Here is a 72089-nt window from a genome sequence, read left to right as displayed (position 1 = left end):
GAAGAGTGAGTGACATAACTTTAATAAAAGCCTTATTTGCAAGTGAAATGGGAGGCCACTATAGGCTTGTAAACTGCTGGCAATAGTTCTTCATTGTATTTCTGCRGGATTAGAGACTAAATTCTACTTGATGTTTCCGCTGCATAGTTTCATTCATCTCCAAACTAAACTGYGTAACTTCTGTGTACAAAGTAATGGTGTATATGTAAAATAAAATGCCAGTACATCTCRGCATGTTAGTTATTTTTTTGCCTGCTTATACTCATAAAACAGAATTATTCAACCACAGAAATTTAGTGGTAGTACTATAGTGATATGGTGGTTGCCTAATATAGTCATTAAATATTTCAAGTGAACTCAGACTTACCAGGCTGTAATTAATAAAAAGGAGGAAGGACTTATACTACAAACACTGTGTTTTAGTGTAAAGCTGGAAAATGTTTTGAATTGCAAAGTAACACAAGCAAGTTTTAACAACGGGAAACTATATTAGCTTTTACAGAATGGATTAAAACGTTTGGTCTGTTTCTTTGGAAGTAAGTTCTCCTCAAAAGCAGCAATGAAACTTCTCATTCATCACCCACTGTGTATTATACATACCATAGGTGTACCATGATGACTAATTTAAATATTTYTTCTTAGATTTAGTGGGATGGAAAGTTTATATTGGAAAAGGATGAACTGGTGAATGTTCATGCACTGTAGGCTAGTATAAATCATTAAATAGTCTGGTGTGTGTGTGTATGTGTATATATATATACACACACACATAAGTTTTCTTACCAAATAAAATCCTGAAGACTTGAGGAAATATTTTTGCTAAATTATGTAAAACTTCATACTGTGCCTAGTCAAAATAATTGCATGAGCTGCATGGAAACAAAACAGAGGGGCTTCATTTGCAGCCAGTGTCAGGCACAATGAATTTGGCACGTGCAAAAAGAAATTGCATGTAACCAGACCGTTACCCCAAAACATTTCCCCCCCACCTTAGTTAACTGCCTATTCAGCTCTCCACTGCTCATCTCTCACTACCCACAAATCATCTCTGCATTCACTTTTGAAAGGAAATTCTAGGTCAGACACTTTGGTAGGTGCAGATCTGTAGGCCAAAGCTGGGAATTCCTGGCTGATATAAACTAGAATGGCTTATTTGCAGTCAGTATAGCTATGTTGATTTATGTTCTGATGTCTAGGTTGTGACTTTTTTTAAATTATGCTTTTATTTTGACTTTATTTGCAAGGACTAAAAAACTTTTTCTTGAGAGCATTACTACTGAAATTAGTCAAATACTTTTTGTAATTGTTCTTTGCATTGAATGTTGTTTCCACTTTCTGTGGAAGAAAACCTTCCACTCAGAGTAACATAAACAATTTTTTTTCCTGAAATTAGTCCTCATTTATTAGAAAATAAAACACAAATGATTATGATAAAAAGTGTTTGCTAGAGTCGTTTCTAGAACTTCATTTTTTCAGTAGATGAGGAAGGAATCTATTGCTTTTTGGTGTCCTAGCTCTGAAATGTCTATTCCTGTTACCAGATATATATCAGGTGAATCTGCTTATTGAATTTCAGGGTTTAATCACTTGATATCAAATGTGCATTTAACATTCTGGTTACTATAGCACTTCTTGCCAGGCACTCTTGAAATGTTTTAAAATATGATTAATCATCGTTGCTCCATTTTATTGACGGTAACAGATAAATGCCTCAAGCTCATATGTCAGTGGCGAAATCTGAGAGAGCCTGAATTTCTCAAATCTCCATTCAACCTACTGCCTGTGAGGCAAAAACTTTCCCCTTCAATGTTTTATACAGATAATCATACTATATTAACTATTGAACAAATAGCTGTAACATGACTTGAATATTTTAACATATCTAATCCTGGTTAATAATTCTTGCGTGAATTAATACTGAATACTAAGTTTCTTCTGTACTCTCTACTTATGAAAAAGGGCTACCAAATAGAGTAAGTAAGGAAGAAAACTGATGTGTGTAGAAAATAGAGAACTTGATTTATGTGAAAGCATAAATGAATATGGACCAGGAAAATACCATTAGCAAGATCATACTACTTTGACCATAGCTCTTGAGCTATCTTATGGCCTTGCAACTGTATTTTCATAATTCTCTTATGGACAAAAACTGATCACTTAGTATATGAATAATACTACTCACATTTACTTGGTGGGAAAGGGTTGGATAGTTGTTCTAGAGCTGTTGTAGTTAAGCAGATGATAATACTAACGTGAGAGATTTTGATTTAGTTATTATCTAGCTCACTTCACTGAAGACTGTATACGCTCAGTAAGGATCATAACTTGATTTTATTTTCCTGCTTGTGAATGTGGAATATTGTTTTTTGAATAAATGTGATACAAAGATGGCCTAATGTTAGGCTCTGTGTGGTTATACAAGTGTGCATGTTACAGCAGAATTAGAGGAACACCACCAGGAACACCCACACGTTTCTGCCTGTTGTGGCAGTCCTGTTGTGAAACCTTTCCTGCCACTATCTCCAGGTTCCTGAGTATTCTATTAAAGTTGAATCATTTTGTACTTTGTCAAAACGTGCTTTTCAGAAGCAGTACTTCCTTCACGTTAGTTTCATTGGTGTCTCTCCAGAAGTCCAGGTTTTTTCTGCATTCAATATGGCATGATAAAGCTTTGCAGTAGTATTGTGTAGTGTTGTCTTTTGACACCATTTTTTTTTTCTCAAATGGAGTTGAGTGCTAGATAAACTGCTTTGTGTATACYGGTTTTCTGCAGTTTGCTACCTTGCACGATTTAAGGGCATCTCTTATACTGKCTTTATGACCTACTTGCTGAGAAAAGATTGATGGAGAACAGAACATGTGGCCATGCCAATAGGTTAAGTGATTCAAAAAGCTGCTATTTGGGAATTAAAGGCCGGTGTCTTCTGTGTGTGTGTGTKTTAAAATGAAAAACCCTGAAAGTCAAAGCTTAATGGCTGTTTCTGGGCCTGCAATCTTGTATTAACAGTCCATTTTTGTAGTATGTAGTACGTTAGTTTTGGAAGTGCGTYCCTTTTGGGCCTGTTTCCCCTTGGTCTTTCATCTTCTGAATCTTGTTGTTCTGGTATTTCAGTTTTGGTGTCATTTCCAAACAGTGGTTGTTCACCTTCCTGTTTTKACTTCTTGATTCTGAAGAACTGAATCTGAAAAGTGTTATTTAAGCAAATAAATAAGGCGCTATGTTTATGTAGAGGAATTTCTGCTTCAGTATTGGGAGGTGAAATCTAAATAAAGTTGTACCTCTGCAAATCTTAAACTTATCTAATGGTTTGTGCAGAATCTTTTTTTTTTTTTTTTTTTTTTTAATTAACGATTTAACAGTTGATATGAAGTAAGTTGATGATTYGTTCAAGGAGTAATACTACATTCTGATATGGCCCCAGCCGATGTACTTGCAGGCAACATTAGCCTAAAGGCCAAGCATTGAATAAGCTCATTCTGACAGATGATCCCTTCATAACTGGCTAGAGATATATCGAAGAGGTAATGGAGCAGAGGTAGCGCACCTCTTCGGTATTTAAGCGGCAGTGGATGTTTAATGCTACTTCAGGTTGTCGCCTTCCTCGAGCTCCGGCCGTGCGGCGACGTGTTTCCGAGCAGGCAGACGGGGCTGTGTGAATAGGTGCGGCCGTGACGCACGCTCAGAGCGGACAACTCAAAGCAACGTGTGTTTGACAGAAACCATCAAGTATGATGACTGGTTTTCCGTGAACTTTTTCTTATATTGTAAGGAATCTGCAATCACTTACCCTCTGTCTTTGTCTCATAGTTCATGAAGAAACGACACTTCAAAACATAATGGCCAAATGATCTCAGGATGCAAGAATCCTTCAGATGTTCTCAGAGTCCTATTGAAATATGCTTCAGTTTGACAAAAGCAGGAAATGTTAATTTTCAGTCCTTTTATAAACACAGGAATGATCTGCAAAGGGAATTCTGTTGTCACAGCAAATGCACACTTGAATGAATCAAACCCAATTAGTGGCTTATACGATTCACTCTGAATATATTTGATACAGTAACAACTGGTAAACAGCTCTTCAAGTTCAGCTGTCAAAGAGTGTCCACCTTTTTTTTCCCTATGTATCTCTAATTTTTTTTTTTAATCCAAACAACTTGTTCACTGCCTTACTACCCGAAATGTATCAAGTATGCATATATTTTCTAGGTTTCTCCATGTTTCTTTCCTCCACTTCCTCTACCCAAAGATATAAAACTCTTTAAGCACGTGCGTTTGGCTTATATAACTTCCTTCTTAGTTGTAGAAAGAACTATCTTGGTGAATGAGGACAGCAAAACACCTGAACATTTTTGCCATGACTATTTGCTTAAAATGCTATTTAAAAGTATTCAAGTAAGCATACCTTTTGAAGGGTATTCTCTCCTTCCGTATGTTTTTCAGGCGGCTTGCTGTATTAAGGAACACGTGTTTGCAATGCCAGCGGTCTGCATTTCATTGCAAGAAAACTGAAAACAAATGCGAGAGCAATGACTTAGCCTTTTGTAGCTTCTAGGGGGAACAGAATGGGTGCGTGTCTTGTGCGAGAGCATGGTATGAAAGCTAGCTTGCGTATTTGTTTCACAGCAAGGAAATGGTTATTGAATGCTTTCCATACCAGCACAATAGAGCAGTAAGTGCGCTCCGTTTAATTGACTGAAAATCATTAGCGGTGCTTCCTGGTCAGTAGGAAGCTGTATTTCTTCTTTGACGGTTTGTTTCCCTGTGTAGTCAGTTGGTAGGGACGTAATCACGCATTTCGGCGCTGTAGCCCGGAGTTACGTGCCTGATGCGGTGCCCTCGGAAGCAGAACAGCAAACCGCTTTGAATTTCAGTGCGAGGCCAAATGACATGTTACRCTTCTCTCAGACCTTCTCCCTCACGGAATTTAAAAGGTGAAAGCTTATCTTGAAGACTGTAAGCTGGAGGAATATCTTTATGCATAGAACAAACTGTGTTTTTCTTTAGTAATTGGTTGGGGCCAGATTTTCCAGGGATTATGTGCAAATTCTGTTCACTCTGAAGTTGTTTCTTCTTTTTCCTTTTTCATGCTTTTTATGTCTCCAGCCCATACTCTCAGGTATAGTGGATAACAGTATTTAAAACAATTTTGGGGGAGAAGAAAATGAGAAAAGCAAAAACATTAATGAGATTTTTAGAAGTTACCAGAAACGAGAACAGTTGCTCAAATTTTTGGAGCCTTTTTATCTATAAAAGGTTTTCTCCCAAAAGGTCAATGTAATTCTCCTATATGAACAAAATAATATGTTTAAAGTATGCTTCTCACGTACTTGAAGGTCTATAGTATAGTCCACAAATATTTTTGTGATCTCCTTTATATCTTTTTGTTGTTGAAATAGCATTCCTATTTTAACTGCACAAATTTAAAATTTGGAACTCCTACAAAATTGTATGGAAAGACTACTGGTAGAATTACTTCATATTAYTTTTCTACCCCACAGGTCTATGTTTTACAGATAATAATATCAACACTACTGGCATTTCATATTTTGTTTGTTCTTGGAAATACCAAATCTATTGGACATACAGAAAAGTATGCTGATGTCCTTGGGGTATATGCCCAAGATACTCATTTAAAAAAACAGATCCATCAGACAAGCCAACCTTCCTTTTTCTCCGACCCAAAGTGTGTTAATGCTTTGGGTATCTCATACTTTCCAAGTATGCTCCAATACGTTACTGCACTGTTGCAGCAGTGAAACGCTTGCTCGGTAAGTTCAGTTCCTCCTCTGATGCACGTTATTCTTATGGTTGACAGTCGCTTAATCCCCTGGTACTCGGGCTAGCTGGTAGCTGTATGTCTCCTTCCCAGTAAAGGGGGAAGGATCTTTGTTCCTCTAGCTGTATTCCTTAACGTATGTTTGCCCGTGTGGGTGAGAAGGCATGCAGTTATATTTGAAGCCAACCCAGGCAACAGAGTCTTTCGGCTTCCATAAAAATGCATTGCTTGCAGTCCGGGAAGTTAGAGCTCTGGACTGCCTGTTGAATTTGGGTTTTTCTTCTCCCAGCTACCTTGCATAGGTGAAGTCCCCCAAACTTTTTTTWAAAAAAAATGCTATCGACAGTCTGTGCTTGGTTTTCTTTCATCTTCTCAGGGTATCAGGTACCTTGAACAAACAGCAGGGACTTCTCCTGTGAAATGATTGGTGAAGCCTTAGGCATATTCCCTGGAAGAGTTGTGCTGCAGGCATTAAAACCACCAACAAAAAATATTACTTAGCGTCTGGTGTGTTGTGGTGGTGGCAAGGCAGCCTGGAATGAGCTGTGCTCTATGATAGAAATATTACGTTGTTCAAATGAATTTTTGTAAAGTGTAAGCAACCTGAATGGTTTGATTGGACCAGCCTTTGGGAAAGCCTGTGCTGGGGAGCCTCTCTTTTGAGGAGTAAATAGTAGGATTTTTTTTTTTTTTTTTTGAGGAGAGAGACTCCATGAAAGTAAGGTTCATGTTTGGATTCTGAGGTAATGTGTGGAAAGGGAGATTATCTGTACTCAGAAATGGAGGCAATTTGTACTGAATTTAAAAGCTGACAATTTGTCATTATATGAAGACTGAAAAATGTTTTTGGAAACCGTTGTAACAACAATGTTGCAATTTCAAATTAAATTAATGCAATATGAATGTCAGAATAAAGACACTGTTGAATTAGATGTTCTGATAAGCTTTCATTGATGTTTTAGTGTAACTGATGYGCATTCCTGAGAAGTATTTTGTGATGACAGGACAGGCTCTGTGCAGGGCTGCCTGCCACTAGACCTGTGATGGTGATCAAGAGGCTCCTACGCTTCTGTGCCCTTCAGCAGCTGTGCAAACTCCTTGTGACCTCAGCCATTGAGATACCTGGTTGCAGAATTCATTGTCTAATAAAAAATTAGGTTCAGGTTCGTTCTTTAAATTCTATTTTCATTGTGTTATTTTGGCTGAGTGGACATCAGCCTTTTTGTTCAGGTCTGTAGTGGAGTTTTGTAGTGAGACCTTCAGTTGTCCTCACGTTGGTTCAGGTGTCACAGTAGTCTGGTCYGTGCCTGCTAGATATCTCTTGGACGCAGGTAAACCAGGAGCTCTGTGCCAGATGATTGCTCCTCTAATGGCATTCAAAATTGATGATTGACCCTTTGCAAATCTTTGAACTGTTTGAGGTGGGAATTGCTAATTCAGAGGACCAGATTATATTTAATCTGAAGCAAAAACTGCAAATAACATAGGTGTTGGATGCTTGGTACCAGCTGCTGCTGATTCTCTCCTGCTGTGTGAAATTGCCTGCTAATGCGAATTGGCATAATGTGTTAGATGCAAGAGCAGAGAACAAGGATAACTCTATAGAACTCTGATTTTCAGTAAAACAGCCCAAACTGTGCAGTTTTAGATTGTTTCTGATTTTCCTGGTTTGTGGGAAAAAAGGTAACAAGGTTCACAGAGCCTTTTAACAGCCCAACAGTCGTATGGAGACAGAATGTGGCTATAATCAGTCGACATATATGAAGGCAGGAGGATTAATGCATGGAGGAACAGGATGAAGTCACACAGGATGGAAGGATAGCCAATTTGATTTGTTCATATCTGAAATTCAAAGCAGACTTGGGAGAAAATGAATAAAGCGGAGATYGCTGAACCCAAAGTGAACCAAAACAAATGAGATTCATATGGCTCTAAGAGCCAGCTGACGAAATCTTTAAATATGTGAATGTTCTTTTCAGTGCAAGTGCAATTCCGCCTCTTTGGACGCGTGCTGTTTTGCCAGCGAGCAATGTGCAATGATTGATCTCTGCAAATTAACTTGCTAACAGAAACAAAAAATGGGGCAAGTATTCACATTTATTTGGTCACAGGCAGCATCTCTCCGCTGGCGGGTGTCTGAATCCCTTCCCAATGAATCAGTGCAGRGCTAAGGTTAGTGGTGTAATTAGGTGATTGCAGTCTTTGAATGTTTAATTAAAGATGACTGTGCAAATATTTTGTCGCCAGGCTGCTGAAACTTGCTAGATGCACACTTTTGGAAGTAGCATATAAACTTGGGAAATGATGGTCTTTGATCTTTGAGGTTTTCTGTTCTTTGAAGATTTTTTTTAAAGGCCCTGCAATACAAGTTTTAACTTAATACAATGAAGTGGAAAAAAATCTTAGATCTGGGAGCATGAAGTAACACAAACCTAGCTCTTCATACACCTCTTAAATTTAGTAATCCTCCTTTTAAAAGCAGTTTTCCTAACAGTTTTGTTTGCTGTTCTGTAAGGAACGTCTTAGTGCTTTTTGCTGTCTCCTGGCTTTCATTCTCCTTTTGTTTTCACTGTTCTTATCCATTTTGAAAGTATGTTTTCTCCTTTCCTCAATAAAATTATTGCCAGTATTATTCCTCTGCTTCTCCTTCTCTTTTCTAAAGTTTCCTCCTTTAGACATTCATTGTCACAAGGCCTGAGCTGYTCACAGTCTTTTCAATGAGTATTTTCAGGAACATTGTTATGAGATTGGCAAAGTGTTATCCCTATTTTTGAAATGGGAAACCAGGACTTCTAAATGCGGGGTTTGCTTTGTCCCAAGTTAGAGCTTTTTCTGGCACCTCTCCCCTTTTATTATTTCAAAAGCATTACACACACATTTTCTGTTGTTAGGATTATCTGTGATCACCCCTGAACTTAGCTCTATGGTAATGCTCAAGTATTTTTAAACAATAACAGTTTCTAGGATGATTTTAGAGCATGGAAAGCTTGTTTTTAAGGAAGCACTTTCCCTGTACAATCCTAAATGTGTTTTTTCTCTTCCAAACTGTGTCTTGCTGGAGCAAAGAGCTACTTACCCACAGCTTGGAACAAATAATCTACCGCTGCCTAACAGGATTCAGTGGGCTGCAGTCCTCGAGGAGGTTGTCTCGCGGTTTTTGCTGCTAGTTTTCCAGCAAGCAAGCTGCCTTCATGGTATATTGTTTTTCTGTTCCAAGGGAAAAATGCCCACTGTTATTGTGGACAGCAGAGAAATGCTTTCACAGATGTGTATATCAAGCTGTATACAAGCAACTGTATTATAAAGAGTGTGTGTCCCTCTTGAAGTACTGGCAACTACTATTGACTAAGAGYAGGTCTTCTGAAGGGACTGTGTCATGTTTTTTTTCTTTTTTTTYCTGCTTTAGAATAGCAGTGTCTAAGTTTCCATGTAAATATGGTTGAGCTATTACAAATGAGAGAGGCTGCTAGCTTTATAGGTAATTCCCTGTGTTTGCTTGCTCTTCTTTTGAAAGAGTATTTTCAGATGTAGCTGGAATAGCTAGCTAGCTTACCTAGCTTTGCTAGATGCTTGTTTTTTTTTTTGTTTGTTTTTTTTTTCCCCTGAGAAGCTCCTTTTCTCAGCAGGGAAGCTGAGTGACAGTGAATAGTGTTGTCACTTTGTCTTGTAAACTGTATTTTCCATATAGTCATGTCCTCAATATAAAGAAAAACTCTCAACCATTCAGAAATTCTTTCTTRTAACATCGAGGATTTTCCCCAAAAGGAAGCAAATGAATTAATAGACAGATCGTTTGGTGGAGTCCACTGTTTTCTAAATCTGTTGAGAATCCTGTACGTTTTGCTAGATAAGCAATGCTGAAAGGATCACTTTCTCTGAGCAGGTCTGTCAGTGTTACAAGTTTTCTTTGTGCTTCTCCTACATATTTTTCTATGAAACAGCCATCATGGCATGAGGAAACTGAGGTGGTGGAAACAACTGAGTTGAAAGCATGAGGGAGAGAAAAGCCCCATATCTTTCTCTGAGATGCCTGACTCATCTGTTGGTCTGAAATGTCATTTTGGACCTCAGTTAAGCTTTTCCAGGGGAAATGTTCTTACAGCTGGTCACTTTCACAAAAATACTATTTTTTTTGGATGGATAATACATTTCCAAAGAAGAAAAAGTGGCTATTTATTGAACAGCTTTACTAACTTGGACTGAAAAAACAACTGACCTCTGGTGCATTTGCTCATTTCATCACAATGATCTCCAAATATTCAGAACAGCAGTTAAATTGACATCTGAATCAACAAATTAAACTGAGATCTTTCAGTCCTGATGTTTGTTATCTGTGGGTAGAGTAAATTATTGTTGTTTACTACTTGGTCAGTTGGAGGACATGAGGTCCAGATGACTTGTTTTTTGGAGGCTTGCACAGGTCTCTGTTAGATTGGTTGACATGTAAGAATATAGTTAGTGAAAAGTGGCTGTCTAATGCAATCCTAAGTATATATAAGGATTTTTCTTGTATGTTACTTGATGTTTATATTTTTAACTTAGGATGGCAATGGTTGTGTCTGGTCATCAAAACGAGTATGTATAACTTTTCTGTCATCTACCAAGTTTCAGCCTGTTCTGTTTCATCAGTTCTTGCACACTTCCYGTTCTGACATAAGACAGAAGGAAAGTTCCCTGTGATTCCCTTGCAGCTTGTACTACATTCGTAGCTGCATTGCACAGCATTGCTAGTGTGTTTCAGAGAGCTTTAATTTTAGCTCATCTTCTATTTTTGAAACTTTTAATGGACTGAAGTACTGAATGTTTACAGAATTGTAGGATTTGGAAATAATGGGCTTCCAATTGTATGAGACCCTGGTGACCGGGAGAGGCTGGCTGGGTGAAGGCAGCCAAGTAAAACTTGTTTCATAACTTGGACTTTTTTGTGATGATATTTTAGTGCGGTTCAAAAAGCAAAGTACAGAATGTATTTTTATTTGCAAAGCATGGGATGTCCCTTTTCAGTAGTCACCATTTTGTTCCCAAAATACCTCTTTGTGCAAAGAAACAAGCATGAATTATTGAGAAGAAAAACAAGAGATTGACTTGGAAAGCTGTTGACCAGATGCTAGGATATAAAGATCAAGCTCTCTTGAGTGCTTGCATGTAAATAATGCCTTGAAATGACAGTRTATGAGCGTAATCAGTTCTGAAAATGACCCTCTGCTGTTTCTGCTGACACATTGGACTCTGTTTTCTTGCTCATTTGTAGGTGTCTACTGCCATTTGAGATGCCCTTAGTTATCCAAGACATCAGTACAAGCATGACCTACAGGGGATCAGACCTCTTCTAGTTAGCAGTTGGAGGCTAATAAAATTATGTTTAGCCATCTCAAATGGCATGGGATGCCTATGTTTTTGATTTTAAAGGGGGTCTTCATGTCCAGATTTTTATTTAATTTCTGTTTTGCGCTTCTATTATAATGCTTTCATTGAGGAGGAGAAAAAAAGAAAACCCTTCAAGCAATAAAAAAAACTGTGGTGCTCGTTTTTATCTATCCAGAACTATGTAGTGTGAAAGCTCACTGTAAGAAGAAAAATGTGTCATACATTGTAACAGTGAGCCACAAAACTCCTGAATTTCTACGTTCCTTTCAAGAGCGATGAACAGGAAAAGACTGTATTGGAAGGGGATGTTAGAAAGTAAGTTTCTTCTTTCCTTTGGCCTTACTCTCTTTACAGAACTCTTCTTTCTGAAGCTATCATTTGCAAACTGATTCCTCTTATATAGGARAGAGACATTAAAGTGTTGCTGCCCTTCTTTAGGAGGGTGAATATATGTTGTTGGGAAACATGTCATAATGAGGGCCCAGAGCATCATCTGATTTGAACTRAGCAGCAGTCTGAAATTCAATGCAGAGGCTGATATTCTGGTGCAGTCTATAGGCGTTAAAGGATAGCAACAAGTAAAAAGTACTAATATAGTGCTAAATAAGATTGACTAAGAGCCCCAGCACATCAGCATTTTTTTTCAGTGATTACTTCGGGTTTGATATCAACTGAAAYGCAGTTATGTGGCTCACACTCCAGCCTGCATCCGTGCAGAGCAAGCTTGTGTCTGCCCAGCATTTCAGCAAGAGCAAGATTGTATTGGCTTGCAATATACACTGTAAACAACCTTTCCTGGCAATGACAAGGTATTTTTCTAGAGATACTGTTGTTAGCTCTACTTATCTGAATGTGTTAGCAGTTGGCTCATGGAAAAATTCTTATTGTCATCTGTGAAGTACTTTTAGAAACTGAACATTTCTACTGAGGATTTTCTGCCTGAAGGAAGAGGCCATCAAAAGGTTCATGAGCACAGAAATCTTTTCATAACTCGAAGTAGAAAGCTACCAAAATATCAGTCTTGGATTTTGAGTTGGATTTTGCTCTGTACAGAATTGAATTTTGTTCCATTTAAGAGTCACTCTACTATATTACAGCATAGACATGCAAGCAAATATAGTATAGGAATAGTAGATTGTGGATTTTGTTGGCCCTTTAGGTCAGGGTTAGGCTGGAAGTCTAACAGTAAGTCTGATAAGAGGAATCATGAAAGTGCCTTGGAAAGGGAACCTATGTAAACATCCAGATCCCTAATGGGCTGAGATACCTTCAAGTCATCTGTTATCATGTAAGGTGGATCTGTAGTCCTTAGAGTGTGAACAGGAAAGAAGGTATTTCTATCCCCAAAGAGTTGCTGTAAGCATTAGGTTATAACCTCTTGGCCTTTTTGTTCCCTTCTGGCCTAATAAATCTTGCTCTCTCTTTTGTGACTACCCCAAAGTGCCACCTTCTTCACCAAGCTGGGTATGTCAATGGCTAATTTGTGTTTTAAGAGGTTTGGGAGATTCTCTCCCTGTATGTGCTGAGACCCCAGCATGGTGGGCACTTGTGAAGTCCTCCTGGCAATCCTGAATTCAGGATACACTGTGGCACTGCCCACTTTTCAATATTGAAATGCTATCTTAAAAATTAGAACTTCTCTAACTACACACTTGGGCAGTATTTTATCCAGAAAATAACAGGTCCCTTCCCCAGATACCAGACAATATCCTGCGCTAAGAATTTTAAGAACTTTTCTTCCCATCTCCTGTGCATAATAGAATCTTAAGGAGATCCCATGGGAGAAGTCTGTTCTGTGCTGAAATCCGTGGGTGCCTTGAAGCTGAATTTGATGAAGTCAGAATTTCATCAGTTTTTTTTCACAACAGTCTTATTTGTAATGTCAGCTAAATTTGTCTGAAATTTGTGGTCCTGCCATGAATGGAAACTGGCAGAAGCTAAGGATTTTGTAATATGTGAAGCTTAAGAGTGTTGTTAATCATCTTTCTTGCCAGCAGGTCTGACTAAACATTTTATAGGCTGTAGTTGCTGGGAATAAACACAGATATATGTACAGCTGGGCATCTTGCTGCTAATTAGACTACTTTTTCTTTACTCTTTAAAGAACTAAGTGTTCACGCATCCCACAGCACTCAGTAGAAGGATGCGTGGGCCAGCACATTTTCTGAATGTGCATAGCGCCTTCCAGAATTGACCCTTTGGAGGGCTGATAGCTCTCTTTTCTTTTGGTTCCACTCATATGAATTACATCTGAATTATGAAGAGGCTGTCTAATGAAATTTTTCCACTTGCAAGGTGTCTTAATTTTCTGTCCTTTCCTGTTTGCTAAAGGGTTAAGCTTTTGAAAAAGACTTTGCTGCTGCTTTCATGACTCATTTTGTCACAAAGTGAAAACTGCAAGAGCAAAACTCATTCCTGGTATGGAGTGTTGTACTTAATGTTATTTTCCTTAAAACAGTGGGATTGCTAAAGAACTTATGGACAAGTCAGTCTCTTACTCATATTAATATAAAGAATTCTTCCATTGTTTTCTTTGCTTTCTACATAATCAGTCAAATCTCTAGGTACTTCCTATTTTAGGGTCTTAGTCATCGGTTGTTACACTTGCAACAATATTTTCTTTACAAAGTTAAATTGAAATCCAGACTATCCTTTGATTTCAAAGTATTCTTGACTGAGTGTATTTTTTTTATAGCTTGCTCTGTGTGTGTGTTTCAACTGTTGGGGACCAAGCTTTGAAAGCTTCACTTTCTTTGATAGAGGTTTTTGATACATATATATAGAAGTGTGCAGGGGATCCCTCAGAAGTGTAGTGTTCCTACGTAATCCTTAGAGAACTGGAGTAAGGTACTTATAACACTAACTCTGTAGGACTGCAGGAGGGTAAGGATAAACATGAAGGAAAAAATTATGGGCAAGAGAGAAATTTGTGCATCAGTTTATTCAGGCTGTTAAAAGTGATTTTAAAACCATAGTCCAAGCCTCTTGGAGGGCGATACCTAAACAAGATCYGTGGAGTGAAATACATGCACTTATTGTGGAGACCACCGTATGAGATACAGTTGTGCTACTTTTTGATAGTAACTGTCCAATTCCTGGTGACTGCCAACAAATCTCAAAAGAAAATGYAAATGAAATTTGAAAACAAAAGTCYGTTGAATGAAGATTTTTGTTTGGCTTTAGCTGTGTTCTTTTGTAAGAAACAAGTCAGTGCCTGGTAGCAACTGCAAATGCCATCTTAAATTCATCCTATGTAACTTGAAATTSTTTGTTGAGGCTCCCAAAGTAAGAGCAGACTTGCCTGAGCCTTACTGTAAAGGCTGTAGAAAAGATTCAGCCTACTAGGATGAAAAATACCATCAGGAGATGCATTCTTTACTCTGCGGGCCATGCGGGGAGTTTAGGAGTTAGGATCCAGATGCTGAGACCTGAAAAGCCGACTGTTGTTTGAGCTGAGTCTGTGAAAATGATGGAACAGAAGTGTTCTTTTGTACGTGTGTTRTTAACTCCAAATGCGTTTACCTGATGCAGACTTGAGAGTCAATGATCGCGAGGTAAGGATCCATCATGTGAAATGTATTTCAGCTAGAAAACTGCTGTCTGGTTCTAAAACATTTTCCCTCAGGATATGTAGAGCATAACGCCAGGACATRTGATGACTGTAAAATGATCAGACTTTCAGATTTTTTTTTCTGTTTTCTGAGTTACTTATGGTTTTTCTAGTATTCAGCTATGAGAATAGTTCCATATTTGAACTGTTTCAGTGTTTTGAGAGGTGGTTTCCTTCTTGTAAGCAGAATCCTTTTCTTCCATTGTGGAGATCATGTGGAATTGGCCCACTGACTTAGGTGAAGAACCAATTCCATGTTTCCAAGTCCAGTTCAGTAAAGTAGCTCCAATTCAAATCAATTTTCCTGATTTATTAGAAATTTAATAAATATTATTACTTCTGATCACTCCTGTTTGTTGACTATTGTATGMATATGTAGTTGTGTTGCTTTAGTCAAAACATCATGAAACCAARAATAAATTTTAGCATGTGGCATGTTTATTAGTCAGATTAACTGAACCTACATGGTGAAATGGCTCAGCTGAACATAAACTGTTGTTCAGTCACAGCTACCCCACTGTYTACTGGGAGCTCTGCACAAATAACAAGCCTGCCTCAACACTACAGCGTAAAACAYGTCAATACGTTTCGTTATGGTTTGAGTCCTGACTCTTTTTTTGATAAGTCCTGTTATGTGTGCCTATTTCAGCATCATCCTCCCTATGATTGTGTTAGCAAGGGGCAAGCATCTTGTTGCCTTATCTCATTAGCTCATGTTAATCACATGCTTTCTGTGGAATTACTATGCCAGAACAATGCAAAAAAAGGAGGAGGAAAAAAAAAAAAAGACGTTACATTTCTAAAAAGTGKCAAGATATAAACTGCGGCTTATTTCTCCCCTTACACACTAGCTGATGTTTTGACCACCTGTCACCTGGATCTGTTGRATAATATTAGGAATAATAAGACTCCCTATGGTGTGGCCAAAAGGTTTTTTTAAGATCTGAGGTTAAAAAAAACGGAGGGGAGGGGGAATGGGGAGGGCTTCCCCCATCCTATTTTTCTGTTGTGTGTGTTTGCATATAAATTTTGGCYGTAAGTGTGTTAATAGAGAAATATATTCAGAAATTCTCAAGTTGGTGTCTGATTTTTGCTAAAATATAGCTTGAATGTAGTGATATCAAACTATATACTGATATAGTTTGAATTATCTGCTTTTGAGCCAAACATAGACATCTGCATTTGAATCTTACAAGTTCTGGAGGGAGGGTAAACTCACAAARAACTTGAAAGTGCTTATATTGTTGTGATAGCTGCATTAGTCATAATTAGCAGCAGAGTAAAGTGATCATGAAAAGTGAAAAGATATCTTTCAAAAAATGTGTCCAAACAATGGAAATACAAGAAATATAAACTCTGGCAAGCTAAATGTGAAATCACACCTAATAAGGCAAGCAAAAACAAGATTTTTGAAGAGCAAGTTGTTTTAAGCATGAAAATCAAGTAATAAAAATCTTCCTGAGCACATGAGAACCTGGAAGCCAACTCTGATTCTGTGGGCAGGTTTGTAAGTTGAGCAGTCAAGGCAACAGCAGGAAAATCTAAATGATTCCCTTCTATTTGTGTTCATTAGAGAGTTACTTAAAGGAGACCCTACACAGAGATAGCTTTTTTACAGTTAATGGACTGGAGTCTGAGGAGGCATCTTAAATGGGCACATCACTGAAAAAGATTTTGGAGCAAAACTGGGGRGTAACAAATTTTCAGAGCAGAGTTCTTGAGTGCAATTGCTACCGCGCGATGTAAGAACCTTGCTTGGCTCAGTCCTGGTACCAGAAGAACAAACAAATGAGAACTAGTGTTCGGTCTGAGCCCCAAAGGGTGTCTAGGGATCTACCAACCACTGAGTCTTTCTTCTGTATTAGTTGTACAGTTAGGCACTATAACAAAGAACAGATTTAGCTAGACGCTTGAGAAACAGTAGTGAAATGCCAGCTTGGTATTTGTTGAGGGACGTCTAGTCTTGCGTTTCTGTTACAAAGCTCAAAGTCAAGTCAGCAAAATGAGAGTAAGGGGAGCYGCTTGATAAAGCATTGAATTTCCAGAAAGTTGCTGAGGAAGCTCTTCAGTGAAAAAGTGCTTGTCCTGAGTGAGAAGGAAGGTCTTGTGAATTAATTACAGGGTAAAACAAAGAAAACGAGTAAGATTTCACAGTGAGTGTGCACTATTAGTGGAGGAAATAAGAATGATCAAAGTTGGTTACTTTACAGGGAAAAGAAAAATAGACTAAGACTTATCAGGTGGCAAGGAAATGACTGAAGGTGCTTTTGATAAGTGTCCATAAAATTGTAAGCAATATGGAGAGGGTGAATGGGAAATTATTTTTCAGTTTTTCACATTATAGGAGGTAGGCAGTGTCAAATGAAATTATTACGGGAGATTTAAAAACTAAACTAAATGAATCCTTTTTGAAACAATTCATTACTGAAATGTGGAGTTCTTTGATAAATAACACTGTGAATGGATTTAGAAGGTCATTTAAAAAAAAAGATAAAAGGAGGTAAAATGAATGGTCTGGATGCAAACTGTGGCTCAAAATGTTTCAAACAAATAAACGAGTGACCGAAGAAAGACTGCCTTAGTAAGTCAGTGTTCTAGGGTCTCTGTTCTTTGCCTATCTTTCTGACTGAAAACCATCCCAGAATTTTACAGCATGGCCCATGTAATGAAATATCCAGTGAAACTGTATTTCAAAATCACAGACTTCAGCAACTGGGAAATCTTGTAAGAAACTGAAATATCATGGAAATAATCTGTAGAACTGAACAGGAGATTATAATTCCATTTTACAGTTGTGCATGTGAATGCTTAGTTTAGACCAGTAACATGCCAATAAATATAAGGACAGCCTGTAAGAGCAGAAGAGCAGAGTATGATGTTTTTAACAAGTTACCTCATTAAGTTGATTTAATGAACATTATAGGAACATACCTTAAACATTCCTACGAGTAAGTTTTTTTTTTTTTTTTTTTTTTGTCTTCAGGATGAGATTACTTATATGCTCCTGCTTGTACCTTAGCATCACCTGTCACTATGTTGTAGTTTATTAGAGTATGTTTTAAAAGCTCCRTAGCRTTTTTACCTTGTAGACCTGTATGATTACTTGTTGTACTCCCTATTACAGGGACCCCTGTTTGTACTTTTGCAGCCGTATGAAATACTCTCTTGGCTTCATCTCATGTCATGATCTTCAAATAGCAAGGCTGCATTTTTTTTTCATGAGCAATAAATAGCTCAACAAGCTGAAAATAATGCTGCATCTCCTTTTTTTTTCTTGCATTGATGACAATACAGAAATGAGTTGGCTGTGTGAAGAGGGGTGGCTGTTCTGGGCTGGTTGAGAAATACAGCTGGCTTGAATCTCGGCTGAGCCCCTGGGAAAGGTCTCTGATAAAAATGAAACACAGTTTATTCCTAGCCAATGCATGCTGACACTTCCCCCCCACCCTCCAAGTCTCATGAACAGCTGTAAAGGCCAATGACAAATGAAGGTCTGTTTATCTGGCTGCTGTTTTACTTGTCAAAATAACTTAAAATAAATCAAAGATGCATAGGATTAGACTAAGTTGCTTAAAATGATGTGATTATTGAAGCATACTGCAAGGAGCTTGTAACAGCTTTTATAAAAACCTTCAAACATGCAGGCTTTTATTTCTACTTCCTTGATAAAACTGAAAGAGCGTTTACCTACATTTGGAATAGTTGCAATATTTCTTTTTTATGATGTATTTTGGGAGAAAAAAGCAAAAATAATCTTGTATTTTTGAAAAAAACAAAGAGCAATATAATCTGTTAGTTTTTCTTTTGACTTTCTAATGAAATGGTCCATGATTTTATGAAAATTAGAAACGCTTCACATATGGCTGTGAAGTGGAAGGTTATACACAGGTTATACCCTTGTTCTTACCCTGTCYGTTCTTACCCTTCTTATCAAAGTATACACACATCTAGGATGAAGTAGAGAATTTTTGCTGCTTCAAACACCTAATCTAGGATCAGAGGCTCACAGTATATTCAGCGTGGAGTGTAGTACCTTCAGACAAGTGTTTCGAGTACCTGAATTTAGAACTTGGCTGTTGSCTAACTCAGGAGTCAGAATTGCCCCCAATGGTATCACTTTCTTCCCATGTGCAGTTGAAGGAGCATGTGCTCTTTAATTAGGTCTGTGAAGTTGATGATGGGTTTATATATTGTGGTAAACATTTAATAATGAGCAATTTATATTAAAAAAAAGTGATCATCTGTAGCTACAACTGAAATTTCATGGGGACTAAAATACGATGYGAGTGTCAAGATAGAAATTCTTGGAAAGGCTGAGGCCAGTAGACCTCTCTACAGTTAGGGAGAAATTGGGAATGAGTGTGACTGTATGCTGAGCATATTAGGAAAAACAGTCTTTCAGCAACCCCCAACAATTTGCTGGCAGTTGTTACTGTATTGCTGTGGCCACCCTCGCTTTGTGTGAAGCRTGGGGATTTCCTGACAGGCAGGCCAGCGGGACCACGGGTTGATCTACTGGATCATCTTAATGGTATAGGCACAGTCCTTTCAAAAAATAGGCGTTGTCATTCTGTTTCTGCTTCTTTTTTCTTCTTCTTTTTTTTTTTTCCATAAAATATCTTATGGAATGGTTTCATAAATATCTTACAGAAATTGGAGTTTAAAGGGAGTCCTAACAGCATTCTGAAAATGATTATAGATCTTAACAAATTGTTGTAAGTAGTAGAAAACAGATATAAATGTAAGAGAAAAAAAATKATGTTGGTGAAGAGTGGGAAAATACTGCTATCATGGCAAGAAATAAGTGTTGTCTCTGTGTATGTAAAGCTACAGTGATGCGTGCCTTGTCTTTACAATTAGAGTGGTTCAAGCTTCTAGCACTTTCAAATCTGCAGAAAAATTCCTCCGACAAAGGGAAGTTGGTCCAAAATTTTGTTGCAGACAATGAATGTGAAGTTATTTTGGATTATGATAGGTTCCTTATGAGCGATGTGTGAAAGGAGGCTGTAAATAGTTTYTTCATCAGGGTTCTGGCATATAAAGTAGAAATGTGATAGCCACTGCCTTTCAGAGAGAGTTTCTTGAGGAAGCCAACCTAAATGTTTTGAGGAAAGAGTGGATTGTCATGTCATTGTTGGAAGAGGTGCTAATTTTGAAAATCACCAGGGAGAAGCAAAATAGAGTTATTTTTCTTTTAATGGGCTTTTACTGAAAATTAGGATTTTTCAAAACAATTGTAACGTGTGTTTTGATTTCCTTGTGAGGAATACTGTCTGAGCAGTTTYGTCCAGAAGGTGATTTATTACGGAATAGAAGCGTGATGTTTCTGCAAGCACATGACTGATTGTTTTCTCCTTCAACTTGCGTGCTGTAGCAATGTGTTTAATGGTGCTATTTAATTCGGGGTTATTGTGCTACACCGGTTTAACAAGCCCATTGCCWTGTGGTGGGCAGAATCTTGCTTTTGGTGAATCTCTAAAATGTACGTAGCATYAGAGAACTATAATCAATCTCCATTTTTGGTTTTGGAGCGTCAAGACTACTGTAGGTCTGCGTAATTCAAGGGAAATGTAATTTGAGTGCATTCAGATCAATTACAACTAATCCTTTGCCCATGTTTGGAGATTCTATTCTCAGAATATTCAGGGGTGAAGAGTCAAGCTTATCTGTGTTTGGGGGAGAATATGAACCTCTCTTTTTCTTGTTTGTTTTCTTGTGGATCTTTTATTTTCAGCAATTATGTAAGGGAAGGCCTCAATAAGCCGGGTTAGGTAAGTGCTGGAAGTAGAGGGAGCTCATGCATGGCTCCGTGTACTGCTCATGTGAATTTAATGGCGCATCTAGGGAGACTCTTACCTGTGTTTTATTCCTGGATCTCACCAGAGCACACATGTCAATAAAGCAGTAGCAAACCTGAAACAGAAAAGGTAGAAGAGGAACATTAGCATCGTGGAGATTTGTTGGTGGGAAAGACARGATAAGCCAGCATCAGTTTGGCATCAATCTCAAGCCTTGTAGGTAGATCTTTGTATCGGCTGAGGAACAGGAMAAATAATGTGTTGACTGCCCCTGGCTCACCTCCCCGCAGGAGAAGGAGGGGGAGAGGATAAGTAGCAGGGAGTGATGGAGGGAATCCAGGTTCACTTATAAAATTGCAGTAATGRTGAACTTAAAATAATTTATATGAGCATACTATGATTCTTAGTTTGTACATTGTTTGCTGCAGCAATTACACATAAATATTCACCGTATTCATTTCAGTTGCCTCTTCAAATCAGCACTACAAGATGCGTTTATGAAATCTTCCATTAGAAGATGGGTGTAATATACACTTATCAGGGACTGTATAAATTATACAATTACTCATAATGCGTATATTGAGATACGCAATGTAATACATCTTGTAAATTAGAACAGATTTTAATGAGAGAAGTGAATGACAGATTTTCACATTTCAATATTTTGATTTACTGAATGGATTAACTTTAATACCAGACTTGTGTAAATTACCTTGACAGGACATTTCTAAATACTTATTTAGCTGTAATGTTCATTGCATGCATTTTATGTTGTTCACTATAAAAACCTTAATTGCTAGCTAATAAGATTTTTGTGACAACTTTCTTTACTCTAAAAAAATAAATTGGAATACTGACATTTAAAATAGAACTGGAAAAAAACCAGGCTTTTGCAAAACATGCGAGTTTCTAAGAAACACCTTTCTGGTGTTCCCCATGAAATAAATCTGTGTGCAAAAACACCTGTGGAGCATCTGTGTATTGTGCAAGTCCCCAGGTGAGAGGAATTCTCATTTTTGTAGGACTGTTTTTAAGTGTCTAGAGATATGTTGTAATTTGGTGTGATTGCATGTTTCTAATACTCAAACTCAATGGAAGGGGAATTCTGAGGTGTAGTCACCTGGGTATCAGCAGTAGTGAATAGTTACGTGTACCTTACCCTCTAAGGTGGTAAGTGAAGAATATAGGTGCTTAAGGCTCTGCCACACAAAAGTTTACATAGCTCATTTACATCAACAAGGGTTTAAGTTTAAGGACCTCTCTTGGAGCAACTGAGCTGAGGAGTTCTTTAATTGCTGAAGTTTTTCAGCTCCTGCTATCAGTGTGTAAGCCTTCAATGACATTTCAGTGGTGAGAGTCATCACCTAGGAATAAGGTTAAAGCTGTGACTTTCTGATGCAGTTTGTAGGTGATAGCTACATCTGTAGTCTGTGAGCAACTTTGGACTTCTATTGATGTTTCTTGCCTCCAAAGTCTACCATGCCAGGAATTATTAATTGCCAAATGCTGCAAATATATCAGTAGTTAAAAGCAAAGGAGAAAGGGGTGCTGTCCTTCTAGCCRTCATTTTCAGTGTTAACTGAGTTGTGTAAGGAAGCATGAATTGTTGCTTATCCATCTAATATGTAGTTTGTGGCAATCACAGGTTCGAAATCTGGAATTTGACAACTTTTCTTCATACCAGTGTTAATTAACTGAGCATAATTCAGTCACTGATGAATGAGACTGTGAAACCTGCAACCCTTCTATATCCTAGCTTGTTTTCCCTCTGCATATACCTGCCTGGTTACGTTAGCTGCGGCCTATGTTGCTTGCTTCCTAAGCTGCTGCTTTAGAGGGACTGAGTAGCTTAACCTTCTTACTCAAATTCTGCATCTTTTGATTTCATGCAGTTGAAACTTGTTGCACTGAGAGCGCTTTTCATTGGGTTTGGTAGAAGCCATYAGGCTTGGATTACTAAAGTATTCTTCAAAATTGTGAAGTGCCAAGTATCTTTGTGCCTGAAGATAGYGTACTAAAGCCAATATGGGCGTTTTTCCCCTTACTGCAGGGCTACCTATCACGTTGCAGTTCATCTGGTGCACCCTCYGTGTGATGAAAGATAACTGGATCCACCTTGTGTGGATCATCATGCACTGTAAAACTTTTGTTTTTCGTGCAGTTTGTTTTCAGGAATTCTCTGTAGTGTTGTTTTACTCGGCTAATTAGAAAAACTGCCATTGCCTGCTTTTAGTGGAAACATGTGTCTCCCTTTAATAAAGCCACACTGTTTTGGAAGTGCACCATCTAAGAGCTGACGTGAGTAGGCTTGGCTCTACCTTGTCAGTGCCTGTGGAGAATAAATTTAGCACGGCCCTGAGTGCCTTTGTTCTCATCCGTGTCCCCACAGCATTTCTGAAATTGCATAACGACATTCAGATGTATACAAGCAGAACGTAATGAGAAACAGGCAACAGCAAAATGACAGCGTTGTATGCTCTAACAGGGCTCAGTGGTATACCCAGACACTGCGCTCTTTATTTTGCTTATTTTCTTACTTGCCTCCCCCCTTGAAATGGCTGTTTTCTTTAGAAAAAAGTCTCTTTTTTTTTTTAATAAATGAAAAAAAAATCCCACCAGCGAAACGTTCTTGGGGTTATTAATGTGTGCTGTTTGGGCTCTCGTGTGCCTCTGTTAGAGCAGGCACGGGAGCCCTCAGGCAGAGGCACGCGTTCCCCTTCGCTTGTGCTTCGTCCTGCAGACCTCGATCTGCCTCGCTCTCTTTGCCTCCTACCCCTGCCCTCATTCGTGCGGAGCGGAGCGCTGCTGCCGAAACCTGCCTTTTTCTCCGTGCCACCTATCYCGTGTGCCGCCACCGAGTATCTGAGACCCCGCCGGGTAAAGTTGGGAGGGGGGGAGAAACCCCCTCTGCGCTGGTCCYGGTTTGAGACCTCCCTGAGCTCCTCCCGGTAGAGTTGCGTGAACCCAGAAGCGCAGCGGACCGAAACAAGGGGCAGCGTCAGCACGAAGCCCGGGCGCGATCAAACACTTATTCACCAGCCAGCTCGGCTGCCCCCGTAAAGCTAACGGGAAATAGCTCTGAACGTGTTCACCTTCCAGGTGTTCTTCTTGTGTGTTTTTTTTTTTTAATTTCTTATAAACTGTAAGCTTTATTATATTTATATATTTATTATACTCTTGGTGATGTACTCCATCTAGTTGCTCTTGTCAGGCATAAGGTAACTTCAGACGATCGCTGGATCTAATTATAGAGCGATTTTCATTCTGGGTTCAGCTAAGTATTTTGTGGGGAAAATTAATAGAGAAATGGCTGTATAAGAAATTCAGCGGGTCTTGTGAGTACACAGTAAAGTTGCACGGGCTGATATTGGCATCTGTTTTGTAGGGTGAACATTTGGGGAAAACCCTCCTTTGGGGATGAAAGGGCAYTGGTTATTTTTAAATCACAATGCTGAAAAATATTTTCTATGCGAGCTAGAATAGGAGATGTTTCTTAAAGACAAGTGGCTTAACTAGAAAACCTGTTCTTTGCTGAAGTTTGCTGAGATCCAGTTTCTTTTTAATCCACTCCAAGGCCTCTTTGCACATTAAGTCTATTCTTACAATTAAATATGTAAGGGAAATTTTGGATGGAGATTTAAATGGCGGGCCCTCTGTGATGAAGCAATGCGTAAGACTGAGTGTACTCATTACACACAATTTTACAGTTAAAGCATGAGTGCCAATTCTGAAAATGAAATTACTAATGACTAGGAAGAACCAAACTTGAAAATAAGTGGCCGGGGTCRGCCACGGCAGTCAGCAGTCTCTCTCGGTAGTAACTGCTGTATGCTAGGCACTAACACCCACGCGATGAAAACCTCAGATTTGCACTGAAGCTTGGAGTGAGGCCAAAGATGAATAATAATCTGCTTGAAGATAAGTGTAGGCAAGAGTGTAATTTTTTTTTAATGCAAATTTCTGTGTAAAGGGGAGAAAAAGTCCAGTTATTTGTTTACCAAACRTATGTGCATGTTTGTACCTTCTGGGGTACCAGGCATGACCACCATTATGTTTGTACCTTCTTTGGTGTCCATCTCCAATATTAGTCATCTCCATTACTCCCCTGAATACTTCTTTAAGAAGTTATAAAATGGGACTTCAGCATGCTTTAACATTAGGCAGGATAAATCTCATCASCTTTTGTTCCTCTGTGATATAAGTTTCTTTTAAAGGAAGCACGTTGCAGGGAAAACCTCGTTGTGCCACTGGAAAGTAATGCAGTTCAATGTAGGTTGTCTCTAATCATCTCACTGAAAGAATTCCTACGGTCAGGGCACATGCACTTTTTTATGCAGTTGTCGACAATGTTTTCTTCTGCTCAACCACTGTTTTACACTAATCTCTTGTTCTAAATTGAATATATTTACTGTTAAATTGAAAAACTGTAGAGGGGAAAAAGAAGTGGAACTTGTTTGCAGCATTCTTTTAATTTGGAATGAATGCATATTATGGGTTAAACAACARAACCAAACCTCCCCAAAATACCCTGCTGTGTGATTAATTTTCTTCTTCCTTAGCACTCCAAAAATATAACGGGCATAGCAGCCGCATTAATGTTTCTTTAATGAGAATGAAAAGCTGACTGACTGGAGTTTATCTGGAAAATAATTTTCATTTCATTTGACTGTTGCTTTTTATGCCCAAATTGTGTTTTAATTAACTGTGACATAGAGATTTAGCTGGTAAAATTTATTCAGCTAAGCTGCAACGAACACGGGGAAATAGTAGGATTGAGTACAACATCTTGCTTTTCTGCTTTTCCTCTTCTCCAACTTTCCCCTAACTATTGTGTTCTTCTATGAAACCAATCTTGGGGGGAGGAGGGAAAGGAAGAAGTGTTTTCTTTTTTTTTTTCTTTTTTTTTCCCTCCATGGTGATAAAAATATTGTTGATTTTGCTGGCAAAGTAATTCACCAGTGGCTCATTTCCATCAGCTTTTATTTCACAGCAATTGTAAAATAAACCACTCGTAGCACATGCTGTTAATCTCTAGTCCCTGGGGTGTAACTGCTGTTGCACAGTATGGGTCATGTGCTAGCTAAAAYGTGCATTAAAAAGGTAGAAATTAATAGTACTAGCACCGATTCCAGGCTAAATGGTATTCAGTGGGCAAGGTAATTCCTTGAACGGTCCCCACCAATAGACTGTCTTGCAGGCTCCTTTTTAATTTCTGCATTAAAAGAGCTAAAGAGGCAAAATGAAGTTGGATGTCACAGCAAGGTCTGAAGAAAAGCTGTTTAGGCCAGAGTTCTGTGTTCTTACTGTGCTCTTCATCTGTCCTCTGCCTTTTCCCCAAGCTTCTCCTGTGTGAATACAAAAGTATAGCACTTAGCTTAATATATGCCTGCGTTATACTTGCTGTGCGTTGAGTCTTACTGCTTCTACTAATTCCAATAGTTTTTGGTTTTAAATGCACATTTAAAACCCATGTTTAGGAAAGAAAAAAGAAAAGAAAAATATTTGTCTCTAAATCGTCCACCTATAAAATCCACCACTAATCCAAGTTTAAAAGCATGGAAGTTCTCCAAACCTTTATTCTACATTTTTTTTTTTCCTTACAGCTGAAGGGTCCTATGATTTTGAAGGGTGATGGAGCCCTAGGCAAGGGAGAAACACAAGCAGGCAACGGAGACAAAACATTATGTCTGTAAAACTGCTATTCTTGTTCCACTTGCATAAATAAATAAATAAATTGAATCCCTTTTTGGAGCAAGTTAAGAATCTCAGCAGCACTTTGCATATCCCTGARAATATTGCGATCTCAGGGATTTGTGTTTTATTATGAGAATGTATTCAAATTTCTTTCCCTAAGCATAAAATATCCAATCTAGTTCTTAGAGAAGCCAGTAGTGAARCAGCCATTGATTTCCTTGTGGGAGAGGAAAGTTTGGTCCCCAGATGAATTTACAGCTTAATGCTACTTTTTGGTATTGTAATACAGAATGAAATGTTCTGAATAAAATATCTCCTCCTTGCCCACACGCACACCTCACAGTACTGCTGAGCTGGCATGTAAGGAAGGGGAGATAAAGAGGAATAATCAGCTACTAGCCTACATTTACACTGACAAAAGCAGACTATTTCCCTCCCGAGGCAAAGGAGACGGTGAGGAAAATTTGTGGTCCTTAACTAGGCTACTTCAGCTGCTCTGCCTCTTTGAAAGGGAGATTAAGTCATCATCGTGCCCTACCTTTTGTAAGGAGTGACTGTAGGAGAAAAGTAGAGGACTTCAGCGAGAAGAATAAACAAATAACCACCTAAAAACTAGATTTACGATTAYGTGTCTTGTTGTCTTTTGCCTGGCCTGTTCTGTTTCAGAATTTCATTGCTGTGCCTTTCAACAGCTAGCTAGTAAATATTGATAGTAATGTTTTTGATTTGGTGGTTTTGAGTCTTTTTTTTATATATATAAAATAATGGAAACTTAACATCTTAAATCTCACCAACATAGCAATATTCTTCTTGTTCTTTTTGAATTCCTGTAGGAATAAGGTTTTAAAGATTATTATTACAGTTATCTATTGCTATCAAGCACTTGCATGAACAAAAAAAGGGGGGGGGCTGGGGAAAAAGGAGTACTTTATATCCATAACTACAATGCATTAGTAAAAAAGTTTCTGAAGTGTTGAGTGATTTTAACAAGTTGAAGAGGGTTTGTAATTTCATTCTCCGTGTGTTTGACTTCCCACTGTTTGTTAGTTGGATCGCTTTACTTAAGCAGGACTCCAGCAACATGATATCTATGTAGTATTAAATAAAAGATTTGGTTCTCATGAGAAAACCTTTTTGCCTTCTGCTTCTGTTCTGGGTAAGTCTTTAACGCACAGGCTTTGTTTCTGTGCAGCTAGGAGAAATGTCTGTGTTTTGGCCTAAGAGATGCCTTCTAAAAATGGTTTGTCCATTTATGGCAAACGTGTAGCTCAAAGATACCGCATAGTTGATGCTTTTGCAGGACTGTTTTGCACCAAGGGTTGTAGAATACATTTGTGTTTGGCTGTTAAATAATCCTTTAAAAATGTTGGTTGTCATGAGACTGTAGGTTGAGCTTGTAGGGATTAAGTGCAGTGCTGCAGCGTCGGGGAGGTTTGCTGGAGGAGCTCTGCAAAGAGTGCCAGTCCTCAGCCCCACCGCTGCGCCTTGTCGGTCTAAATGCTCAAATACAAATGCTGCAAGCTCTTGCTTGTCTTATTGGAGTTCTCGGTGTTTGGCCTCTCACAGGACTTTGCCTGTTTTAACATACATGTTTTTGTATATATGCAAAGTTGCCTATGGGGAAGGTGGAGGAAAGCAAAGGCACTAAAATATTACTTGGAGGGATTTAATGTTAAACCATAATATTTGAAATCCATTCCTTCAGCGGCATAGATGCTTCACCTAAAGAATCCCCTGCTCCAAGGGCTCAGTCTCAAGCTCTTGGCGCTACAAGAACGTGTCAATTGGCACCAATCTGCAGGCAAAACATTCACGGGGGGAAGGAGTTCAAAAGGCTGCTCCCGCCTCCCTGCTGTGGTGCGATGCATTCGTGTGTGTGTGTATGTGCGTCTCTTCATTTTAAAACAGCAGTGGTCTCGAGATCAAGTATCAGTAGTGGCAGAGATGAAAAAAAAATACTTTCTGTCTGAGTGAGTTCTGTATTTCTCAGAACCGCATACTTGAAATGTYTGGGTATCTCATTTCGATACCGCTTGCTAAAGGAAGCTGGCTCTGGAAACAGCAAGTGTGGTCGCAAGAAATGGGCTATTGTAATAGAGCCTTCAGAAGGTGAAGCAAAATATCAAAATTATTCTGAATCCAGCAATTTTGCAGAATGCTGTTTGCATTCTACGTGTCATGTAAATTGGTTGGCAGATGCATTTAACTCATTATAAAATTTCTTGCAAGAACAGAGCCCTCTGTAGATATCTTTTTCCATGGAAAACACAAATTGTGATGGCATTCATGAATTTGATATTTGGCAATTAAAATTCCTGGTATTATGCTTTCCAATTAAAATATTATTTAACCAAGAGCTTTATATTGTGTTAGGTCAACTCAAAGCATTTGGCAATGTAATAGCAGCTGTCTAGATCTATCAAATGGAAGAAAGCACATTTCAGTGTAAAGTTTCCCATATTCTTTGGACTCTTTTTTTTAATCTGCATTCATCTTTTTAGCCAACCTTAACTGATTTTTTTCTTATTTTTTAAGTTATGCATATGTCAAAATTCAGTGCTGGCATTTCTTTGACTTTCTGTTTCTTTGACAAACTTGTGGTTTCTGTATGGAAAATGAGAAAGTATTCTTTGGACGTTTCTAACGTGACATGGAGTAAAATTGGAAATCACACAAAAAATGTTCTGTGTTATCAAGAACAGAAGGTATATCTCTGCTGGAGAGTAAAGACTGAGACAAACATTTTAATCTCTGGCTTTTTGTGCTGTATTCTTGCTTACTTTTGTATTCTGCTCACTATTAGCATACCTAAGGCTTTATACTATTTCTTATTTATTTAAGCTCATAATTGCTTTTCTAATAATAATAGTAATAACAAAGAGATTTAGTTAGCAGACAATGGGTGATAGTCATGCTGATGAAGTACAATTCAGCATCTTAGTTTTTGCAAGTCCTTCATTTTTAGGTGTGGTTCCTGCTACCCTAGGGTGACTCTATCATTGCTATGTATTATCTTAGCTACGGGAAAGAAGTGCTATTTGAAGGGGAGAGAAGAAGAACATTTGCTTGCTTGTATACATAATTTATCAAGCAAGCCATTGTTAGTATTTTTTAATACTGAAGGCAATCTRTCCTAAAAAGGTGTTCAACTGATTGCAGAGTTCGGAATCTGGAAAGATTGATTTGTTGCTACTAAAACGTAGCTTGTCTAAGGACTTTACTGCTGTTCTTCACAGTCAATAATAATACTAAAAGCTCAGCTAAGTATAAATAATGCAAATTGTACAAACTTCAGAGGCAGCATCACTCTCAATTCTCATGTCAGCTGAACACATCTGACACAAATTTTTTTAAAGTGTTGTTAGGGGATGTGACTTGTATTAATCCCTTTTCTTTCTGTGCCAACTCCCTTAACAAAAAGCTGCTGTTTCCAAGTATCTTTGAAATGGGTGGTATCACATGCTAACACAAGTGGTGCCTAAGAACATCAGATGGTAAATCCAAGCGTATTAATTACATCATTAAAGTAGCATTTGGTATACCACTGAGATACATTGCAATAACAATAACCTTCATGTGTAACACTCGCGCAGCCAGCCTGTAATGCAGTAGTCGTATACAACCGCGCGATGCCGTGCTGTCGTTGCGTGGGGTAACGGGGTGGGCTCAGAACCGCCAAAAAGCAGATACCGCCGTAAAAATGGCGCTGGCCGGTTCTGGGTGCGCGCCTGCCTCTACGAGGGGGCGCGTGTGCACGCGCGCCCGAATACTGAGGCGCCCCGAACGCTCGGCAAGCTACTCCGGAGAAGGCAGAGTTGCTTGGTTACATCTGCTGAAAACAATCTGTGCTGCGTATGAGAGCTCATGTCAGTATAGTAATTACTGCGGCGGAGAGAAAGCCTGCGCTAAATGTCATCTGCAGCTGACAAGCACGCGAAGCCAAGCGCTGCTAAATGATTCAGTTATTCCGAGGGCGCTTCGCTCTTCGTCTGGGATAAAATCATTTGTCCTGACTGTAAAACAAACAAACAAACACAAAACAAGAACAAAAAGAGGCGGCTTAGAGAGGAGGAGGGAAAAGAAGAAAACCAAAAGCCAGCCCAGTTAATGGAACTAATCAAGCTGAGAGAGAAATTTGAGCAAGACCTAATGGCAATTTTGAACAGTGATACAAAACACTTTTACTACAAATTGCTTAATAGTCGCCAGAATGCAAATTTCTGCCATTCTAGCTAGCACCCAGGAGAATATTGTTTTTTGAAATGCGTAGCAAACAAGATGTACTAAATGCAGCGTTTTTAGCAGATAGCCCACAGATGAGGCATGGAGCATTAACAAGTTACACATCATTGCTCAAATATTCCTCACTGGAGAAAAGACAAGAAAGAAGCAATATTCCAAAGTGCTCTTGCATTAACAATAGTAAGTGTTTTAACATGAAATTAAGTAAGTAAAAACAAAAAACAAACAAACGGGGACAAAAAAAGGACAAGAAAAGAAGTGCCARTTTCCCACGGTGGCTTTCGAGTGCGTGATGAGAAGTTCCTCACACAGAGGAACCATTTAACTACAAGGGACTATTTCTCTCTCTGGAGAACTTCRGACAATTCCTACTGAGCTTGGAAAGGTCTTACTGACTCTGAAATGTCACTAGAGCCAGGTGACACTTAATAAACGTTTTATATTGCATGGCGCAGTGTGGTGCAGCTACCTCTGAGATAAGGTCGCAAGCTGAGTAGGTACGTTGGTAACGCAGTGCGATACAGCATTGAAAACCGAGCTTGGCTTCCAAACCCAGCACAAAGGCACTAATATGGTACCATGCTAGAGGTAAAATGCCCTTCCTCTTGGTTATTGCAGCTCTGTTGCGTGATCCACAGTGATCAAGGATGGGAAAGGTGACAGACGTTGCGGGTCTTGAGTCCACTGCAAAATTCCCTGTGACTGTGCAGGTCTCCCTGACTGAACCCTGGAGAGAAACCTAAGCTCATGTGACTTTGTTAGCTTCCTAGAAATCCGAGCTTTAATCTTTTTCTATCTCAACTTCCTTTGTTATAGACAGGAGAAGGAGCCCTCCTTTTCTTGCATCTTTTTGCTTAATGGTGAGGGGAGTGGGTATTTTCCCTCCCAGACGTTTTTACAATCTGTTTCTTTCCARCTTACAACACCTGGCTATTTGCAATCCCCGAGCGCTAGCTGTAATGCAAACAATACATAATATCATAGTCTTATGCCAAGAAGAAAGAAAACTGATGCTGAAGGGTATGTTATTAGTACCAGGAGAACTTCATTAAATCTAGATGAGGGAAAAAGGAAGTGCAAGAAGGGCAGTGCCAAGAAAAATTAGCAGGTAAGGCAGAAGCTAGTCGAAAACCTCTTTCTAAAAGGCTTTTTGTCATTCTTAAATGCAGAAGCAGCCTTGCCATCTATGTATCTTGGGTTTCCTATCGGTAATGTATTCTATTTGTTGTACAGTTATGATATGATCATTGAGTAACTGAATTGAAATTGCTCTCAAATTCCACGTGATATGCCAAAAGAAAATGTGGCAAGGAGCATATCAGGGAAACAAAACGTAAAATACATGTAGAATTACAGGATGGGATTTTATAGCAGTTTGAAATAACAAACTTGACAAGACTATGTTGTTATTTGTAAGAACAGGCTGCTTTTGTCAAGCACATCAGATATGAACAATAGCAAAATAGTAGATTTGTTAAGGTTTCCTTTGCATTGTGGGAAATCTCTTCCTGCATGAGTAAACTGTATTATTCTTGTTATTGCTAAAATCAGAAAATTACCTTTTTATTAGATAAAGGGAGAACTGCACGTTAGAATTGAGAGAGAATGTTTTTCCAGCCTGTAACTGAAGTTTTGTCTGTACAGGGTTATTATTTTGCAGCGATCCGTGGCATATGAACTATTGCAGAGGAGATGGTTTTTGAGAGATGTGTCCATRTGGCCAGATGTATCTAACTACACTCTAAATAACCGCTTCCATACCGTGGTCCGTGTATGTACACCAAGACGTTTGTCACGCTGCTGGCTATGTCTTGCAAATTTTTGCCTGCAGGGTATTGTGGGCTTTCTTGGGGGCAGTCACCCCAAAACAAGGAGATGTTCTGGGATCTGGGTCAACTGCATAAACTCTTTCTCTGATATCCTGTGATCTGTTTTTTGTATGTACAATAGCAGAATTTCGAATTTTGTTGTTAGGTAGCCTGATAGAGCTCTGTGCTGGTGGTTCAGAAATGGAGGGGCTTGTAGAGMTGCCATTGCCTTACACCAGCTTTGCAGGTCAGCAGGTATGTTGTTGACYGGCTTTGGCAGAAATTTGGAGAAGCAGCAGGAGCAGCTGCCCCGTCAGTAGCAGCAGGAGTGGGAGATGAAAGAGGACAACATGGACTGACATTTCCTTGGATCAGGTTTGTTTCATGTAAAGCTATTTCTGGGCTTGTGTAACACATGCTGACTAATGAGAATAGATCGAGCTAGAGACCTAGGTTGACCAGTACTGGCTATGAAATATTAGGATGGTGACTGACACTTTTATGGGAATGTGTGCAGAGCTTAGCTTTTATGGCAGCATTTGGGGAGCAAGGTTTTGGGTTCTTTTAATTTTTTTAAAAATTTTTAATTACAATTCTTTTTATTTTAATTTTATTATCTTTTCAGGTAATTAATTGGAGGTGAGCACTGCTATTAGAATCAGATTTTGTGGTGCAGTGGTGCTGATAAAGAGAGATTTACTTCAATGGGCATTAAAGATATGATTTTCAGCAGGGCTGAAATTTCCTCAGGTTCTGGGAGTCCTTGCTTAGCCCTGGGGCTGATGATACTTGATCTTAAAAAGATGTTTTTGATGAGAAAGCTAGGATGTGTGCCATTTTGCACAGTTTCTAAGGTAATCTGACYGAGATGGTAAGTATGCAGCATTTTCGGATTACTGAGATTAGCTGGTAAAACACTCGGCAAAAAATCCATTCTAGTGATGTGTGGTAAGGTTTATATTGTGTTTCCATTTTGACAATAAAAGCTGTTASGCACGTAGCTTTTAAAATTAACTTAACACCATACACAACTTTGATGAAATTATGTATAGGCACAGAGTAGTACATCAATATTTTGTRAAAATACATGAAATATATATGGGATTTAATATTTCATTATAATTCATATAATTCTCCTGCAATATTTCATACAATATTCAGCCCCTATATATATTTTATGAAAGTGCATGAAATAATGCAGTATTTTATGAAATGTTTATGAAAAGACAGTATATTTATGTTTGGGAACTATCCTTCTACCTTTGAGAAGTGTGCTTTTCATGAAATCATGGTTTTCCTTAATCACGTTTTGTATCAGCTGCTCACGTTTCTACAAAATTTGGTATTTTTCAAATAGCAAGCGAAACTCTATCTAGCAGTGCCAAAGTGTAAATATTTGAACCAGCAATAAAAGTGGCGAGATGGCGCTTAAACCAGTGGAGCTGTGTCATAAGACTATTGCCAAAACATCATGACCACCTGTTCTTATCTAGAAGTGCAGCTTTCTGGACTGTTGGTTTACAGCTGGGTATAACTACAGTCTTTCAGCTGTGTCTGTCTCCTGAAAAATTGTACTGTGCATTCAGGTGCTTTAGAGAGAAGGAGCGCTATGGCTGTAGCACATCTGCAAGTAAAGCAGTCTGCAGGTCTTTGCGTTTCCTTGCTTTTCCTTCAGTCCCTGAAGTTCAGTCATGGGGAATCTCTGTCCTTCTCCTCTTCAGCCCAGGAGAGCTCCCATCATTCTGGAGCTGGGTGGCCTCATTTCCTCAGGCTGCTAGGAGTTTTCTGAAAAGATCTGCTTTTGCCTCTCTCCYTTTCTCTCCTATTTGCCAGGAGGCATCAGGAGGTACCTAAAGGTCCAATCCTCAAAAGCAAGTCAACTCGCAGGTGTAATGAATGTGGGAAGTGAGAAGAGCCTTGGGTAATTACTGTTCGTTGTTCAGTTGCCGTGGTGCCAAAAGGAAAATGTTTTCCATCTTTCAAAAGTGATATCCCATCCTCAGAGCCTCTTYTCAGTCTCTGGATAAATTATTAGCAGTATATGGCAGTACATGATTGCTCAGCAAGTCTGAGTCTGAGTGGCAGGAAAACGTGCATGTCTTGGAGGATGAGGTGAGTCAGTAGAGAGTGGAGGGAGAGCAGCAAAGAGAAGYGGAGGAGACAGTGTATGGAGGATGGGAACAGGCTAGGAGTAATGGTATCAGCACTTCTCCAAGTACTCGTGATATTGGAGGATGTGTCATTTCTTTGTTTGCCTGGGAAGTAAGGAACATGTTCGCTTAAGAAAGCGGAGGCCAGCCAGGGGAGCCCAAAGTGCGTAAAGAATATCATTTCCYATGAGTTGGTAACCAGAAAGGTCCCCTGTGAGATGGGACAAGACTGAAGGGCATAGCTTGCTATACTGGGATGAAGGAAGGCAGCCTGGCCTTCAAATATTATAAAGCATTTTGTTGGTCTTAAATTTCATTTTGTATCACCTGTAAACATGCACAAAGTTCAATAATACTTTKCAAAGATTATTTGGAATTTGAGAAAAATTCTGAGTTTATTGTCTCATTGGTGCCATATTATCCTTGTATGGTCTCATGTGTTATACATGTTCATGCTGTTGAAATATTTCCTCAAAAGAAAACTATTCTCTTCTGCTGTACCTTACTTCATAACCTACAACAATAAAATAATAAAAGCAATAAAATCTCTTTCAGTGTTGTAAAATGTGGCTTAACTCCTTCTTACCCCATGCCACTACTGAACAAAGAAAAACCCGATGCTATAAAACTTTGGAACTCCAGGAACATAATACTYAAACATCGAGGTAAACTAATATGGATATTGTGTAGTTTACACAGTGCTCAATAAGCATAGAATAAAAATTAGTCTTTGTTACTTGTACTTGCTCTAACACAAAGTGRCATGGAGTAAACCAACAAGGAAGCTTTTTAAACTTCCCTCAGATTAACTGGTAAAGAGAAAAAAAGGAGATGGAGAGCCAATGGTGGTCTGGCTGGGAATGGAGTCCATATACTTGCAGAGAAACAATGTGCTTTATAACCTTTCTCTCAATTTCTGGTTACCATTTTTAATGTGGGTGAGAAATARAGAATTAGGAAACAGTATCTCACCTGATATCAGACAGGTAATTAGCGACGGCAAAATAAACACCCTGTATGCATATTGATTGTTGAGTGCTAACTGTTAAAAATGATTTCATCACAACGATGGGTTTTCAGATGATGTGTGTTTTGTGGACGTTTGTGGACTCTTTCTAGCTTTTCGTACTTGGAAGAGATCTGGCTTACAGGGCAGACTCTTTCCCGGGAGTCTCTTTGCTCCTAGATCTCCAAACTGTATGACGTATCAGCGGTGACATCCTGAAATGAGATCCCTCTGTGGTACTTTGAAGTTGAAACATGGCCCRGATGAGAAATCATTTTTAAATGTTATTTTCCTTAAACTCATTGCAGTGTCGTCTWGTTTGTTCAGCCCACCAAGGTGTAGTCTCTTAGCGTTTCTTTGAAGTTGGTTTTGTATATAATTTATTCTGATAGTTCTTCACGGGACTTTCTTGAAAATTCACTTGGTTGGCTACCAATATTTAGCAGATAACAGGAAGCCAGTTGGTGACCACAGACTAGTAAAAGGGAGAAAGGCAGCAGAAGTGACAGGTTGCAGAACAGCAGCTGTTGAATGTGGCAGGAAATAGGAGTGCTGCTGCATTGACAATAGTCCTTGTAATTTAATGTATGCTGAACTTGAGCATTTTTCAGATATACATGTGCTATAGAATTGTTGAACCAATACGTTTACCCGAGGACTGATGCTATCTGGTTGTAGTTCATTTCAGGCAAGGTAGTAAGCTTTATGTGCTACCTCAAGTGGCAAAATCTTTAGTGAGAACATGTATGCTCCCCCTCGTAATGGAGCCTTTAACACTTCTACCCGTTGCTGTAAAGCTGCACACATGGAACTGGACCAATGCTGTATTCATATCATATGTTGGCACGCACCTGTGCCTACATGCTGTGCACGATAGATTAAAAATACCACAAGCTCAGCTTTTGGCTGTTACCATATAATACTTCAGGAATGCTTACAAAACAAATTGTTTGCCAAAATACTAGGACAGTTTGGAGTTTCATGCCAGWTTTCTGAGCTCTTTTCTGTGCTGGATATTTGATGACAGTTAAGTTTAATTTTGGGAGAGTGGGTAGGGAAAAAAGCTGATGTGAAGGCATGGCACAAAGTAGACAGAGACCATCCAGYTGAAGATTAGGAAGCTGGCCAGATTCAGCAGGCTTGTTCTCCATCCCCAAAGATACCTCTGTAAAGCTCATTCTCATGAGACTGTTCTACCTGCCATCTTTTCCTGATGTTCTTGTAGGATTAATGACTGCYACTAACATTACATACCTGTTTTAGCAATTACCATCTATTTTTTAAGTCAATATCTTTTCTACTCTCAAACTAAGAAAAGAAAAAAAATCAGCATCCTTGTTTAAAAAAGACAAAAAAAAATCCCCTCAAACTTAAAAAAGCTGATGCTAAAGGTATAAAGAAGAGAGAGGTGGAGTAACCTCCACCACTTGCTCCTCTGTCTCCCTCTCCTTTTCACTTGGTCCAGAGACCTAGCTTATGGTGGCAGCAGCATCCAATGACACAGGTAATGCAACACTGAATGAAGTCAAAAAAGGCAGGTGAACCTGGCCTGACCAAACCAGACAGTGGATCTTTCTACTTAYTATAATGCTGATTTCCCCACTTTCAGACCCACTTTTTTATCAAAGGCAGGAAAAGTACCTATCAGTCATAACTCAGAATTAAACAGAACTAGCTCTTTCTTCCTCAGTAGAACTACCTGACAGAATAAAAGACTTTAACGGTTATCTTCTCTGAAAAAGAGACTTTGATAACTTTTTATTAAGTTGGTACTGCTTATTCTGTCATGTTTTGATTTTTTTCTTTTGTTATGCATTAAGACATACARACTTTGTCATGTATTTCCTAGCGTGTTTATTATAGTAACCAAATGTGCTGAGGTCTCTGTAGCTGAAACCAAACCCTGTTAGTGAAACACATTTAACTCTCCTCTTATTTAGTCTGTCAGAATTCAACCCTGAGCTGCACCTGCCAGTGTGATTTGTCTGATAAAATCTGCTCTTTTCTGTTTTGAAAAGTATGGTATTACACTTTAAGAAAACCAAACAAGCATAAACGGTTTCTATCTTTATAAATTCTTAAAAATCATTCATATATGGAAACAGGTGCATGTCCTGTGGCCATAACAGGGCACAAAGACTGTACGAGTACTCTGTGGTTGGGAGCAAAGATGCCCTCCTTGTCAGGTGGTTGGCAGAAATGCAGTGAGGAGACATGACTTAGGAACTGAGTCTTGATGTCCTTGAGTTAGTGGTTAGTGATTATAAATTGAAGGTGATAGGCTTGGCCAACAAGACACCAAGCTGATAACTTCTTGGAGGAGAGCCCAGAAAGAACCTACCCATCTGGTTTATACACAGCGTAACAGCAGGGATAAAACAGTAGGACTTAGTGGACAATTCCACTATTATGTGAAAATATTACATGCAGAGAGAGGATTTTAGTGAACTGTTATGGAAAAAGAACGGCAGAGCAGTTTGATCACAACAAAATTTCYGTAGAAAGATAAATAAGCTATATTCTTATGAAGTTGTAAAAAATGATCATAAACTAGCCTTACTTAAAATGACAAATAGAGCTGAGGAACTTCTGTCTGAGGAGAAAGAAAAACACGTGAATAATCTGAAAGCTATTTTCTCATTCATTTTTCAAGTTTTTAAAAGCAGGCAGATGAATTCTAAAATGGATTTATCGTAAGTTTTTCTGTCACTTTTTGTTTTCTTTTCCCCCTAGACCCAAGCAAGATTTTAATAGCTGAGGTAACTAACACCAAAACACTGTGGGTGGGAGTGTGTACGTGTTTGTTTTTTGTYACCTGGCATCTTCCAATCAAGATTTGATGCGTTTGTGAGAAAATGCTGTAGTTGGACCTTGWCTACTGAGTTGACCGAGGGGTTATTGGGTAAAAGTCTAGGTTTGGCTATGTCATATCCCGGATAAYGTATTTTCATAACGATTCCATTTGGCCTTTAGCAAAGTTTGCTGGCCACTTTGTGCAAATTATTGTTGACTGGCGGGAATCATAACTTTTAATGGTAAAATTCCTACTYTGAACTGGACATCAGCGATGCATGGAGGCATGGCTAATGAGCAAAGATTCAACACAACYGGAATTTGGACCATAAAGCCTTGTGGTCACCATGGGGAAGCTGCTACCTCGCGCACAGTCGATGGACAGCAAAGTGAGGGGTTAACATGCCTATAGCTCTCTAGGCCRGGAAACAAGAACTTTATGGAAGATGTTGCAAAAGGGCGTAATTTCTAATCACATTGACTACAGTAAGTACATAGTGTTATAAATGCCGCAGTTAGCTGCAGAAGCCTTCAGGCTGATATCCACATGGCCTTTTGTGCTTTTGGGGTAGAAATACTAGTTAGGCAGATAATCTTGTTATGGTGCTGATAGATTAGAACAGCTCAATGCTGAGATTTGTTGCAGCATAGGGGTTTCTTTAAGAATTACTCTTTCTTTGCAAGGATGGTTGGTAGAGTTCAGTAAGAGAGGTGATGTAACTTCTACTGGGCTCACCTTGAAGATTCTCCTGGGAACGCTTATTTTTTGGGGTGCCGCGTCAGAGCGGGAACACCACTGCTGCTTGGCAACTTGCACCTGCATGTGGTTCCACAGATAGTGTTTCATGGCGCTTATCAGATCCCTGTGACCACAGACTTACGGGACTGAGTTTCATGGCTAAGGCAGCAAAATACCATTTCACTGTTTATTTTYGCCTCATCATTGTTTTTGTCCCTAATGCTCTTATAGAGAAGAAAACCATGCTAACCCATCATGTTTAAATATGTGACCTTTGTGCATGAGTGAAGTTTAGTGTTGTTGCAATTTCTGTGAGCTCCAGCAGCAATAATTTACTTCAGGGAGCATGTTAGTATCCATTATCTATGAAAACATTCAGCCAAGGGAACTATTGCTGTTAATGCTTTTTAATAAGGAACATATTAATTGTTGTCAGCACTTGTAATTACTACAACTTTGTTTGAACAGCAAGTTCTAATTTAATGTACTTATTGTTGAAACACTCATGTAGTCTAAAAATAAAGAAAATACTTGATTYGGGACCTTAAGGGGACTGTTCTTGACTGCCCAAGTTTCACAAGCTCCTGCTTTTTTTCATGTGGTTTCTAGAACAAAACAGTAACATTTTTTCATGCCAACAGTCTAGCACGTCTAGTATGGAGGTCACCTGCAGGGTTACCTGGAGGTGCTTAGGTTTACCTCTGGAGCCTACATACTGACAGGGCTCAGCAGTTACCACTTGCCTACTTGGGTATCTYATCTGAGCCTGATTACGTTGTAGTCTGCCATGGGTCTTGATCTGAAAAGCTTTCTGGCAGCCTGCTTAGTGGTCAGCAAACTGGTTCTGTGCAGAAGGCACCAGCAATGAGAAATCAAATCATAACAGAGTTAGGGGAGGAAAGGGATCTCCCATTGACRTAAGGTCTAGTGACAAGACCTGCTGTGTCCTCTATTTGGAAAAACAGAGGACACAGTTCTACACTTTTTTAGGGACGAAACTTCTGGTTTCCCCATTCCAGGAGCAGGTTTTTATGCATTAGGCCCCCAGAATAATCTTTTCTTTCTCTGGACCAGYCTTCTACCCAAAGCACTTTTTAACAGCACAAGTGGAGAGGGCAGTCTCTACCATAACCACATCTAGTCAAGGTCCAGTTTTTACAGTCCCCATGGACAAACTGGTTCCTTACATACAGCCAATATGCAGAACGCAGAGTGAGATGAGATAATGCAATTGCAGCTCTTCAAGTTGTGAAGCAAGAACCTCACAGAGCGCGTTGCAACAAGGGGTCTGGGTCCCACCTGGATCCCCATCTGGCGAGCGGAGACCGAATACGGAGCATCTGCTCCATTGGCAAGTCTCTAGCCGCGTGTCTGAGGAACTGCCTTGTGAGAGGCAGGCGTTTCCTCGCCTCCTCGTAGAGGGGAATGGCAAGTGCTGCCTCAGTCTTTGAAAGTGAGGTGACGGCACCCACGCGCACGGAGTGGTTTTGGCAGGAGATCCTGTGAGGGATCTACCTTCACCTGTAAGCATGGGGCACTTGTACCACAAGGTTTTAAGACGCCTTCCCTCCTCCTCCTGCTGTTGGCTAGCTGGAGGCAGTCCTGTTTTAGGGAGCAGGTGATTTTGGAGGCCATTTTGAGGAAATTAACTCTTTCACTGCATTGCATGGCATGTCTCCAGGAAACTCGAATCCCTCAGTAGCCACCTGCTTAGAAGTCCATTATGGAATGTAATGCTAGGCCCATTTTAAGATTAACAGTGGTAAAAATAGTCTCTGAACAGATTTTTTTTTTCTTTTGTCTACCTGAAGAGTTGTTCATTTGGGGGATGTTCTTTCTGAGGTACATGATTTGGAATTGGAAAATACTCATTGACATTTTTCCTCCTTTCTTTTCTTCCCTGTTCTCCAGGCTAGAAAAAAAAAAGGTGAAGAAAAGATGGAAGGAATGAGGATAAGCGAGATAGGGAGAAAGATAGCAGTGTTTAAAAACCCTAGTGCTCCACTTCTCTGCCTGGGCAGCGTGTGGGAGAGTCCTTCTGGAAGGCAACCGGCTCTGGGCCCTGCTGACCGTTCTCCAGGTCAGGTACCTTCTGGTGAGGAGCCGGTGCTGGTTAATGTGTCAAAGAACAGTAACAAACCGTAGGGTAATCGGGGCTTGTTTCCCAAAGTGCTCCCGGGAAAAGAGCTGAAATGAACAAATGAAACACGGAGAAACTGAAAAAACTCGTCATAGTTTCTAATTACAAGTCAGCTTTAACAGATGTTCTTTTGATTTTTTTTTTCTTTTTTTAATTTGGTACAAAATAGTTTTTTTTTTTTTTTTTTTTTTTTTTTTAAGGCAAAAATCTGGTGCTTTTGAGCTGTCATTAATATATACTGAACTCTCTCCCAGCAGAGTGTGGGAAGAATGTTGCTTGCATGAATTCTGAATGCCTTAGGATTTAGTTATGTGCATTTAAACATGATATATATAAAGTGAAATTGCTTTACAAAGACATGTAATCATGACTTTTTTGACATAGGAGGAGACAAGTGGCCCAAGAGTTAGATGTCTCTCCAAAAGTCACAAATCAACATTCTGGAAGAGGTAGGTTCAGAACTTGTTTCCTGGCTCTCRGTTCTCTGCATTATTGTATACATTACTCCTCTTTTTTTAGTTCTTGTAAGAGTTCTAAGGACTCCCTTTATATACAGCTAAAGTAGTTTCCACCAAAATTAGCATAAATTTAAGTTCAGTTGATGGAGTTTCTCTTGGATYGCTACACTATAAAAGTAGTATTTTGTCTATACCAAATTTTATTGGCCTGCTGCATTTTTGGGAATAAAGTCAAAAAGTTTTCTCTGTGTGCTATTCTAAGATGTATATGTTTCTGAAGACTTGATTTACTTAATATCACCTTTACTATACGTTGCAAATAAACTCGTGCGTAAGAAGTAGAAATTTCAGAGCTGCTGTAATGGTCTGTTTCAGATTTAAATCTGTGCGCTGTGATGCATTGCAATGCAAGCAATACATAAGTATTTTAACAGGCTGAAGTTTTGACTGGTTCTAGCCACCCTTGACTTTTGTGCTTTATCTGCCTTAAATGCTAAGTAGAAGTAGAAAGGATTTTTTTTGCTATTTCTGAATATTTTTACTCATATTATAGAGTAGCTTCCAGAGTAACTTAATGGAATTTAATGTTATATTTTAACCTACTGACCTGCTATTCAAGTAAGTTTTTTCTCTTGTAGGCTTTGTCTCGATATATCGCCTTTTTTTGCTGTCTCTATTGTCTACATATGTATGCATTTTATCTGCATTTTAACTGGATAATAGTGAAAGAATATTTTCAAGTTAAAATTGATGTTAGCAGGAATTTCACTTCTGACAGCTACATATTCTCTGAAGAATGCTATCTAGCAGCGTGGGTCAAATGATTCAAATATGTGCTATGGCAAGAACTCATAGAAAACTGTAAGATTTCAGAAACTGATCTCAGTATAATAAAAATTGAGGGGRAAAAAAAMCAAGGTGAGGGAATATCTCTATGGTAGTCAGACTAAAATACAGACAAATAGATTGCGATGATTTGTTATTGCACTAATGTTACTGTTGCAAAGGACAGTGACTTAGTACTGATAAAAAGGGAGAGATGGGTTCTTATTCTATGTCTGTAGTGCGGTGTGTTTTGGTTTCTTTTCTTTTTTCTTTTTTTTTTTAATGACTGACTTGTAAAAGCAAGAGACCTATCTGTATTTCTGGATTCAGTTATCTGGACCATGCCAAGTACGTCATTCATTCTTTTGTTCAAAGCAACACTGTTAAGGAACAGTTCAGACTGAAGTGGAGGAATACTGAAGCTGAATTTTTGTGTATGTATTTAGTATGTATTTAGTTCTACTCTTCATCTGCATGCGTCAGTCACAGGTCTAGTGTTTTTATTTTGGGCAAATATATATCTGGGATCAGATAGGTGTGGTTCCTTGGATACTCCCTAAATACGATACCTCTTTGCAGGTTTGTGACGAGAAACTGGCTTCATAGGAAAAAGGAAGCCCCTGGCAGCCCCTAAATGTCAGGACTCATGGGCTTATGGGCAGATGCAGGTCATTTAAAGCTATATGAGGCCAACAGGAGTTGCTGTTTGGTATGAAGATGACTGTGGAAGGCAGGGGTAAGCACACTGAAAATCTTTGCTAATGAGCATGTTTTGGATGCAACTAGAGCAAAACATCATAAACTGTATGTGTTTTGACACCATACATCACYGATTAATACACCCACTCCCTGAGTCACCTGAGCTGAAGAAGTCACAGCCAGATCCTGTTCTCTYTGATGGGAGAGATAGGAACCTCATAAAGAGAGATGGGAACTTTCACAGATGATGTCTTGTCTCTAATGATGGTGAGGAGGGCTACTGTTTTTACAGTGATAGTGTTATGGCATCTATGGATTAGTTCTCCATAGCTTCTACACCCTCATGGTCAAAGCATGATAGACCTTGTCAGTATACCTTACATATATTTGGTAAGGTAGTGAAGTCACCCTAGTTTCAGGTCACCCTCTCCTGGTTTTGTGTCAGAGCTTTTTTTGTGTCAGCAGCAGCTTTGTTTCAACAAGCAAAATTCTGTGTATCAGCAAAACGATTTTCCACAGTTGTAGCTGTCAGCAAAACAGGAGTTATAGAGTTTATGGTACTCGTGAGTAAGCAATGAGAAAGTGTACACGTCAGCCCAAGCAATGGTATAGGCCTATGTTAACTTAAATAGGCCTTAAGGCAAGGTTTTGGCAGAGTAATAGTGGGTTATAGCAATTCTTACAGCCGGAGTATYGGCTTTTCAGAGGCAAGTGAGGGAGGGGCCATGCTTGTCTTTGGATAGTCAAGGAGTAGCAAAGAAGACCAAAAGCCTCAACATTTGACTGAAATGTTTTGTCAGTGACAAGAGTTTTCTTCTCTGTCCCCCTTCCCACCAAAAAAAAAATAATCATAGCCTTTGTAATGGTATTAAAGAGTATTAGAATGGTATTAAAATACTTCTTTTGTGAGGCTCTTCAGCATGCAAATGTTTGCCTTGCTCAGGGATGGCAAGGTTCACGTCACTACCAATTTTCCTTTGCTGATGAAGTGAGGCAAATCATCGCTGATGACTGTTGTTTTGTGCTGATTGTTTTGGAAACTTATATCTCAGACTTTTATCTTCTGAATAAGAACACATGCATTTTATGACAAAATTCTATGACAAAAGAGCAGTGATGTTGGTGGAAACTGTTTTTTCTACTGTGCAAAAAAAAATCCTAAGCAAGCAAGCAAAAGAACCACCTTGGAGTCATATTCTCTATTCACATCTTCTCAAGGGAAATGAGCCATTCTGAAAGGGGGACTTGCAACCATCTCATCTTGAAGCTGTAGACCTAGTGTGCTGAGCTATTTTTTTCAATAACTCATGGATGAGAAAATGATTCAGCAGGCTTTCCACCCAGGTTAGCTTTTATGTGACAGTAGTGCCTGGGTTGCTGGGAGGTATCATAAACACTTTGCGGCAATCAGCAACGAGTTTTCTTTAATCAGGAAATGGTGATTTTTGTGTGAATCGCAGAAAATGTGAAGAGTCTCATGCAAACGCTTTCCATTATTTATTTATTTATTTTTTGTCAACTCTCAGTTCAACAGCGGTAGCTAAAAGCCTGAATGTAATTGCTAACTAGTGGTTTACTAAAGTTTCTCCATTCCAGTTGCRTGTGGAACACCCTTTGTCAGCAAAACAGGCTTGCATTTAGTGTGATTGTATTCAAAAGTTAAAATAACTAAAAATAGCTGAATGTTAGTATTTTGGTATGATGCTTTTTTTTCTGACCAGGCCTTCAGCATTGTAAAAYAGTTGCTTYGYTGGTYMRRRSSSMWKSMRWWWKKTWRKWWTTYMWKSMARGRRGCTTTGTCTTGCTGAAATKAATTTAGTCAGRATTACAGGTCTTTGTAAAGASYGTAGTAAAACATTTCCTAGGCTGGAAAGGGCTCATCAGCTTGAGGAATATGGAATTTGGGAAACTGTAGACAGAGTTCTTTATCCACAGTGTTTGCCCACTGTTTGCTCTGAAATTGCCTAYTATTTGCTCTGAAATCAGTGCGTGGGGCTTGGCAGGGAGGAAGAGGGGACTGGCTAAGCAGTGCACTTTGCCTGCCTGCTTCTGAGGTTCATATCTGTCATTGAATAGCTTTCAAAAAAAATGGTTAGAGGGAATCACCCTCGGTCATTTAATTAAACCAGGCAGCAGAAAAATTTGCATGGGTGTATCTCAGGAAGTATGTAATATGCAGTATTTCTTAACYGGTTTTCTAAACAAACTCCTATGAATACTTTGTATCTTTTGAGACTGCAAGAGAAATTGAACATTCTGTCTACGAATGATTACCATGCTTTCTATTGGGGAAGAGGTTTCCATAACAAAGGCTTAGTAAATATTGCTTATCTCTTTATAAAATAAAATATTTCAATAAAAGAATACAGTAACATAAAGTCACGGTCTATGCRAAGTCTGAGTTATAAGAATGTGCACAGGCCCACTTCCACCAGAAAATGGAATTTACTTGAATCAAATGTGGTCAGCATACAGGTTAACTTAYTGTGATATACATCAAATACATCAGTTTATCTACACAACTAAAACATAGGATGATCTATACCAACTGCTTAATCAACTGAGAATATAAACAACCTTTGAAAACATGACATTAAGAAGTACTGCTTGCTGTCCTTTCAGTAAAACGTTTCACTTGCTAAGTTTTACCATGGTCTCATTCCAAAGTTTTGTGGAATTGCTTGTGCTTTTGCTATGAATCTACTCCTGTTTCTTGAAGCAGAGCATCATTCTTTTAATACCAGAATTTGTCCTAAATTTCCAAGAAAACTTTATACTTAGCATGTGGAGTTCCCCCCCCTTTTTTTTAATGCATGCATATGGTAGCATCTCTATAGATTGTAATATATCTTGGAATTCTGTGGGGAGCATCCGAATAAGTGAAATCTTTCTTATCTTATGTACTAAGTCATTCCTCTGCATTGAACTGTAGACTTATCCTGTAATTAGTTACTCAGATGATTCAGTGACTAGGTTACGGGAGTGCATCCAGTGAACTTACTTGGAGCACTAACAGTTCTTTATGCTTGCAGCTTAACTGTGGAAAATTTACTGGTAAAAGATGAAGAAACTTGTTTTTTAATAAAGTTTTAAAAATAAGTGTGTGTCTGCTACAGCAAAATGTATTCAATTTTAAAACTTTCAAACTGAGGCAGAACTGGCAGCGTACCACTTCACAGAGCAAGCAGAAAATGGCTTTTCAGATGGGCCATCCGTGTTGTATGGAACAGGTTTTCATGATAGGAATGAAGTGTTGTCTTGAAGAGCCTGGAAGCTGAAAGCTGAGCAAAGGGTAGAAAATGACTAATAGCTCTGGAGCCAAAAAAAGCTGTGCTTTTGCGATGTCTAAATGTATTTTCTGTGACTACTGCTGATAATACTGTCTTGATTTCCTAGACAAATTACTCACTAATGCAGCTAAAYAGGGAATATCTATGGCAGCACAGTAAGCAGGAGATGTCAGGAACAGCAACTGGAAAGACCTTAAGGAGAGGAGTGGGATCACTCTGTTGCCTGCCCAGGACAGTGGTGGGTGGTGGASAGCAGCTCTCACTGTGGCAATACCAACTGGAATAGACTGCCTTTTTTGGCTTTAGGTGAAAAGAAACTTCTTTAAAGATAAAGTACTTTAGATCAGATAAGCTGACAGCATCACTGTAKGTAATGTGAAGTGTAAAATTGTTTCTAGTTGTTAAAATAGCTCACGGGAAGAGCAACTTCACTTAAAAATGTGATGAGATGGGAGTTCAGATCAGACTTTTTAGATGCAAGTTGTTTATCGAGAATGTTTTTAGCTATCTCATATAATATTTAGTATGTCTTTACAGAACACTAAAGCATGCTTAGATTGCCARTATCGCGTGCACAGGATTTCAGAGACTACTTGTTTTGCGATGTTCGAGAAGTGAGTAGAGTGAATGAGTTTCGGCCGGGTCCTCTGTGTGGGCACTGTTTCTCTACTTCACAACAGATATGAACAGGTATGGACTGATGTACAGGCAAAGGTAGTAAGACTTACTGTGGTGCTAGCAAAAGTTGCTGTGTCACCTACTGTGAACTGAGCCTGCAGTTTCTGGCAGCTATTTAATTCTGATTCTGTGCCTTAAGGAAACTGGGAGATTCTTCATGTAGCAGYGTGTATGTTGTTTTGGGAGTATCAGTTTTTTGTACGGGAGTCCATCTGACACTGCAGGGTACAGAGGTTACTTTGGTTACTCTGGATTCTTTGAGGCAAAATTTGATTGATAGGTTAATGCAGAACAACTAAATTATTTTCCCACCTGATAGAACATCTAGCCTTCTGGGGAGGAAATGAAKTCTTCAGTTACAGCTTGTTTGTTTATTTGTGCTTCCAAATGCTTTATCCTCTCCCTTTTGCTGTCACTGGTTCAAACATACATTTGGAGACGTGGCCCAGATCAAATACCAACCAAATTCTAATTCAACTTCTTTTCCAACATTAAGGAGTATTGTATCAAGAATGCAGATGTGCAGGTGAGCACTTCTAGCAAGATCCTTGATATCTGCCACCTGGCTGCAAGAGACACACACACAGAGAGAGAGAGATCCGGTTGTTATCCAAATGTGTAATCATGTTCTTCAGAAGTGCTAGCTGAAGCCTTTGAACATGAGACCATTACTACTGAACAGTTGATGGCTCTCCCTTGTGCAAAGGGGCTGAGCACTATCAGCTGTTTCATTRTATTAACTGCTACAATAACTGCCTGCCTGAATCTGGCAGAAAGATGGGATTCTAGAGGCAAAAGGGTACTGATACAGTAGTAAATAGAATGAGGGTAGCTTGACATCCTTAGTAAGACGTGATTAAAGCTATATAGCCCAAATTAGAAATGGGATAGCTTCACTTACCTGTATTGAAGTTTCACTGTATCACTATGAGAGGAACGTGTATCACTTCAGCATCTGAATTTGAATGGAAGCCATTGCATTTAGATTATCCTGGGTTAGCATTGTTGACATAATCTTTTGGGAATAGATGACTCTTGGCAGGAAATCTAATATGGGTGAGATGAAATCAATAAAGTTGTCCTGAATCTAAAAGACTTTTGAAGAACCAGAGTACTTGGAAGGAAGATTGATGGTTATAGTAGTTGCAACAAATACCCCCTCTAAATCCAGTCCCTGATTTTAAAGAAGAGTTGGTGTCACAAAGTATTCCATATATTCTTTCAATTGATTGTACACAGGTATGTGAAGATTTGTTAAGAGTGAACACCAGATTATGGTGTTAAAAATAATCAGCTGGTGTTACTCATCTATGGAAAAGATGGCCAAAGTGAGCTTGAATGTGCTATTTAGGAAGCACTTTCAAATGACTGATTAGTTTATGGGTGAAGGTAGGGCAAGTGCAACTGTTTAAATTTTTTTTTCTTCATCAGCACTATGCAGTATGCAAATATCAGAATTCATGAACAAGTTCAAGAGTGAGGCCAGCAAGGCAGTATGAGTAATATCAAGATAACAACTGATATTAGACACTTTCTTTGCTTTGTAAGCATATCTGCATACAAGTTATACATGCGAGTCAGTAAATCTTAAAGAAATGCATCATCAACACCTACTCCCCAAACAAATGAGACCTCAGAGCGCTAAAGAAGTCTGTACTACTATTTTGGTCTGTTTTTAGAAGAGAGGCTGAATTGGAGAGTGAACCTGATGTGTCAGGATTATTTCCCTCACACCCTGGGGAATAAAATGCAGCTGGGAGTAGTTTCTCCCTTTTGATGGAAAAGAAATACTAGCTAGTAGGACAGGGTCTCTGACAAATTGATTCCATTTAGCTGGCCTAACACAAATAGCACTTTAGCAGAGTGTTACATTAATAATCTCTCCTTTTAGGCTCCCTGTTTCTTTTGCGGAGACAGGTGCCACTGTTTTGCTATTACTTTAAACAAACATAATTAAGCAATTGCTCAGTGACTCGACTTCACGGGCCGTATTCTCATCTTTCTCACTGGACTGAATCTGATGGGTTTATTATGCCTCTGTAAACAGGATCAGAATGTAGCCTGGTGTGTCTCAACCTTGATAAAACTGCTCAGTAATGAAAGCACAGAAGCCCTGTTTGTTTCCAGGTCAGTCTTCAGTAAAAAGCTGCCTAATAACTTGATGCTTTTGACTATCTAGGCATCTGTATGAATAAAGAACGTCATTTGCAAATCAYGGGTCAGACTTGACAGGAAAGATAKGAGGACTTGTGACTGAAGTGTAATAGAGAAGGCTATTCATGGAGCCTAYAGTATTATTACAAATCATTCTTCTGCCTCGCCTCTATTRTACTGCCTTTATCTGGTCCACATATTTAACTAGATACCTAGGCAAAGCATGGTTATTATGGAAGGAGAGAGTTCATTGARTCATCCTTCACTGTGACCGGAGCAGCTGCAGTGAGAGTGACGTTAGGCAGCATGACTGATCTGCATGATAATTGCCACAGTCATTCGTACTCAGGCATCTCTGGTCTAAGACTTCTCCCAGGAGAGCCAAGAGGTTGCCACGTTTTGCCAGTTCTGTTTCCTATTTACAACATAAACAAATCCTGAAAGATTCAGATAATGGTGTTGGGGTCCTTCCAGAAAAATTTTTGACTAGAAAGAAAAAAATTTTTTGGCCCTGTAGGGACCAACAGATCTGGTGGAAAGGGAAGGTGGGAGAAAGTAACCCAAAATTTAATGACGACTGGAATCTGCAGAGTAAGTGAGCTGGAGAGAGGCACAGAATAGGGAAGCTGGAGGCATGGAGCTAGTACAGAGCCGTGAGCTAGAGAAGTTTACTACTACAATTAAGAGATGTGGCTGGTCAGTACTGTGTGCTTGACTCTAGAACCAGAGACTTCACCTTCTCTTTGGCATCGCAAACAATTGTGAAACTCAGTGGCAAGAAGTGCGGTCCCTCTTTTACAAGTTGACTTAGTAGTGTACCACCTCCCATTGCAGCCGSTTGCATCGTTAGCTTGGGTACTGCATGCTCATGTGGTGGAAATAAGTGTTCCAGCACCCTGGAGTTCCTGTAGATTCTCATATTGAAATTTTATTTTTCGATTGAAAAGAAAGGAAACAAAGTCATTATTAGGGGTGAAAAGTCAAGCACTTGAGAAAGTTATGAATTGCCGGTATTTGAGGGAATAGCTGGTAATCATGTAGGTAGGTAATCATGAAGATTGTATCATAAAGCATATGCACAAGGGAGCCAATTAAGGTTGCTTAAGTAACTTTGCGTCCCGTTTTTTCCGAACAGCTGAGAGCTTGGTTTTGCAACCTTAAAGATCTTTAAATGGAAGTAATCATAGCTAGTATTACTGTAATGCCTAATCTTGGCATCCTGCTAAGAGCTCATTCCCAGTGATATGTTATGCCAATGATTTCTACAGGTAGGGTTTTGTAAAAGAAGTGTTTTCTTTCCTTTTATCATTTTAAAATCTGCTGCCTTTCAGTGTCTTTTCATGCCCCTTTGTTCTTCTGAGGAATGCTGCCACGTAGGAGCCGCTTGATGTATGCTTTCTGTTCCAAATCTGCTTTTATATGCATCTGTTTTATTTTGAAWCTAAGCAGCTCCAACTTTCTCAATTTCTCTTGTAGTTTTATGAGCCGATGTCCCTAAGTGGATAAGTAGCTCTTTTTTCCAGTCTCTGAGCCTTTCTGGGAAACTTAAAATTAAGTTCAAGACAGAAAGCTGATGAACTGGTCAGGATGTCATAGAAAAAATATTGACAGAGCTAAGAAAGGGAAAAATGCATTCTGAAGAAAGARGAGGACCTTTTTCAGTCTCCCTATAAGGGGAAGAAATCCTGGAAATATGTTTTACAACTAAAAAGTATAACAAAACAGTGCCAGGGAATTTAAAGTGGTGTAATTGTATTAATGCTGTCTTTTCATTGCTCCCAGGGTTTTCAATGCTCATCCATGCACTCTTGTATTCTTCCACCTGCCTTTTGCACTTTTTAGTATAGGTAATGTAATCTTTAAAACAAAAGCTAGTTTTACATGAACAGTCACCTTAATTGTAGGAGTCAATCCTAGCACAATCTCATATGGCTTCCAAATTCAGATTTCCTGGATGACTTCAGCTGTTGGAGTTTAGGTTAAAAAGAGATGTATCAGCAAGAGTGTAGTGAGCAGACTGAGGACATTGATAATTCCCGTCTATTCAGGACTTRTGAGACTACACCTGGAGCACTGTGTCCAGTTTTGGCTCCCCACTACATGGTAGGCATCGACATATTGGAATAAATCTGGTGAAGGACCACCAAAACGGTTAAGGGGCTGRAACGTGTTGTATGGGGAGAAGCTGAGGGAGCTGGATTTGTGCAGTCATAGAGGAGGTTGAGGGGGCATATTATGGCTTTTTACAACTACCAAATGGGAGGATATAGGATGGAGAAGGACTCTTCCTGGAGGTGCAGAGTGATAGGACAAGATGCAACAGACAGAAAATGAGGACTTCTGTTTAAATATGAGGAAAAAAGCTTTTTCACCATGGGGATGATCAAATATTGGATTGTTTGATGAAGCTGTGAGATCTCTGTCCTAGGAGATGCTCAAAACTCACCTGGACACAGCACTGAGCAGTCTGGTCTAGTTGGACCTGTTTTGAGCAAGTTTTGGACTAAAAACACCCCTAAGTCTTTTCCAGTCTCAACCATATTCTATGGTTTTATGTGGGGCCCACTGAGGTGGACTCTAGAGTTCAAGAAAAGAATGATTTTGATTTCATATTATCTAGACTAAAAAAAAAAAAAGTAACTTGCTTACCCTCTACATAACTCATATCAATTTAAAGTAGAATTTAATAGCAAATGTGCAATCAAACGCAATATGAAGTAATTTATTTTGCTGTATAACCATTTATCAAAACCCTATTCAGGAACAACCTATGTTTACTTGTAGCATATTTTTTAAGATTTTTTTTTTTGGTACACATTTTTCCTCTGAAGTCTTTTAGTATTGTCTAAAGACATAATTCATGCTATTCAAGTCCATACTGAGGATAGACTAATTTCTTATTAATTCCAAAGGTAAAATAAATAATTTTGATAATATCCTGGCTAAGATATTTTGTCTGTTAAGTGCTTTCTGTATGTACAGTCTTGTATGTCTCTACTGATTTGTTTCTCTTGGATCCCACAGTATGTTCCTTAAGTACACCATAAAAATAACATAATCATGATGTTATCTGTTCTATTACRAAGTATATGACAATATTGTGTTTATGGTTAAATACAGCCTCAAGGACCTCAAACCAGTGCCAAACAAGTAAGTTGTTTTCAATTAAGGACATCATCTTAGTGCTCAGTAAACACACAAGATTATTTATGTATGAGCTAGGGCTTGATGTTGTTAGAAAATGTGTATTAGTAGCATCCGGTTTAGCTTTAGTTTGGACCTAACCACCACCAACAAAAATGAAGCATAATAATAATGAAAAAAAGATGACTGTAATAAGCCTATGCCACAGATGATTTTGTTAGTTAATTTTGTGTTGCCGATAATGTATGGATACTCCTAATGATTCCATTAGAGTTTAAATAACAGAATTCAGCACAAATGTATTTCTACTGAGCAGCAGAAACATAATTTCTCTGGAACTGCAGCTGCTGTAGTTGAAGATTAGGCTCTTACTATCCCTTAGGGAGATTACTGTCTCTGCCAGCTGACTTAGTTTTTATACAGCCAGCGATTTATTAGATTGCTTTGCTCTTAAGTGTGATAATAGGCCTTATGCTTAGCAAGGTTTAGAGACTTCCAGTGCATTAATATTTTATGGCAATGACAGTCAAGACACATTTTGTTTACCTAACAAGACAAGCCAAGCTAGAGCTGATGCATATTGGAGATTAGCAGTTTTAACTGGTAGGAGCTCTGCCAATTATGTCTTTAATGCTTTGCAGTGACTTTTATAATTGTAATCTAATCGTTTGCATATTTGATGCATCGACATCTTATTCTGAACCATGTTGTTTTGTGTGACCCAAGTATTTATAGAGAACCCTTTTTCTGCAGCCCTGCTACTCACTTCTCTGGTTTCTGTATGTACTCCTGGATAGTGTAGCGATACTTGGGGGTCTAAAGGGCTCCCATCTTCGATCCCAGTTTATGTTTGCTTGTGGGATTCAACTTATATTGAGACTGACYGGATCTTTCAAATCTTGTGAAAGTAACCTGTACGTGTTGTATTTGTCTCAYGTGCTGGCTAAAATAGGACCCTGGTTCGCCACGACTCAGTGAYGATGATAGCTTCTGCAGCCCAAATAAATATTTTGAATGAGCGAGTCCTGCACTGTTTGCTTTTTATTTCTTCTCAACAAAGCAGATCTATCAGCTGTTACTAGTAATGGAGAAAGGAGTGTAAAGATCAGTGGGTCAGGTATCTGGCACTGATTCACTGTGTCTGCCGAAAACTCTCTCAGCTCCAGGGACAAGGCTGAGAATATTTACCAAGAGAAATTGCACGTTGCAGAGTCTGATGCTSCTATTACTTAGGCTCATGTATATTAGAAGAATCTCTGATAAATAGTTTGCTGTACAGTAAAATTAGTAATGGAAAAAATCTGACCCATAAGATATCCTTTAAAAAAAAACCCAAATAAGCAGCTCCCGCAATTAGYGCCTCCGAACATCTCCCACAATTAATTCCTGTCACAGATAGATGCATCTAGAAGAGCCTATCCTGTCTATAGGTGTTGAATGCTTTTAATGATGTAATGTATTTACATTAAAATTTGGAATTTGAGAGTTTCCCTGCTTTCAGTCTTTTTTAATGTAGCGCAAGCTACAGGGTTTGTTTACAATACATAATTTTCTTCTGTGAAAAGCCTAGTTTTTAACTGAAATTGTTCTTAAGTAACAATATTAAGCCAGCTCAAATGCTGATGTTAACAGTTATAGATAGTTTCAGCTGGGAGGCAAGATTTAGCTTTGGTTTTGAACTGTGCTGGTCTGTGATTCTGAACATTTAACCTCTCTGTGCTCCAGGATTTAAATGGGCTGTTGTGAGATTTGAGTTCATACTGTACTTTGAAATAATCTTTAAAAAGTCCCTATGAAAGCTTAAAGTAGCCTGCTGCTTAATAATGTACATTTATTTTCCTCTAGGCTTGCTATAAATATTATGAAATGGAATGAACAGTTAAATTGCAGCAGCTCTATCTTGTTTCCAAGATTAATTTTTAATTGGTTGCCRCCTTTTTCACTTTCTACTGTGTATTGAAAGCAACACTTTTTTTTCTTTTCCTGATCCAGGAACTGAGAGCTGATCCTGGAAGTACATGTTCATAATATTGGYGAGGGAAGATGAGATACGCAGTGTGTAGCCTAGTGATGACTGATCAACTGAGTCCTGCAGTTCCTCCGCTGTAATGATTCACAGGAGGTGCGAGGTGTTACTGCCTCTTCCCAGATAGCCTTGGAGCTGMAGCAGTAATAAGTTGTGGCCCTAGCCGTCTTGTTGATCAAGAGGGAGGTTGATCACACATGTGATGCACGTAGGTCTGAAAGCATATGTCTAATGCAGTAATAAAAGCGGGGGGAGGTGTGCGTGCATGCCTGTGCGCTGGCTGCTTGTCAGGAAAAATGGCGTTTATAACAATAATAACTTCCAGCATAAAGSCCGCAGTCTCTCCCAGTTAAATTTGCCTTCAGCATAGCACGCTTTTTTGGCATCCTTCTTGGGATCTGCAGGCTGAGTAAGGAATATGATCAGTCGCAGAAATAATATTGAAGGCTGCCAGTCATTCAACAAACCCATCGGCACCGTTGGGAGCTGTCTCATTCACATCTAGCACGGGACTAGGCAGGATCCGTGTTTCTGTAGCAGGTTAAAAAAGGAGCAAAGCTAGGAAGCTGCAGTAGGCTGCCAAGGGTTTGGGTTACCGGACCAGACGTTTAACAATGCTGCGAGTCAACAGCAGYTGGTGGGGTTGAAGGACCTGCTTTTCAACCCGTCCTTGGTGCCCATCTGCACACCTTGTTTCCTACATACCTTCCAGTATCTAGCCCTGGGTGGTTCTGGTGCTGTGGAGGTTTGTCATTTGATGTACAGCCCACAGGACAGTCAAATGCCACCCGTGGGGTGCACGGTGAAGGCAGGGCGATAACTAACATAGCGCCTTTYGGGGATTTCAAGCAATGAGGATTATCTCTCGTCAGCAGTGCTAGTCTAAGCAAATGTCACGGTCGTGTGCACRCTTGTATTTTTGGGGATAAAACCGTGTGTAGATGCGAACGTCAATTAGGCATGGCCGGCGGGCTCTTGGCAGAAGGCCAGCGGGGCCCCGACCGCACAAGAGCTGAGCTGAGCGCTCTCCTGGCAGGGGCACRGCAGGCTGCAGGAAGCTCGCTGGCTGCGGCGCTTATCCTGATTCAGCAGAAGGACGATGAAAGGGAGTAGATAAAGTGATAGTGAAGAGACCTTTTAGGTCACATCTTCCAGCTTCTGCTTTTTGTCTTTATTGAGTGCCTGTAATCACACTGGTCGACCTTTGCTGTGCCGGTGGTCTTACCATATGTCCTTCAGGAATTTCCTAATGAGGCGTGTTTTACAATAGGTTTATTTTAACAGGAAACTAGAGCTCACGAGTACTTTATGGAAGTATTTGCTAACGTTTGTTTGACAAACAGCACGCGTTTGCGTCAGCGTTTCTTATGCCTACGTCTGTGCGCTTTCTGCAAACGTTCCCACGAGCGAGCTGCTGTTGACGCAGCGTGCGCGGAAAGGGCGTCACAAATACCCGGGTGCACGTAGCAGCGTGACGCGTACGAGTCAGTCGYACTACAAGTGCTTCGTACAGCTCTCTTGGAGGCTTCGTGTGGTCAGCCTGTTTGCTATGGCAAGGAAGACCGTGTTATTTAGAGAACCGCCGACCCGTTAGGCAAACGCTTGAGGCCACGCGATCGCAGCAAATCACGCGCTCGCAGACTGAAATGCTTTTGCACACACTGTCTGTAGGCGTAATTTTGAAAAAAAGCAATTACGCTTCAAAAATTAACATCTCTTTGTGTACAACCTGGAGAGAAATATGTTAAATAAGTAAATTTCCTTTTCAGTAGTTTCTAAATGCTAGTATTGCAGAAATATTGTCAAAATTTACAACCGAGTCCCTAAGATTTAATGTTAAAGTGGATTGAAGACCCTTTCAGCTATTTTCAATTASTCTCATATTTAATTAAAAACAGTATTTTGTTTCCCTTCCTATTCATTTTTTTTCTTGATCACCTGTAAAAATGAAATGAAAGCTATTGAAGRATTTTTATACTTGGTTTTGTTATTTGGATGTGTGCTGCTAGACGCTTAACCACTATGACACATATATTTGTCAAAACATGGGGAATAATTAGTTGAAATGTATGTGACCTTTTCCAGAAAACATTTGCAAACTSTATGATCTAAATGCATGTATAATGAGAATTGAAAGAGGGGAAAAGAAAACCAATTACAGTGTTTTATAGAAAAGGAAATTCCCCTAGAGATCTGAAAAATAAGACCATTTATTATAGAAAGGAACTTTAAAAAAAAGTAGAACTTTATATGAAATGTACCTTTAAAATCTATTACATGACAAGAAAAACAAAAAGTCATGTCAGAAAAACTTTTAAAAGTTGTAGCACCTATTTATTTTTCAGGAAAATTTCCAAAGTATACAGGAAATAGAAACCTTACTCGGAGTATTTTAGTTTATTGAGTTCTCTCTGCCTTGAAAATCATAGTGGAACTCTCCGGGGACTCCTATAAAGATGTATTACATCATAAAGCAAACTAAGGATAGTAACCCCTGTTATTAAACTGTCAACGTACATTAGGCTACAATTTATCCACAATCCGACTCAACTTAAAGCCTCGCTGTTGGCAGAAAGTTTAAAACGTAAGACTATGCTCTAATCATCTAAAGCCTAAGGTACTTTGGAAAAAATGTTGTAATAATCGCTCCAGCACTCCATTGCCGAGTGTGTGAATTTCATTGGTTTAGGGCTGCAAATGCTCAGCCATTACTAGGGAGGATTCGGAAGGATTACCACTTAAAAGGTTTTATTAGTGATGCTGTAGATTTCTCATTTCACAGCATATTAATAAAGGTTTGTTATAGCAGAGGTAATGAAAAATAAATCTTAAAGCCCAGTGCTTAAACCTTGCTTAATTTCGACATTAATATTTAACAACAAACCTGATGAAGATGACTTTGCGTATAAGGTCTGCCCTCTCCACTAGAGAAAACGGGGCTATCRCTTTGAGAATACTGCTGATAGTCGGCAGGAATTAGGATAAGTAGGAATTTCAAATCTGCTCATAACGTAGCTGAGATGCAAGAAATTCTGGCTGTGTGTATTTATATAAAGCATCATTGTTAACTTCAATAGTAGCAGCACCGGGGAATCCCGRCGTGATTACAGGTATTTGTCATCCAAAGCCTTCAGTGAGGGCTGGCACAGGCAACTGAGGAAAGAAAGGGAATCTGTAGGATCCAATAACCACCAAGCAGAGGTTAGTATAAAAGGCCAAAATGACAAATCTTTCCTTGCCTCCTATGGCCAGGCAGTACAGCATCGCTGGCTGGGCRGTATGGGACAACCGCCAGAGAAATGAGGAGAGTGGAGGCCCTGGGTTGATGGTGGCACATATTCATGGTGCRGACTGCAGGGGCAAGGCTATGCTAATAAACTAATAACCCTTGTTTTCACCTCCGTATAACCTATGTGCTGCAATAATCCTTGCAGAAACGATGTCACCCGAGGTAATGCTCCTCTACGAGAAAAAATGAGGAAGCAAACCCCGCTGAAATATTTCCTAAGAGCTATTTTATTTCTTAACGTAAATGCACGTTTCATAGAAAAGTGGCAGCACTAAGCAGAGTCCAAAGCAGTTAGAGCCGGTGGAAGTTAGAAGTGGCCGAAAGTACGAGTTAGGACTGGAATGTGGGAAATGGTAGGAATTTAATCTCTGCCTCCACTTCTGCAGTCTGCCCATAATCCCCATGTATCTCAGTGCTTCTGGTAGAGAAGCAGCAATGAAATAAATAACAGCGTGGATGGCAACAATCACCAGCATTATTTATCAGTATAAGTGTACTAAAAATGGAGAATTTATAAAACTATTCTTTAAAAATCTAAAACCTCAGCTTCACTGACCTGTCAAGAGCATGTTTAACTGCTTCACTGCATAATGGTAATCTATCATTCAAATTACATGACATAATATTCTTTTAAGCCATCGTTGCGCATTATAACCACAATTAGATGTGGTCATTCATTTTCTGTGGAAAATCAAATAAGAGCACATGGTCTGTTCTTGGACACAGTCCTGTCCAACAGTCCTCACAGCAGGAAGCTTTATTAGCAACATGTGAAAATAATTGAGGAACAAAATGCCTAATGTAAAATTTATTTACAGTTTTTTTTGAGCTGGACTGTAGTTGAGAACTTTGTTGCTAATGAGAAATTACAGCATGCAACACTGCTGCCAAAGAAAGCATCTGTACAGACTCTGTAGTATACATCTGAAGACTAATGTTTCCTGAATATATAAATATTTGGACCAGGTTGCAGTTCGGCAGATTCTTTTCTAGGCGCCTTCAGACTTCTGCTCAGGAAGYGATGACTATTTTAAGTTTTTCTCTGTACCTTGTGGGGTAATAAAAACGAAATAGTCAACCCACAAACCAAGCAGCAAACATGAATGAAGCTCTTAAGCCTCCCACTTTCCAAAGTTCAGGGACATTTAATACTCTGGATGGTCTAATGAATATCTTTACAGAACACCTTACAAATGCTTTAACAGCTCAGAAGTATTTTAATGATAATGCTTAGCGGGAAATCACCAGGCATTTGCACTGCTCACCGTAGGCTCGCCTGAAGGTCGGCTGACTGTGCATCCCGTAACACCTTGCTGCGGACTCTTTCGGGGAAAGTGCCTCAGATCCGATACTTCCCGTGTGCTGGTTCTGCAAGGGACTGCAGGGCGCGTGGTGGCCGTGGGGCTGGTGCTGAGGGATTGCACAGGAACCCGCTTTTCTCCCTTCCGTTCTTCCGGACTTGAAATTCGATGCGAAGGGGCAAGTCTCCCGAGGTTTCGTTCTGTCTGTGCCTGTTCAAATGGAGTGGAGGCAAATTGCACCTGCATTACATTTCAGTATCAACTTACATGTCTTAAAACAGTGCCTAAATAATGAATTATGTCTTACGCACCTCAGTGAGCGGAGTAGCTGTCTCTATGCTGGCTGCTGTGACCGCTCCAACACGCGTGGAAATAGCCTCGCCTGCTTTCTTACCATGTGGCTGGGAAGTGGATCTGCAGAGAAACTATTCCTCTGTGGGGAAGAYGAGTTTATTGCATGCAGGAATCTTGGGAATCTGTGTCCTAAGCACTCAAAATTCATCTCCTTATCTGTCCGTAGGTTTGCAGAAGTTCACTGAAGAGATGTTTTGATGGCAGCCCTCCTGTTTTAAAGGCAGCTCGCCAAAAATAAGCTTGCTGATCACCTAAGGGAAAAAAGAAAAAAAAAATCTTAAAAGAGCTGGTGTTACTGAATTTGAAAGGATGAAATGGAAGAAGTATTAAAGCACTTGCTTACAGTCAGGATTTGTGCTTTTGTTTGTCGGTTTAGTGTGTAGAGCTGCTGTTCCGTGGTTACTGGAGACAGAAATTACTGCTAGACTTTTCCATGGTATTATTCTTTCCCTCTGTCCAGGTAATTGTTTGCATCCATGCAAACATTGAACGACGACTGGCGTTCTTGGACTGTGCTAGAGTGAAAATGTTACAGTAAATAGGTAAGGGTTTTTAAGCAGCTGAAGAAAAGTATTTCCAGATTTGTGGTTTGTTTTTACGGTAGTCAGATCTCTTTGCCTCCCTGTTAGGYGTATTAGAATCTCTGTGCTTTTAAGCAGATTCCTATATTCCTCTTTTATGTAGGATGAAATTGTCAGATRTTGTAGGATGTTGTTTTTATCACAACTTTAATATTCACATGCAAGAGTAAAGTTTTACTTTGCAAAAAGGTGGATCGCTATTCCTAATGTGATGGTTTCATTTCCGATGTACGGTGAAGAGCGTTTTTATCAGAGACTATCTGGAAAGGCTAGTGTGACTAGCTACATACCAACRATGCTGAAAATAACAGCATTTGTGTGCTGAAGTTACTTCCACCTGCTGGGCTGCAAAGACACGCTTTTGCTGGAATAAACAGTGATTTCAAGACCATGAGACACTTTCTTCACTTTATTCAATGATATTTGAGAGTTATACCTTGAATAATCGTCAACAATGGTTTATCTAGCTATAGAAAAGTTAAAGTTGYATGGTAAAGGAAAGACAGGTCATTTCAGTATATTTGCACAGTGCTTAGCAGTGAGAATCCAATCCTAGCAGTAGTGCTTTAATATGAATATTAAATAATGCTATAAGTAACATTATTGTAAGTAATAACGCATACAGGAGCAGATCTGTACAGTGYTACAAGTGAGCATTTATGGGCTTTGTAGAAGTCAGGAGTACAGAGCAAGCACCTGGTGAGGAAAGCTTTTGTTTAAGTAAACGTAATACTTTCCAAAATGAACTTTTGATCTTTCAGCATTTGATCAGTTGTCAGGAAATCAGTTCAAGCAGAATGTTGTGCCCGTCATGAATGCGTAATCCCACAGAAATTGTATCACTCTCTGCCAACTAATTAAACCCGAAGCCATCTGGGGCACGWAACTTTGCATTGTTCAGTTCTGTGGGAGAGTAACACTTAGAGGAAAAATTAGTGTGGGAGGTGTTTCCCACACCCGTCTGCTCGGCTCACCAAGGACGCCTTCCCCCAGAAAAGCCTTACAGCTGTGGCCATGCTATGCTGTGTTTCCAAGACCTGGATTAGTCGTGGCATGTTTTCTTACCCATAGGAAATCAGATGGGAATGGATAGTTGTCTGGACATTTTCATTTGGAACTGCTTTACTCCAGCTCCCTTCCATATGCAATTTCTGGTCTTTCAGCCTTGCCTGTTTGCTGGGATGGTATTATGGCTGTTTGTGAGTGGGTCAAAACTTTTAATTAGGGCATAGATGCCAAATGAGCATGGATTTAAATACTCCATCTCAGGAATAGTAAAATGCTTAACCTTGGTACAGGGAGACCTTGCTCTGATTGTAATTCTACTCTGGTTTCTTGTGCCTGCTGTAGCCACTTACCCCTATTTCATGCATTGCTCCTCTCTGCTGTCCCATTAATTTTAGAGAGGCTTATGCGCAGGTGTCTGGGTCTGCCATTGGAATTGGCTGTTTGGCAGCTGCAGGAAAACCCTAGATCTGCTTTTTATTTTTCACTGAGTTCTCCAGGCATTTTGGAAAAGACCGAGCTCACTGTCTCGTTTACTGGAGAACAGTCCTCGTGCTCCCTAGCAAAACACGGGAGAGTTTCTCGAGTGTAAGGTGGCTTGCAGAAATGCCAGACAGCGAGGAAGAAGCTATGCTGGCAGCATCCACATCAGAGATATCCCTTGATGTCTCCATATGGCCTAAGCCTCTCATTTTTGGCAGGCTCTTTTCCCTCCCCACTGCTGCTTCTCACACACTGTGCGGACTGGTTGCTATTAAAGCAAGTGTGAGGCTCAAAACAAAAGCTAACTTAATACAATAAGCTGAAGGTAGTTTGCGTTACAAAAATCTCTGAAAATGAACAAAATCAGCTGCTGTTCATGTACTGTCTGCAACTGAAACAAAGGGCAGGAACAAGAAGTTAAGCAATGCACTGAGCTTGGATRTGGATGTACTTGACCCTGTTATGCTTTGCCTGCACAGAAAATTTTTGGAAATGGGGTTTTCCGTTGTTGGAAACTGGTGCAGGGATTAGTGATGCTGGTAGTTCTCAAAGAGACCAAGCAAGTCCTCTTCTGCTCCATCAGCATTCCTGGTAGTGAGAATGGGCCAGTCCCTGTCCATGCCTGTTGCAGATGTTGATGCACAGTTGGGTGCAGAGYGGTCTGGGGCAATCCAGCGCTGCTGATACCAGGTCTAGGTCCAGCAGAATTTGGGTTCTGACAYTGAGGTTTTTGAGTCGTAGATAAGAGCAACATGGGGTAATAAYGAAAATCTCTTAATAAACAACAACATCGTCCTTAATGGGGTTGTTGGGATCTGATCAAATGCAGCAGCACTGAATGAAAAAACGTCAGCTACTTAAGGCTCACCATTTTCTCTTCTCCGGGTTCAGACTGCCGGCGTAATAACTCAGTCAGAAATCAGTCAAATGGAGACTGAGGCTGACCGGTGAGTCGTGTGAATTTGAAGTTTATCAGTAAAAGAGTCTCTCTCAGCCTGAAAATCAAAAAGATTGGAACAGAGTACGGCATGACAGCAAAAGAGAGAAGAGACCGCATGCTTGAGAGGAGAAGCTGTGTTGGTGGAAGAGAAATTTTCCTGAACTCCTTCAAAGTCTGTGACCTAAATCTGGAGGGCACTTGAGGTTAGTGAGAAACACGAAGCAGGCAGGAAATAGAAATGTTCTATTTTGTTTCATGCATGTTTCTTGTGCCATCTAAGAGTGCTTTTTTTGAAGTTTTGCATAATCTGTATTTTGCTTGTTTCTGCTGCTATGTATCCCTAAAGCGGTGTACATCAGGGTGCCTGATAAGGTGGAGCTTTGCAAAATATGGTTTATTCCTGCCAATATTCATGCCTGGTTTGCCTTATCTTTACCCCATTTTAATGTCCATGTTGTCTTCTGTTCATTTTTCATTCTGAATGTAAACTYGATTCTTCCAGGTTAATGTTTTTCAGTATGGCATTATATTCAAAATATTTCAAATTTCTTGTCTGTATTTAGACTTGATAATTGAACATGAGTATGTTTCTGCTTCTTTTTGAAGCAATAGTAGAACTCCGATAGGTTTCGATGGTGMTGGATCAAGCCTTATCTTATGAACATCTAAGATAATGAATGCATTATAATGTGCATTTGCACTTAATGTAATTCATGTGATGTACATTAGATGTTGCTGTGGAAACTCAAGTACATTTAAGAGGGCATCCTTAAATCTGTGGGTAGATGCCTGTTACCTGAAATACTATTTTATAAGTAAACAGTTTAACTGGAGAACAGTCACAAGATCTTAAAAAACTAGATTCAGCTCCTGAGATGGAGGAGCCATGGTAATATTGCCCTCTAGAAACATTTGCTTTTATTTATATATATGTGTGTGTGTGTGTGTGTGTATACATACATATATATATATATATGTATATATATGTATGTATGTATATATGCCGTGAAGACATACACTAATATGTATATATACTCCAAGTAGTTTAGAAAAGGGCAAATTCTAGGACCTTTAACTAATATCTGTTAAAATAGTTATAACTACCAGGGACTAGTCAAGGGATTTTCTGCAACTCTTTAGTTCATTAACTGCCATTTTCTTTTTGAGGGGAAAAACACAAGGAAAAGGTGGGGGGTAGAGGAAAAAAAAAACACAAAACAAAAACCCAGGTGCCATGTAATGACAGGACCTGTTCGAGAGCAAGTATTTGTACTCTTCTTTTTAGTTTCCAGGTTCTTCAGCAATAGCTAATGACCAAACACTGTTCCCCAAGCTGTTCAGATTCCAGCTGAAATAATCTAGGATGCTGGCACATGACCAAGGACAATGTGTTATTTTTTGTGGCATTAAAAACAAAAGATAAAATCATTGCCAAATGGGTAGACACAAGGCTGTTAGGAAAAGATATTTTAGTTTAGACTGAAGCATTTTATGACAAACAATAAAGTAACAACTACATTGAAATCAGTTGATAGCATCACCTAAAATTTGAATTTGAAACAATTTCTAAAAAATGCAAGCATAGACTAAAAGGTAATAGCTAATGGTTTCAAGGGCATTGTGCTGGTATTCAAAAGGCGCTCCATTAATCACAGTACCAAATGTTAATATATAGATTATTTATGTTTTTCGTGTTTATCTCTTTTGTTCACTGGCTGATTGAGACGCTGGATATTAAATCACTCAAATGTAACTCAATTTAAAATCCCATCTCAAGGTGGTATATTTCAAGACTAGCATATGACAGCGCTTAAAGCAAAGATTGATTTCTAGTGCCTAGTGGTTTGGGGGGCTGGATCTTAGGGATTGAGCACGGGCACAATTCAAAAGATGTGTGCAAGTTTCTRTGTGTTCATGGTCATTTTAAAAGTCATGTCTGTCTAGCTGAAAAGAAATTTAGCATGAGGATCTTTTGATATTCTTAAACCTGAAAAAACTTTCAGAATATATCTATTATTACATGCATGTCAAGCAGTGACAAATATAGATGCAGCCTATAGGTAATTTTACTCCGTGCAGCAGCACAGATGTGCCATAGGGTGAATATAAGGTATTTGTATCATCTTAGATAATCATCACTTATGTAGATTTGGCTTTGGAGGAGCTGGCACTGAACAGCTGTGCTGCCCCTGGGAGTAAGGACAGCTGTCAGGTCTGCGGCTTGCCTCGTGTAGCGCGGCGGGGAGAGGTGGGTGGTGCAGAAGGCGGCAAAAGTTGTACTGCGCTAAATTAATCTTTGGGGATAGCTTTCACATGGCCCRGATCTTCCTGGAATATTATACACAGTTATTAGCAAAAGAAATCATTCAAATATCAAAAGTATTTCTCGGAGAACATCAGCAATAACGAAACCCCTTTACGCCGATGACGATTATCAGCTAAAAAGCAAATTCTTCTGCCTGTGTAGAGGGAGGAGGAGCAGTACAGTTCTTTTCCATAAATCACTGTCTAAATAATTTCACGTGAAACAAAATTAAAATGCAGTTTACAACTCTATGACATTATGGTAATAAGAAAATTTGCACTAATCAAAAACCTTTGAGGAAAATTAGATATCCTATGGCTGTGGGTGTGTTCTCACATTGCTGTTATAATTTCCTCTGATATAACTGGCTTTATTTCCTCCTCTTCTCCCCATTTTCTACCACTCCAGAACATCGTTTGCCCAGAATTGTCACTTTGAGGGTTTTATTTGAAGTCATACTGATCTATGTTTAGTGTCGGGCTATTTTAGGAAAGGCAGGAGCTGCACTGTCTTTGGACAGCTAGTATTTTCTGGGACTATCCTAGGTGTCTGCCACGTGCGCTGGGACCTAAACAGCAAAGAAAATACCCCCATCAGTGCCCCRAAGGGTTTTATGCTCAGTTCTGGTGAGCGTCGATGCTCTCCAGTGGGGCTGGGACGTAAAGCTGAACCCTGTTGAGGTGAGCGGTTGTTTCYGCCAGCATCCAGAAAGCCAATAAATCTAAAGGGAGCAGCGGGAGGGCAAGTAATGTTTGCTTCAGAGCAAGGAAAAGAAGGGTAAGCGAATTGTTGCTAGGCAATAGATTTCTAGATGACAGCTCCTCCGCTTTGCTAAGTGACCAGAGTAATTATTTTTGGCAAATCTGCATAGAGCTCTGTGGGCTGTCCCTGGTCTGCAAGGAAGAATCTGGCTTATAAATACGGAAAATAAATCTGTGCCTCTTGTAAAACTGGAGGAGGAGATGCAAGAGTGAGTTACCTGACAAATGTACGCTTTCCTTTGCCTGTCTGGTAGGGGCTTTGTGGCCTTTCAGACTTGTTGGGAATGAGAAATAAGGGTGTGATGGGGAACTGGGGTTGTGCAGGTATTTTTCTGAGGTCTTCGGCAGCTGCTGCTGGGGTGTTTCATCCGCRTCATGTTGCTGGGGCTCCCTGATTTTGGTCCTCGAGAAGAAGGCTTTGTCTGCTCAGTAACCCTGCTCAGGGACCTGCAGGGAATGGCCTCAGCGCCTGTCAAATCTGCGCATTTTTATTTTCAGACTCGATAAAGTAGGCAAAATTTGTTAGGCTCAGGAAAATGCTGAAATTAGAACGCCCTAATCTTTCTGATTTAACAATGAGCTTTAGCCTGATAAGCAATACAAGCTTATAAAGTATACTGATGTGCTTACTCATTACATTCGCRTTGAATCTAACCCGCTGGCTGCAGCTTATTGTGAAACCTGAAACAACCAAAAAATGGCCTAGTTTTGTGTTACATTAGACTTGAAACTTGGTCCATATTCAGGGAAAGGTCCCCCTGGCTTTTTGGTTTTTGTTTTTTGTTTAATAAAGCTGCTTGAGAAACCTTGGGGTGATCTTAAGGCTTAGGATACAAAACCCAGTGAAACTCAGCAATTTTGCTTTGTTTTGCAGGTATTTTTCTTTTTTTTAATACTTTCTTTGAACTTGAAAATCGAAGCAAACCTCAGGCAACAATTTCCCAAATATTAAAAGAGATGGTTTTGTAAACATCTGTCAAGCCGAATGGCTGATGTTCAGCTTTTGCGCCGCTCGGTGTGAGGTGCTCTTCTCCTGCAAGGCGTGGCAATGGCTTCGTGCTGTTGAGCCTCTTTGTGCTTGCGTTAATGCTGGGCACGGGGAACCCGCTGGTGGGAAATCCCGCTGCAAAGACATTGCWGCGCAACAGTGGGTGGCCAGCGATGCAATGAGGGGACCAAGCACAAGGAGGAGGGCAGGTTGACAGCAGAAGTGGCCCGGTGCTGCAGGACGTCACCCTCACTGCTTTCCTGGGTGATACTCTCGGGGGTCCCCAAGCAGGGAGCATGACCGAGAAGGACGATGGGAGAGAAGCAGATTTTTGGAGATTGCAGTTAATGCAGTTAATCCCAAAATGTCTACATTAAATAAAGATAGGTAGATGCAGCCATTGTGGTTATCTTGGAAGCGTACGTATTTCTCCACTGCATGCTGCTCTTGCTAGAAGGGCTTGCCTGAACCGAGAGTGCTTTCGTTTCATCTGCCGCTTTGCTCTCGGGGGACGCTGTGCAGTGGGCGGCCCCGGCAGAACGAGATCAAGTAGCTCTGGCAGGTTGTGGAGCAAGGTAGGGCATCACCGAAATCAGATGATGCGCGCGCGGCGCAGGCACGGCTCCCTGCTGCGAGGGCATGGCAAACAGTTAAAGACCCCTTTCCTCTGGGGATGGACGGCTTTCGGGGAACTCCTCCCGTTCGTATGTGAATTACGTATGTATTACTAGGGACAAACGATCTCACAAAGTGAAATGKCTGAGAAAAGCCTCTGACAACGCTCTGCGTAACCCCAAGGGAGCTCGGCTGTGTTTGCTGGATGAGGGGGAGAACTTCTAGTGGACTGCAGTTGATAAAACACGTTAAGGAAACTACAATAGCCGTAGCTTCTTGTGGAGCAGCAGAGCCTGACCTGATAACACGTAAACTCGATGAGCAAGTAAAATCATCCATTTAGTTTCGACTTGAAGAGCAGCGTTAGATTACGTCCAGTTTATTGCTTGGCACGCTAATGACCAAATGGTAYGTGTGTATGCATGTGCCCTGAAGGTGTCAAAGCCTAAATACAGAAATACCCTGGAATCACGTAGAAACGTCGTATTGTAGAGGAGCGACTCCCTGGTACGCGGGATGTGGGAACATAGTAGGGGAGATCAAGAAATTGCAGTACTTAGGACCCATCTTCCAACAGATACTGCGGAAGTTAATTTTCCATAGGCGACTCTAGGAACTTGAGTGTTTGCACTGAGTCACGGGCTCCGATGTATCGCGGGGGGCAGGTGACTGAGAAATTTATAAATACTGATGGCTGCTAATGTGCTGACTGAGAAAGTAACCAACAGCATGAGTCATCCGATAAATTTCTACGGCCTCTGGGTGGAGAGATGAGATATGCGTTGGTATCAGAGATGTGCGGAAAAGCAGAAGGGAGGTCCGGAAAAATSTGTTTAGAAAAATACAGATCCTGCCAGAGCTTTTCTGAAGTGCGCTTTGAAGTTGCATCTGTGGGATCAACAGAAGAAAGGGGACATTTAGTCCAGACTTCAGTTGTAGATGAAAGAAGGTTGAAAAGTAGACTGACATTTTTAGTAGTTGAGAAATATTAAGGAGTTTGACCCTGTGTAGGAGGAATGGCTGCCGTTTCAATGGTTACGGGCAAGACTGGAATTTTAATGATCAACGGAAGCACATTTTAGGTCAGTGCATTAGTGCTTTATAGTGTATTAATTTGTGTCACACTAGCATATGRAATCAAGAAGGTGAGGGGCTCTGCAGGAGCTGGAGGGGAGCATATTGCACGAACAAATGTAAATCCAGTGGCATGACGATTTGTATAAGAAGGGATGTAAACTGGCACAGTAACGGTCACGAGAYGATTGTTACAGGAAAATAGTAGAGGATGAAACTTCTTGACCCGTCCATAAGATAGCCTACTCTGCAGTTCTTTAAGTCTTTATTACAGGAGTCTGTTCCCTGTCAGCTCCAARCCTTTGCATTAGATTCCACTGTCAAGCCATTTCGGTTTCTAGAAAGTGAGAAATGAATTCACAGTTGTGTTAAATTCAGCCAACTAAATTGAAAACCCTCAGAAATGCAACTCATCTGACCAGTTAACGTATCTCTTCGTGCTTTCTAACTCTTTAATAGCTCAAAAAATATTATTTAAAAAAGATTTTAAATGATTTCTATGTTTTTGTAGCCTTGATATTGAATGTTGCATGTTAAATTATTCCCTCAAATTGTGTAAATATTGAATCACTGATGATTGCTACAGATAGAGCATTTACGGCTGATATATGACAGTTAATCATGATGCTATTTCGGGTTTAGTATTTAATCCTGTCTACCTGCCTGAAATCTTGTTTTTCATGGGAGCCATCAACTCCAGCATTTCATTCTTACAGTTTTAATACAGCGTAAAAGAACATAAGTTGCAAAAGATAAACACCAATACRTGCACTCTTAAATTACCAGTCTAATGCTTTCATCTGCCATGGAGCATTGTAGTCTTGCTACCGTTGCCCTTTCTTTGAACTCTTAGAGATGCTTTATTTTATGGAAAGCCACTTGGTGTTATTTGCTTCAGTGTGGCTTTATTTGCTTTTTTTCTGGTAGGTGCACTGTATGGCTTGTGGTAATTTGAAGTAACAGCAGTTCAGCTTGTTCGCGAATAACGTTAGCTTTTCATTGTTTCCAGTTGTGTTAGCAAGTTCACATTTTCTGTTATTTTGTTCACTGTATTTATACTGATTGGCTTTTTTTTTTTTTTTTTTTTTTTTTTTTTTTAGGAAATCTTCAAACTGAGCAGCCTCCCCTAAAACACGTAAATACACTTTTTTTTGGTATAAAATATTTGTTGCGCTTATGTTATGAATATGCAGCAATCACTCCCAAATCATCCCTTGTTGTGTGTGATCTGAATTCTTGTGGGGCTTTTGTTTTGAAATTAATCTCCAAACAGAATGCTTCATTTATTGATAGATGTAACTGTGAAATGCTATCCTAAACAAGTACAATACATTTTCTTTTTTTTTATGTGACTGAAAGACTAGGACATGTAAAAATCTCTAGTGGGATTATATTTAATCACTAGTAGGAACAACATGGAAATATGCAGCATTATTCCCATATGAATCTTTCTTTGTTCAGCATATGACGTTTGATGGTACAAGCACTTCTGCATGAAATGAAGATGTGAATACAAGATTTGTGTCTCGTAAGAGCTTTGATTTTTGGATGAAGGACTTCCTTATACCATRGTGGATTTTAAAATCACAAACATGTTGTGGCCTGAAATATGTGTAATAGATATGTATGTGGGGAAGGCTGATTCTGAACATTGAAGATTCCTAGCACAGGTTTATAGAAGATATTTTTATATGATTTAAGTTTTTTTTTGTGTGTAGACTTCTTGTTTTTATCCTGGGAAAACTTCAAACAACCTTCTTCAAAGGGGTAAATTACTGTTGTGTCACTTAAGAGCTTTTTTATAGATTTGGAGTGAAAAATATTTTTAATTTAAGAAGTGAAGTTAGGGTTCTGAGCATGCTCTATGTATAGCAATTTACAATTATTGAAGTAGTTTGATTTAATAGGCTATATCTCTCGGAGAATGAGGAGCACTCGCATTACACTGCGCAAGCTCACAAGTCAGAACCTGATCACTTCCAAACTGAAGAGCTTATAAAAAATGTGAAGTACTCTAATAATTTTAAATTACTCTATATTGCACATTTTCAGGTCTCTGATCACCTCCAAATTCAAGTGCTTATAAAACTGCTCCAATAATTTTAAATTGCTATGTGCAGAGTGATTTAAAATTGTTAAAGTACTTCAAAGTTTTTTAATAAGTACTTTAATTTAGAAGTGAGTTGAGCAGTACTCCAGTATACCTTCAAGAGATTATTAAACTGATGTAAAAATTTACCATCTGGAAAGAAAATTAAACTGTTTCTTTAAAAAAAAAAAAAAAAAAAAAAAAGAGAGAGAGAGAGGAAAAAAAAAGAAAAGAAAAAGAAAAAAGGGAGAACAGGAGAGATGGAGAGAGAAAGGGAAGGGGAGAAGGTCTAAGAGGTAAGAGTCTGTTGGGTTGGAGATTAGGAGAATGAAGAGGAGGGGAAGTAATATACCCCCAGCAGGCTCCTGGTTTTCTTTGCTGTTTGAGAAGTAGGTTAATAGAATTCCAGACATGACAATAGTGGCTTAAACATGACCAGGAAGCTTTCCCTAAAGTTATGGTAATAGGACTGTTAGGTGGGACAGTGACAGATTAAAGGAATCCATGTGTTCTAGGAAGAGCACAGTTGACAGACCAAAGATCTAGGCTTTTCAATATCTAGCCTGATACTGAATTGATATGCAGATGTATGTTTTTCCTTGAAGGTCTTCAGGCTATAAAGCTGCATGGCACTCTTAAGTTGTAATTAGTTCTGTAAAATAAACAGTTGGCGAACTTATTTCTAAAACAACAGTTCTAAGAATAAGAGCATTTCTGTCTCATGGAACACTTTTTCCGTGAGGATGTTGCTTAATTTTGATTCACCCAAACCTAGCATTATGTCCCATATTTCTAATAGAAGTAGGGAACGTAAATGCCAGTTCATTTAACACAACATATTAAAAACATAATTGCCATTACAGTAATGAAATTTGTACTTCAGATGTTTCCTCTGTTACTGTAATCCCTTTTGGTTTTAATTATTTGTCTTGCATTTTGACATATTAATATGACTAGTAGGAACAGACCTTCCTAGAGTTTACAGAAAAAAGAAAGGCAGGACATTAGGCCATTTAACACTAGAAAAAACAAACTAATCGTGTATGTCTCAGTTTTCATATGAAATCCAAGTAGGAGGACTTAAATGGCAGCTTTGACTGAATTACTTTATACAAGTATGTATTTTTCCTGGATTTATCATTGTTACCAATCCTCAGGGCCTGGTCTGGGCAGCCTTTGGACTAGTGCAGCCTGTATTGAGATTTTTGAGGTTCTCACAGGAATAATGTCCAGAGCTTTTTTTTCTTGTGGGATATCCCGGCAGAGGGGTGGGCTCTGGTGGCCATGGAGAGGCACTGGGTGGCCAAGGAAGGTGTCGGCAACTGGGGTTCAGGAGGCAGAAGAGGATGAGACAAGCAGCTATTTCTCCCTCTGTTCCTTATCCTTTTTGCAATTAAAAAGTAGTGCTTTGTTTGGTGAGAGCGCATGCTGTGTTTTCAATACTTACTTTGACCTTTAATCGATGTGGATTGATTCTGTGAAGACCTGAAATCTCTGACCTCTGGCTGGCTTTGCAAAAGTAGCATTAAAACATGCTAATGACTTTCAGTTGTTGAAAACACCAGAAATACATGAGGGGCAAAAACAAATGCTGTTTTCAAGCTCATACAATAACTTTATTTTATTCTTTGAAAGACACACAGAAGTGGATGTCATCAGGAAAATGTTTTGTATTTCAAAGCCAGGATATGGAAGTGGGACTGGGCTGTCCAGTGAAGAGGGAGCAGCCACCACCTTGTAAAGCGCTAAGTGTTTCAGAAATAACAAATGCACATGTACAGCTCAAGAGTGTCAGCATCAGCCTGCTTTCACAGGCCAGTTTTAAATCACAGTAGTATCCTGTAATGACGTATTTCCTAGTACAGTTTTGTTCAAAAGCAGCATGCGGTCAGCACTCAGCCAAGGT

General features: G+C 39.5%; 1 long non-coding RNA gene across 5 annotated transcripts; it reads right to left on the bottom strand.

Annotated features, from left to right (window-relative positions):
- Positions 1-25580: 25580 nt before the first annotated feature.
- On the bottom strand, positions 25581-59450 carry LOC146585263 (uncharacterized). 5 transcript variants are annotated; one of them, XR_014898019.1, is made up of 5 exons: positions 59300-59450; positions 58953-59198; positions 47976-48121; positions 30130-30259; positions 25581-25897 (listed from the first exon to the last, which is right to left on the bottom strand). It is a non-coding gene; the product is annotated as an uncharacterized LOC146585263 (long non-coding RNA). The 5 variants fall into 5 exon arrangements; XR_014898020.1 differs by lacking the exons at positions 25581-25897; positions 30130-30259 and adding an exon at positions 47229-47640; XR_014898018.1 differs by lacking the exons at positions 25581-25897; positions 30130-30259; positions 47976-48121 and adding an exon at positions 55656-55945.
- Between the last annotated feature and the right edge of the window lie 12639 nt (positions 59451-72089).

Source organism: Rhea americana, unplaced genomic scaffold, assembly GCF_003343005.1.
Source record: "Rhea americana isolate MKP2758 unplaced genomic scaffold, rheAme1 scaffold_83, whole genome shotgun sequence".
Lineage (NCBI taxonomy): Eukaryota > Metazoa > Chordata > Aves > Rheiformes > Rheidae > Rhea > Rhea americana.
Note: the sequence above shows the minus strand (reverse complement) of the source record. Positions and strands in the feature narration are given on the sequence as shown.